Source organism: Phyllostomus discolor, chromosome 4 (genome assembly GCF_004126475.2).
Source record: "Phyllostomus discolor isolate MPI-MPIP mPhyDis1 chromosome 4, mPhyDis1.pri.v3, whole genome shotgun sequence".
Classification (NCBI taxonomy): domain Eukaryota; kingdom Metazoa; phylum Chordata; class Mammalia; order Chiroptera; family Phyllostomidae; genus Phyllostomus; species Phyllostomus discolor.
Window position 1 is genome coordinate 57,027,805 of NC_040906.2, and position 62,585 is coordinate 57,090,389.

General features: G+C 36.1%; 1 protein-coding gene across 5 annotated transcripts; it reads left to right on the forward strand.

The window, feature by feature from the left end:
• The first annotated feature begins 14,451 nt into the window (after positions 1 to 14,451).
• On the forward strand, positions 14,452 to 60,721 carry SLC38A11 (solute carrier family 38 member 11). Of its 5 annotated transcripts, XM_028510701.2 has the most exons (12): positions 14,456 to 14,920; positions 15,430 to 15,547; positions 17,432 to 17,506; positions 23,263 to 23,397; positions 24,345 to 24,410; positions 29,051 to 29,157; positions 31,471 to 31,550; positions 45,527 to 45,597; positions 46,279 to 46,440; positions 49,628 to 49,740; positions 52,864 to 52,995; positions 60,000 to 60,721. In XM_028510701.2, exons 1-12 carry the CDS (start codon positions 14,882 to 14,884, stop codon positions 60,288 to 60,290), a joined length of 1,389 nt encoding a protein of 462 aa, XP_028366502.1. In that variant the 5' UTR covers positions 14,456 to 14,881; the 3' UTR covers positions 60,291 to 60,721. The 5 variants fall into 5 exon arrangements, with proteins under 5 accessions (XP_035879269.1, XP_035879267.1, XP_035879268.1 ...); XM_036023376.1 differs by lacking the exon at positions 52,864 to 52,995 and having other exon boundaries at positions 14,452 to 14,920; XM_036023374.1 differs by lacking the exon at positions 24,345 to 24,410 and having other exon boundaries at positions 14,453 to 14,920.
• Positions 60,722 to 62,585: the final 1,864 nt, after the last annotated feature.

A 62,585-nucleotide genomic window follows, 5' to 3' on the forward strand; every position in this document is an offset into this window, starting at 1 on the left:
GTGGATCCAGTGCTGGATTGTGAACAAAAGGGAAACCAGTTTGACTCTCAGTCAGAGCACATGCCTGGGTTGCAGGCCAGGTCCCCAAGTAGGGGGGTGAGTGAGAGGCAACCACACATTGATGTTTCTCTCCCTCTCTTTCTCCCTCACTTCCCCACACTCTATAAATAAATAAAATCTTGAAAAAAATTAAAAAGATAAAAATCCTATGATCATATTAATAGATGCAGAAAAAGCATTTGATAAAATCCAGCACCCATTTATGATAAAAACTCTCAGCAAAGTGGGAAGAGAGGGATCATACCTCAACATAACCCCAATAACTATTACAACAACAACAATAAAAATAAGGTACCTAAAAATAAATTTAATCAAGAAGGTAAAAGACCTGTACTCAGAAAATTATAAGACACTGAAGAAAGAAATGAAAGAAGATACAAATAAGTAGAAGATATACCAAGTTCATGGATTGGAATAATTAATATAATTAAAATGTCTATACTACTCAAACAATCTATAAACTCAAGGCAATTTTTAATAAAATGCCAATGACATATTTTATAAATCTAGAACAAATATTCCGAAAATATATCTGGAACCAAAAAAGACCCCAGATAACCTCAGCAATCTTGACAAAGAAGAGCAAAATTAGAGGAATCATGCTACCTGATCGATGGAACAGAACTGAGAGCCTAGAAATCAACACGTCTTATCATCAATTAATACTTGAAAGAAAAGGCAAGAGCATACAATGGAATAAAGACAGTCACTTCAATAAATGGTATTGGGGACTAGTTAAGATGGTGTCGGAGTAGGAAGGAGCAGATTCGGCTTTCTTCTGCTCAGGGGAGAAAATCCTGACCCATCTATGGAGTAGAGAGGCAAGCAACCAACATACTTCAGCATTTTTGAAAATAGGGGACCAAGGATTGTGGCAGAACCAAAAGACCAAAGAACGGACCCTAAGGGGAGTGCTGCAACAAGGTAGGGTCCCGGGACCAGCATGTGGTCCCGGGGCTGCAGCCCCAGGCCCGGGGGGCCACTGCTGGGTTTGCCATAGGGTCCTTGGGAGAAAGCCAGGTCAACTGCTCCCTCCCCAGCCAAACAAGGTCTGAGCGGCTCTGGGAGGAATCCAGGTGCTGGCAAACACATGGGGGCTGTGAGCACCTTTGGAGGTGGTGGACACCGGAGGGGCTGAGTCACCCAGCGGACCCGGACTCCCACAGTCACCGGTCTGGCTGGAGCATTTGGTGGTGGGAGAAGCCAGGCCACTGTGGGGAGCGGCAGGCTTGAACGGGAGGAATTTCTCAAGAGGAAGGAGTGAATAGACACAGACGCTCTTTGGGGAATTCTCCTAAAGTGATCAGTGGTTCCAGCCTCCCTGCTACCCAGCCGTGGGCGCGCCGGTGCATGGGTGCAGGGGCGCATTGGTGCATGGGCGCGCGTGCTGGGAGAGCATCCCCGCACCCCAGTCCACAGCAGTAACCCTGGGGAAAGACCTGATTCCCACACCCAGGGCACAAGGCTGAGGAGCCAGTGCTAGCTCCACTGGCCACGGAAGAAAAGCCAAACCAATCATTCCTCAGCCTGCCTCAGTGAGCAGTTGCAGAAAAACCGGTTTGGCCACTTTGAAACCAAGAGACTTTTTAATTTGATTCTATTTTTTTAAACAATTTTTAATTTTTTAATTTTTATTGTTTTATTCTCTTTTGATTTCTTTTTCCTCTCTTACCTGATTTCTTGTTTTATTCCTTCCTCCTTCCTGTCCTCCAATTTTATATCTTCTTCCTTCCTTCATCTGCCTTTTCTATTTTTACTTTTTTAAATTTTTTTCTAAATACCTACAAGTGAGACAAAATCCTGGATCTGTGAAAAGACCAAACTTGAACCCAAAGAAGGGGCATCACAACAGCTGGGACAGTGAGATAAATTTCACTCTGCTATTACAGAGAACCTGCAAGTTATTGCATATTTGTATTATTATTATTTTTCCAGTATTCCTACATCTTTTTTTAATAGTATTTTTATATCCCTCTTCTTTTTGTATAGTCTGCTTTGCTAGGCTGGATATATTGTATGACCTGACAGCTATCCCCTGATATCTCTTTCCATACTGTACTACTAATCTACTGTCCTTTAATTCACCTGTGTCCCATTAGCACACTACTTGAGGTTCTGTACTCCCTATTCTTGTTACCTAGATCTCATAGACTCTGTCATATGATTGCTGCCGTAATACTATTGTAAATAACTGCTGTTCCATGCAATTGTAATTGCTTCACAACACGCCCCACCCCCAGATCTTAGCCCATTTCAAAGTTTCCTGAACTCTATTACTGTAGTGGTTAACTCTATTCTCTCACACACCACACGTATTTACTATCCTTTACTCTCACCTTACCCCAGAATCTGACCGCCCACAACCTCCCTGCTTCATAGATCCAACTCACAGTCCTTCCTTCCCCAACAAAAGTCTTATCTTCTTTCCATCCTTTCTAAAAATCAGCTAGCTGGGTGGAAGATCACGGTTAACACTATACATAGTCAAAGGATTTCCTCTCTCTTCCCTACTTGCTACTACTGTAAATAGCATAGAATTCTCTGTAGCTGTCTTAAACCATTTTGCCTTCCCCCTCCAACTGATGACAAAAAAGAATAGGTGGAGGAGGTGAACACCAGGATACCCACTGGAAGAAGAAACTCAACAACAAAGGAACCACTAACAGATAACAACAGAAGAAGGTGAAGGAGGGAGTAGTAACCACACAAACCTCAATCCAGGACCTATCTGGAAATATAACTAAACAGTAGAGACAGTGCCCAACACAAACAACTGAACAAGATTTCTTTAAACCTTATACACACAGAAGAACCAGCTTCAACACAACCTGCCCTCACCAGCACAACAAAATACAGGAGGTGGGGGACAGAGTGACCCTCATTTAACTAGCTGGTAGGAAGGAACCACCAAAGAAGGACTCAACAACAATCAAAACCCAAAGGCAAACACAAAGCCAACTTAAACGACAGCCCAAGACCAATGAGCTTGGGAGATCAAGGAAACAGCACCACTGAAACTCACTGCTATTCTACTAAAGAAGTTCACAACATAAACCCAGGGAGCCAGAACAGATCAATATAAGAAGCTGAGGTGAACAAGAAGAGTCTCACAAACAATGGGAAGACAAAGAAACAATCCCCAAATGAAAGGAAAGGAGGAAACCTCAGAAAGAATGCTAAATGAAATAGAGGCAATTCAACTATCAGATATTGAATTCAAAGCAATGATTGTCAGGAAGCTCAATGAGCTCACAATGAGCTACGAGAATCTACAGGGAAGCTACAATGAACTCACTGAAAACTACATCAGCATAAAAAAGGAAATAGAAACTCTCAACAAGGGCCAAGAGGAAATGAAGAATACAATTTCTGAACTGAAGAACACAGTAGAAGGAATGAAAAGCAGGACTGATGAAGCAGAAGATCGCATCAGCGAGCTAGAGGACAAAGTAGAAGAAAACACACAGAAAGAGCAAGAAAAGGAAAAGAGGCTCAGAAAGAATGAAGAGGGATTAAGAGAAATGCAAGACAATATGAAACGTAATAATATCTGTATAATAGGGATACCAGGAGAAGAAGAAGAACAAGGGATAGAAAACCTATTTGAAAAAGTAATGATGGAAAACTTCCCTAATTTGATGAGAGAAAAAGTCACACAAATACAGGAAACACAGAGAGTCCCAATCAAGAGGAACCCAAAGAGACCCACCTCAAGACACATCATAATTAAAATGGCAGAATTTCAAGACAAAGAGAGAATCTTAAAGGCAGCGAGGGAGAAACAGGAAGTAACATACAAGGGAGCCCCAATAAGGCTAACAGCTGACTTCTCAATGGAAACACTCTAAACCAGAAGAGAATGGCAAGAAATAATCCAAGTAATGAGAACTAGAGGCCTGCAACCACGACTACTTTACCCAGCAAGGCTCTCAATCAAGATAGAAGGCCAAATAAGAAGCTTCTCAGACAAAAGAAGTCTAAAAGAATACACTAAACCAGCTCTGCAAGAGATGCTAAAGGGACTGCTTTAAGGAAAGAAAGGAAAAGAGAGAGTGAGAGAGGAACACATGTACATAAAAGGCAATGAAGATGTACCTATCAATAATAACCTTAAATGTAAATGGATTAAATGCTCCAATCAAAAGACATAGAATAGCTGATTGGATAAGAAAACATGACCCACACATATGCTGCCTACAAGAGACCCACCTCAGGATAAAAGACCTGCACAGGATAAAAGTGAAGGGCTGGAAACAAATTTTCCAAGCAAATTAACAGGAAAAAAAAGCCAGGGTAGCAATACTCATATCTAACAAAATAGACTTCCAAAAAAGGACCATAAAGAGAGACCCAGAAGGTCATTTCATAATACTCAAGGGAAGAATCCACCAAGAAGACATAAATATTGTAAATATATATGCACCCAACAGAGGAGCACCCAAATACATAAAGAAAATCTTAGAGGACTTCAAGAAAGATATTGACAGCAACACAATTATAGTGGGGGATTTTAACACCCCACTATCAAAAATGGACAGATCTTCCAAACAAAATAGCAACAAAGATATTGTGGCATTGAACAATACCCTAGATGAAATGGGCTTTACTGATATATACAGAGCCCTCCATCCAAAAGAAGCTAAATACACATTTTTTTTCAAATGTACATGGAACATTTTCAAAGATTGGCCACATGATAGGACACAAAACAAGCCTCAACAATTAAAAAAAAAATGAAATCATACCAAGCATTTTCTCGGATCACAAGGGACTGAAGCTAGAAACCAACCCCAAGAAAAAAAACCCAAAACACTCAAATTCATGGAGATTAAATAGCATGCTATTAAACAATGAATGGGTCAAGAATGATATTAGGGAAGAAATCAAAAGGTTTCTGGAAACAAATGAAAATGAACTCACAACAACCCAAAACTTATGGAACACAGCCAAGGCAGTCCTGAGAGGGAAGTTCATAGCGATACAGGCCCACCTAAAAAAGTTACAAACATTCCAAACAAACAACTTAACCCTATGTCTACAAGAACTCGAGGAACAACAACAAAGACAGCCCAGAGCAAGCAGAAGGAAGGAAATAACCAAGATCAGATCAGAATTAAATGACATAGAGACTAAAAGCACAATTCTAAGGATCAATGAATCCAAGAGCTGGTTCTTTGAAAAGATAAACAAAATCGACAAGCCTTTAAGCAGACTCATCTAGAAAAAAAGAGAGAAAACCCACATAAACACAATCAGAAATGAAAGAGGGGAGATTACAACAGATACCACAGAAATACAAAGGATTGTAAGAAATTACTATGAAGAACTGTATGCCAAGAAATTTGAAAACCTAGATGAAATGGACAAATTTCTAGAAAAATATAATCTTCCAAAACTCAATAAAAAGGAAGCAGAAAGCCTAAACAAACCAATAACAGCAAAGAAATTGAAGCAGTAATCAAAAAACTCGCAACACACAAAAGCCCTGGACCAGATGCTTTCACAAGAGAATTCTACAAAGCATTTAAGGAAGAGCTAACCCCTATCCTTCACAGACTATCTCAAAAAATCCAAAAAGATGGAAGACTCCCAAACTCTTTTTATGAGGCCAAGATCATCCTAATTCCAAAACCAGATAAAGACACAACAAAGAAAGAAAACTACAGGCCAATATCGCTGATGAACATTGACGCTAAAATCCTCAACAAGATACTGGCAAACCGCATCCAACAGTACATTAAGAAGATCATACACCATGACCAAGTGGGATTCATTCCAGGGATGCAAGGATGGTACAATATTCGCAAATCAGTAAATGTAATACATCACATAAACAAAAGCAAAGACAAAAACCACATGATCATATCAATTGATGCAGAAAAAGCATTTGATAAGGTACAGCACCCATTTATGATAAAAACACTCAGTAAAGTGGGAATAGAGGGACCATTCCTCAACATAATAAAGGCCATATATGAGAAACCTACAGCCAACATTATACTCAATGGGCAAAATTAAAATCTTTTCCACTAAGAACAGGAACAAGACAAGGATGTCCACTTTCACCACTTCTATTCAATATAGTACTGGAAATTTTAGCCACAGCAATCAGACAAGAAAATGAAATAAAAGGAATCCAAATCGGAAAGGAGGAAACAAAACTGTCACTGTTTGCAGATAACATGATAGTGTACATAGAAAATCCTATAGACTCCACCAAAAAACTGCTTGACCTAATAAATGAATTTGGCCAAACAGCGGGATACAAAGTCAATATCCAGAAATCAAAGGCATTTCTGTACACCAACAATGAAACAGCAGAAGCAGAAATCAAGAAAAAAATCCCATTTGAAATATCAAAAAGAAAAATAAAATACCTAGGAATAAACCTAACCAAAGAGGTAAAAGACCTGTATTCAGAAAACTACATAACACTGAGGAGAGAAATCAAGGAAGACACAAACAAATGGAAACATATACCGTGTTCATGGATTGGAAGAATTAATATCATCAAAATGTCCATACTACCAAAAGCAATTTACACATTCAATGCAATACCTATTAAAGTACCAATGGCATATTTCACAGACATAGAACAAACACTTCAACAATTTATATGGAACCATAAACGACCCCGAATAGCAGCTGCAATTTTGAGAAAGAAGAGTAAAATAGGAGGGATCATAATACCTGACACTAAACTATACTACAAGGCCACTGTAATCAAAACTGCCTGGTACTGGCATAAAAACAGGCACATGGACCAATGGAACAGAACAGAGAGCCCAGAAATAAACCCAAGCCTCTACGGTCAATTAATATTTGACAAAAGAAGCAGCAACATAAAATGGAATAAAAATAGCCTCTTCAACAAATGGCATTGGGAGAATGGACAGGTACATGCAAAAAAATGAAACTTGAGCACCAACTTACACCTTATACAAAAATAAATTCAAGGTGGATAAAAGACTTAAATATAAACCGTGACACCATTAAAGTCCTAGAAGAGAACATAGGCAGGAAAATCTCAGATATTTCACACAGAAACTTTTTTACTGACATGTCTCCTAGAGCAAGAGACATAAAGGAAAGAATAAACAAATGGGACCTCATCAAAATAAAAAGCTTTTGCACAGCTAAAGAAAACAGTATCAAAATAAAAAGAGAACCAACTGTATGGGAAAACATATTTGCCAATGATACCTCAGACAAGGGTTTAATCTCTAAAATATATAAAGAACTTACACGACTCCACTCTAAGAAGACAAGTAACCCAATTAAAAAATGGGCAAAGGACTTCAACAGATACTTCTCCAAGGAAGACATACAGAAAATCCAAAGACACATGAAACGATGTTCAATATCGCTAGCTATCAGAGAGATGCAGATTAAAACCACAGTGAGATACCACTTCACACGAGTCAGAATGGTCATCATAAACAAAGCACAAACAACAAGTGTTGGAGAGGTTGTGGAGAAAAGGGGACCCTAGCGCACTGTTGGTGAGACTGCAGACTGATACAACCACTATGGAAAGCAGTAGGGAACTTCCCCAGAAAACTAAAAATGGATCTGCCTTTTGACCCTGTAATTCCACTGCTGGGACTATATCCTAAGAACACTGAAACACCAATACAATAGAACCTTTGCACCCCGATGTTCATAGCAGCACAATTTACAATAGCTAGGTGCTGGAAGCAACCAAGATGCCCATCAGTAAATGAATGGATCAAAAAACTATGGTACATTTACACAATGGAATTCTATGCAGCAGAAAGAAAGAAGGAGCTCCTACCCTTTGCAACAGCATGGATGGAGCTGGAAAGCATTATGCTAAGCGAAACAAGCCAGGCAGTGAAAGACAAATACCACATGATATCACCTTTAACAGGAACCTAAACAACAAAACAAAGAAACAAGCAAAATATAACAAAGGACACTGAAATAGGGGACAGACTGACAGTGACCAGAGGGGAGAGAAGAGGGAATTTCAGGGGGGAATGGGTAGGGTTTACAGGAACAAATTTGGAGGACACATGGACAAAAACTAGGGGTGGGGGGTAATGGGGGGAAGATGGGAGGGTTGGGTGGGTGGGCTGGAATGGAAGTAAGTGGGAGAAAACTGTACTTGAACAATGATTAAAATAAAATAAAAAAATAAAAATAAATGGTATTGGAAAGATTGAACAGGTACAAGCAAAAAAATAAATAAATAAAAGTGAAACCAGACTGCCAACTTACAACATATACAAGAATGAACTCATTATGAATAAAAGACTTAAATACAAGTCAGAAAACCAAAAAATTCCAAAGAAGGAAACATAGACAGTAAAATCTCAGACATCTCTTAAATCAATATTTTTGCAGATATATTTTTTAGGGCCAGGGAAATAAAGAAAAAACTAAACAAATGGAACTATATCAAACTAAAAAGCTGCTTCTGCGGGCCAAAAGAAACCAACAATAAGCGAAAAGGGTATGTTCTCCTACAATGTATAGGAGAACATATTTACCAATGATACAACTGATAAGGGGATAATTTCTAAAGTAAAGAATTTTTACAACTCCACACCAGGAAGAAAACAACCAATTTAAAAAATGGGCAAAGTACCTGAATAGATATTTCTCCAAAGAGTGTATGGATGGCCCATAGACATATGAAAAAAAGCTCAACATCATGAGAGAGCTATAAATTAAAACTACAATGAGATATTATCTCACACTTGCCAAAATGACTACCATCAATAAGTCCACAAACAGCAAGGTTGGTAAGGATGCAGAGAAAAATGCATCCTCATGCACTGTAGGTGGAAATGCAGGGTGGTGGTGCAGCCACTGTAAAAAACAGTATGGAATTTCCTCAAAAAATCGAAAATGGAATGGCCTTTTGACCCATTTCTGGGAATATATCCTAGGAATCCTGAAATACCAATTCAAAGGATATATGCACCCCTATGCTCGTAATAGCAGTATTTACAATAGCCAAGGTCTGGAAACAATCCAAGTACCCTTCAGTAGATGAGTGGATTAAAAAAAAAGCTGTGGTAAAGGACACATGGACAAAAACTAGGGGGAGGGTGGTAATGGGAGGAAAGTGGGGAGGGTTGGGTAGGTGGGCTGGAATAGGAGTAAAAGGGAGAAAACTGTACTTGAACAATGATTTTTTAAAAAGCTGTGGTATATTTACACAATGGAATACTATACAGCCCTAAAAAGAAGGAAATCTGGACTTCTAGTCAAGATGGAGGCATAAGTAAACACAACTCACCTTCACCCAAAACCACATCAAAATTACAGCTAAACCATAGAACAACCATCACTTAGAACCATCAGAATTCAAATAGTTGAATGGAAGTCTGACGGCTATGGAATTAAAGAAACATGCATCCAGAGTGGTAGGAGGGACAGAGATGCAGAATGGTCTGGTTCCACATTGATGTGGGGTGAATAAAATGTGAGAGGGATATCTCAGGGGTGAGGATTCTCAGCCTCACACCAGGTGCCCTAGCAGAGGGTCCCAGTGCCAGAAAGATAAGTCCACATAAGTTCTGGCTGCAAAAGCCTACAGGGATTGAGTCAGTAGAAGGGAGTTCCGGAGTCCCAAGCAGTTCCTCCTAAAGAACCCACACATGGACTTACTCAGGCTCACTCCCTCTGAACTCCAGCATCAGGATCACAGGATCACCAGTGGCATACAGGGAGGATGGAGTGTCTGGCATTGAGGCAAGAGCTAGGGGACAGCTTTATCCCAAACAAAAATGTGGGCAGAGGTCATTGTCCCTTTTCTGAACCACCCCCAAACAGAGCCACAGAGATGACAAGTGAGTGCCATATCTGAGACTCCATCAACCTGGTTAATACTTTTTGCCCTGCCCTGGAGATCCCCTGAGGTTCTGTCCTACCCAACTTCCAGACCCACCCAAGCTGTTAACAGTGGCTTTTCCATATGAATAGCTGGTCTTGGCTCTTGCTTCACAACTTTCTAAATCTTCTGAAAGAAGCAACAGCTAGCCCGAGTGAGTGCCCAACCCCCATACATCTTTCTAAATGACCCCAGACCCAGCACTAGGAGCAGCTAGTTTTGGACCACAGTTTGGCTTTCCCTGGGAATATGCAAGTCCAGCACAAGTAGCATCCATCTGCAGATTGCTTTATAGCTCATGCAGGGTGGTCCCAAGCAGAACACCTGTTAGGGCAGACCTTGGCCTGCTTGACCTGGGAAACTGTAGAGCCTATGCATCCAGTGGACAGCTATAGACCACATTGGAACACCACCACCCCGCCCCTGCACATCTGATCCTCCACAGAGGGCAGAGGTTGGTGGTCAGTGGACATAGCCAGACCTTGCAGCTAACTGGACTGAGTAATTCCTTCCCATTGACTTGCCAATATCAATTAAGCTTCAACTACAAGATTCAGCATACAAGAAGGGCACACCTCAAGTACCCGGTTTTGGGTGATAGAGGAGGCTGTGTCACTGGACTCTACAAGATATCTAGTATATTAGGCCTTGCTACCAAGACAGGGAGTCATAGCAGCTCTACCTAATACATAGAAACAAACACAGGAAGGCTACCAAAATGAGGAGGGAAAAAAAAACATGGCCCAAATGAGGGAATAGATCAAAACTTCAGCAAAAGAACTAAACAAAGTGGAAATAAACAATCAGTTGCAAAGTTCAAAACACTGGTTTAAGGATGCTCAAGGAACATAGTGATAACCTCAAAGGCATACAGAAGATCCAGTCAGAAACAAAGGATTCAAAAATTGAAATAAAGAGCAATTTACAGGGAAACAGCAGTAAAGTGAAAGAAGCTGAGAATCAAATCAACGATTTGGAACATAGGGAAGACAAAAACAACCAATCTGAACAACAAGAAGAAAAAAGAATCCAAAATAACAAGGACAGTATAAGGAGCCAGTATGGAATGCTGGAATTCCAGTATGGAATTCCAGTATGGAATGCAACTTCAAGCATTCCAACATTTGCATCATAGGGGTACCAGAAGGAGAAGAGAAAGTACAAGAAATTGGAAATCTATTTGAAAAAATAATGAAAGAAAACTTCCCTTATTTGGTGAAAGAAAAAGACATGCAAGCCCAGGAAGCACAGAGTCCCAAACAAGACAGATGCAAAGAAGCCCACTTCAAGACACATCATAATTAAAATGCTAAAGGTTAAAGATAAAGAAAGAATCTTAAAAGTAACAAGAGAAAAGAAGTTAGTTACCTACAAGGGTGTTCCCATAAGACTGTCAGCTGATTTCATACATATCTATCAACAAATGAATCTAAAATACAAACTAGGCAAACAAGAAGAACAGAGACAGCATCATGAATACCAAGAGGATTTTGATGGTTGCCATATGGGATGGTGGATGTGGGGAAATGGGTAAAGTGGTGAGGGGATTAAGAATTACAAATTAGCAATTACAGAATAGCCATGGGGATGTAAAGTACAGTATAGAAAATGGAGTAGCCAAGGAAGTTATATGCATGACCCATGGCTCCCGTGTGGGAATTGCCTGAGAGAGTTGGGGGTGCTGGGTGGAGGGAGAACTAAGGGAGAAGACTTGGGTCAACTGTAATAGCATAATCAACAAAGTACAATTCTTTAAATAGAGGGAAATCTTACCTTTTGTGACAGCATGGGTCTGGATATTATTATGCTAAGTGAAATAAGCTAGTTAGAGACAGATCAATTACCATGTGATCTCACTTATATGTAGAGTCTAATTAACTCAGTAACCTAAATAAACTGATGAACAAAATAGAAACAAAGGCATGGATACATGGTACAAACTGACAGCTATCAAAGGAAAGGGGAAAGGGCCATATGATAAAAGAAGGTGAAGGTATTAGCCAAAAAATATATATGCAGAACTCATGGACACAGACAACAATGTGGTGATGCCAGAAGGAAGGGGGAGTGGAAGCTGGGTGGAGGTGAGCAAAGGGGGTAAAAGGGGACATCTGTAATAGTGTCAGTAATAAAAATAATGAAAAACAATGAAATAAAGAGTAATTTTTTTAAAAAAACAACCCAAATCCATATTTTTAGATCTCCATCCCTTCTCAGCTTGGATACCACTAGAGAAAGCTGTGAAGTGTTATGCAGATATTAAGTGGGACTATTATCCCTATGAACCTCTCTTGCATAGTATTGTAACTTATTCAAACTGGGACACTTTTAAGAGTGAAAAAGATGCTGTTTATAATCACATTGGGACAAGAAGACTAACCAGGACAGTTTTGGACAAACCAGGGCTCACCGTCACATTAATTTAAACTCAGTGCTCAGTGCCACACTCTCCCTGACTTCCATCCAGAAATGACATTATATTGGCTTTACATAATTCTAATATTTACCATTAGAAAATAACAAAAACACCTGAACTATGAGGTAATAATAACATGCTACCACAAGAATAAGATATTCTTTGATAATGAGTAACATATTGATCAAAGAAGAGAGTTTATAAGAATGATTTTGCAAGATGATTAATGCAAAGAAAAAAGGAAAGAATACACTCTGATTAGTTAGCCAAAATTATCTGAGGAGTCTTCCTGACCTCTAAAGACTAAGGACACCTACATCTGGAAAGCTGAGGATGCAATTAAGGCCCTACTTGTTGCAGCAGCTAAGCCAATAACCTAACACCATAGAGAATATCAAGCTTCGATTTTTACAAAAACAAAATATACCCTTCTTCAGATTCCTAAGGTTGAGGAAAAAGCAACTTCCCCAGGGATGTGGATTGAAATTTTTATCTCTATTCTCAAATTTGAACCTTAATAATGTCCAAATGGAGTCAGGTTAGCAATCAGAAGAGCTTTATAAATTCAGACTTCTGCCAATAGAGAGCCTTCTCGGGTTATTACTAAGTGAGGTAAATGCTATTAGAGGTCAGGTAGCCTAGACGGTAACTAAATAATGAAGAAAAGTAATAATCCCACATGAACATAATATACCATATTATATAGATTATATAATCTGTAAAAAATTCAAATTAAGGCTCTCTATGTTTCTGAAAGTCTGGCTTCTGTAGTGTCAATCTGGGGCTAGGACAGACTCAATAAAACTGCTTATGTGCATGTAATATGCATTTACCCTCTACCTTAAACACTGTAATTTGAGTAAACTATGGGGTCCTAAAACGTTAACTATGTTTATCTCTGCATGGGTGAATTGCCAGTGATTCTATGTACCGCCAGTCCTATTCTTTCTTCTTCATGTTTTCTCATTGAGACTTATAGCACTTTTGACATTCTATTAAACAAATAATACTTTTGAAACTCTAAAGATGGTCTTTAAGATATATCGTTAAAATATGTACAACAAAACTTCTACTTTTTGGTCCAGCATACAAGAAGCTGGGACCAGAATCTGGAATACTGCACTCCAACCTAAAAACAAGTGAAAAGCTGAACATTTATGGCTATAAATGATGAACTAAAATATAAAGCATGGATGGAAAAGATACACACTACTTTCATGAACTGGATGACTCAGGATGAAGGGGAAAAAAGGAGGACCAGCAAAGGGGTTCTATTGTGATAGTAAATGTTTATTTTTGCAATTTGAAGAAAATATGATACAATGTTAACATTTGTTAATTTGATGGTGGAGAGTATATGCTGTTTTATAATTCTCTTTAGCTTTCTCATGTTCTTAAAATGTTTCATAATTTTAAATAAATGTCTATGTACCAGAAGCTCTTAAAGTACCCTATTTTGCAATGTGTAATGTGCACTCCTGTTTTTGTGTGCATTATGCACAGGATTTATTATACCCATTATTATATCCATGGTATGTAATCATTAATCCTGCATATGATGTGCATCCTTATTTTTCCCTCAAAAATTTGAGCAGAAAGTATTCATTATACATGGCAAAGTATGTGTTTGGTAAGTACCAATGTTACATTACCACACACACTCTCCCTGAAACTGTTCTCTATGTATTCTATCTTTCTGTAATTGAATATTCTCTGGGTCTTTCCTCATTCAAAAGATAAAAGGCTGAATAAAACACCCTTTCTGATTCTTTCTAGCTCAGATACTCTAGGTGCCTTCCCTTTCCCATCACCTTACACCCCAACGCCCCTCCTTTAAGGTCACGTATTGAATCTGTTATCAATCCATCTTCCTTTCCCCTCTTTAAGTCTCCTTTTCTGAAAAGTCACAGGTAATATTTGACCAAAGCATGCTGAGTAATCGAGTTTGCTAAAACTCTAGAAAACTTGTGGGATTTTTTTTCCATTTAAAACAAAAGCCTTGCGTTTTCATCTGCTCTCTTTGCCATAGAAGAGGTGTAGGGAGGAGGAGGTGATAGAAGAGATACTCCGTGGGGGTGGGGGAGTGCTACTGCATTCTTACCTGGGCATCAATCTCCAGCCAAGGAGCAGCTAACTTGGAGATGGACTAAATTGAGGCCACCGTAACTCTGTGCAATCTGGGCAGGCACCGTGGGCAGAACAGACTATACTTTGCAAGTGGAGCTGGGTGGGAGTGGGAGAGAGGGCTGCCCAGATCAGAAACATCTTGTGGCATCTCCGCAGGAGGAGGAAGGTGCATTTGGCTGGGCAAGTCTCTGGGAGAAAAGTTCTCCTGCTGAGGCAGTCAAGAGAGCTCTGAGCTGCAGTCTGTGCCGCCCCGCCGAGGTGCGGGGGTGGGGCCAGTGGCACGGGAGCAACAGCTGTGTCCAGCTTTCCTGCTGCAGGCCGACCCGGCTCTGAGAGGTTTCGGATGAGGAAGGTGTGGCTAGAATAAGGTATCAAAGACGGTGAACCTTCCACCTGCTGAGGACCAGGGTGCATCCATGGGCTACCAGGGGCAGCAGCCTGTCATCCCGCCACAGGTAAAACTGGAGACTGGGGCAGGTTCTGAGACCAAGTTCCTTCAAAGCTTCATTCACCCTGCAACAGAAGCTGCCTTACCTTCACTTGGGGGTCCTGGTTAGCACCACCGAAAGTTCTCTGGAAGAAGCTTTGCCTTGATTTGACTTTTTTTCCCCCTTGCCAGGCAATTTTCAATGTAACCCTTTTAATTCCACAAAATCACATCACTGGCTCTCTAACTGATGCTGTACTCTGGGGTTCTACGTAGCATCCATGTACTTGGTGCAGCTTTAATTAGGACATTTTAGGATGGGGTTTGTTTGCAAAACTCTGTTGAGTTACTACCTGTAATTGTTACTCTATTATTATTCTCATCATTTTTTATTATCATGATTGCCATTATTATCATTACAGCATTATTGATATCGTGTTCATCTACTATACTGCATATTTAACACTTTTCTGGTTTTGAACTAGTAAATATTGGTTTAACTTTATTCATTATTGGCCATTTTATACACTTAAATAGAGCGATCTGGATGACAAAGAACTCCTTGTTTCTGAACCTAAGCACAAAGAGAAAACTTGTCGTCAGTCTGCTGCTGTTTTTAATGTTGTCAACTCTATTATAGGATCTGGTATAATAGGTAAGTATTGCTTTGTTGTTGTTTTTTAAATTTTAAGTGAAAAGGCCAGATTTAAGACTCTTATTGTTAGTGTTCATTGATTTTTTTAAAGATCTTAAATGATAAAATTGGTAATTGTCTTCCATAAGAGCCTCCCATTTCTCCCTCTGTAACAACAGGCAGCAAGTACATCAGTCCCTTTTCTGCTGAAGATGGGGTTGCGACTTACACTCTCCACACAACTGAGAGCATCCTCCACGTGTGTTAGGTTAGGTGGAGCTTCATATAAGACACACTGAAAATTTTTTTTCACAGGCTGCATGGACAGTTGACAATGTTCCCTAATTTACTTTTCCCTCCTCCTCAAGTGTCCATCATTGCTTGAATCACCTTTCTATGACCTTCTAGAGGTGTAAAACCTCCAGATACAAGGAAATATTGTACAAAATTTTAATGTAAAAATATACCAAACTTGTGAAAAAATAAATCCATATAATAGTACTTTACCCATTTATATAGTGTTAAATTTAAAGTACAAGGATAGTAATTTATATTCATTTTAAGTATAATTTAATTAATAAATAGAAATGGGTTTAAAAAAGTGAATGTGATTTTTTTAGTAAAAGAGCCAGTCATAATTGAAAAAAATGAGCAGCTCGTATTTTCCCAATTTGAGACAGGGACAAAATTAAGTGCATTGCATTATAGTTATAAAGGTAGTTATTTTCCCACACTTACTATTTTTTTGTTATTTGAAAACATCCAATTTAAGAAAAAGTAGGGACAAAACAGAATCATGTGATACTCATTGAGAACATTATTTTTTGTAAAGTTTTGACATTTTAGTCACAGTTATCATTGAATATTTACCTGAACTGAGTGATGTGTACTTTTGTTTTATTTGTTTCCATATATAAATAATTTTTTTCAAATAGTACATCAAGTGCAAGTACCTGAAGCAAAGTAGTAAAAAATAGGGTCCAAGACTTGTTTGAAATTTTGCCTCCATGTGCCACAGAGGTGCGGGCAGCTCTTTTTGACAGAATTCCAGACATAATTCCTGATTTAAAAACTTTAAGTTCATCCATGTCAGCAACATTTAAAGTACCTCTTAATTATGCTCAGCCAATTTTCTTCTTTATTTTTAGAGAAAGAGAAGAAGACGGGAGAGAAAGAGAAAGAGAGAAACATCACTTTGTCTTTCCACTTATCCATGCATTCATTGGTTGCTTCTTGTATGTACCCTGACCAGGGATCAAACCCTCAACCTTGGCATATCAGGAAAATGCTCTAACCAACTGAGCTACCTGGCCAGGGCCAATTTTTCAGAGAGTAAAATGCTGCATGGAAATATTTTTAAATATTTTATGTCTATAATCTAAAATTGTTCATTTCCCCAAAAAAGTCATAAGGAAATATTTCATACTACCCCCTTCAGTTTTGTAATTTACTTTTGCCTTCTCATTTTTCTTTCCTTTTCCTACATGGTTGCCCATTTTACTCCTCATGTCTCATCACCCTTCTGTGCTCTTTTATCCCCTGTGCTTTCCCAGGCAGCACTCTCCGTATTGACCCTCCCCTCCATGAGTGGGTCATATGATCCCCTCACCCTGATGTGAACATAATTTGTATGAACTGGTACCTATCTTTTATTTTCTGCTGTCTTATTCATATTCCATCACCTCATAAACTTGCTTTCTGTATATGTCCTTATCTTATAACATGTTATTCTGAAATAAGTATTAATATGCTAACATTTAACTTTAGTAGTCATATGCACTGTTTATAATTATGTCATATAAATATAGCAGTGTACTTAGACTATTATATACAAGAATTGGGAAAAACTTCTGTATTTCTATATGTTTTATTAATGTGATGGGTGGGCATTTTATGTTTTTCCAGGATTGCCTTATTCAATGAAGCAAGCTGGCTTTCCTCTTGGAATATTGCTTTTATTCTGGGTTTCATATGTTACAGGTAAAATACTATGTAATTGCTAATTCTTGCAACTTAATTTGCACAAGGACTATTTTATGCACACACACTCATATACACACAGCCTGCCATTGAATTTACTAATTGTGTTGGATCGAAGAATCCTAAACCATTTAGACATTTATGTCTGAGAAAATTTACTTTTCTTGCTAATCCTCTGGAGATTAGGAAAGCATTATATATTGTATTACCAAGCCTAAATCCTTTTCATGTGCCCTTTCATTTTATGAAGAATGTGGTAGGAGTCCGGGAAGTCATTTTCAAGGCTGATTGAAGCCAAGACAGCTATGCTTTGAAAGTGCAGTTGTCAGGACTTCCTTTCCCACAGGGACCACGGGCAGGTGCACATGAGTGACAAACCTTCTCCAGCTGTTTGTGCAGGTGTTCCCACTTTGCCCATGCCTGCTCAGGTTTCCCACCTGCCACTGTCTTTAAGTGCAGCAATACGATGCTTCTATACTACTTCTCTTCTGCCTCCCCTTTCCATGTAATGTGGTCATTCACAGCCAGTCTAAGTGCAGACTATACAGCTCATAATCAGGTCCTCTTTCTTTTGTCCTTATCCCTGCCTTGCCATCCCTCCCACTCACCTCATGACAAATGCAGGGTCTTGCCTCTACCTTAGGATGACTGTGGGAGAGGCAGCAAGATGCCACCTGATGTAGTTGATGCTAGGGTGGCTGCTATGTGTTGTCACCTAGATGTGTTTTTACCAGGTAATGCAAAACACCTTAGCTGTCCCCTTCTCCAGAGTGTTGACATGGGCCTCAGTGGTACCACCTTCCAGTGGTACCACCTTATGACCCCAAGCTGCCATTTTCCAACAGCCTTTAGCCAATACCTGACTGATACAGAAACCTTGCCTCCAGGAGGGACCAACACATGGTGCAGTTGGAGCTCCGGAGTACCACCACTGCAAGGCTAAGCTACAGCTGGTCTCTGCCTGGGACCCATCCTTCTTGATGTGCTTCTCCTGCCCTATCATCTCATACCACTTCCCCTGGGACCTCTCCCTCTAATCCCTTGCCTAAGAATCTGTCTAAACTCTGCTTCTAGCGACCCTACTCAGATGCTGTTTCTCATAAACTCTCAGGCTTCCAAGCCCAGCCTATAACTGTTTTTCCCAGGCTGAAGAAGAAAGAGAGTAAAGCATGTAGAAGATAGAAAAGTCATAGCTGCAAAAGCACTGGGCTCTTTTCCCTTTGCTTTCTTCTCTCCACCCAAAACTTAAACTGCTTTTAGCTTTTATAGCTCTTAATTTTTAGCTTAATTTGTAATTTAGTAATGTGGGATCTATAGCTTTGTGCTTATTTAGAGTCGCTGGCTTTTGAAAATTGTATTCTGTTCCCAAGAGCATTTATCACACTAAAAAATCCCATTGAAGGATTTACCTTTGCCCTTTCTAATTTCCTGCTTCCCAGTCAGTTAGCACTGACAAATAATTAATTCCCACCCAGGCATAATAACCATGGCTTATTTAAGTGCATTGTAAATATGTACGAACATGGAGAAAATTAAAATGTGTATCACCTAAGAATTCAATACTTAAGGAGAATGACCAGTCTACTAAAGCCAAATCACATTAAACAAAAATAAATCATGCCATGATAACTTTCTCAACTGATATTATATATAAACCTACAGCAACTATTGTGAGCAGTTCTTTGCAAGGTCATATATTGCAAAACTATTAATAAGTGGAAATTAGTCTTATTAATTTGGTTATATGATCAAAATCCTAAAAAACTTTGATAAATAAAGGTAACCACACAAAAGAAAAAAGTATATAGACTATGATTCATTTGGTTTTTAAATAGGCTTTTAAGAAGAAAATTTACAAGTAGCGTATTATACTAAATTTTTCTTTAAATTGACACTGTAATTATACAATGATTTGTCTTTAGTGTTACTCTTTTGTCTTTCTAAGGCCTCTAATGCGGTATGACCAGTTCAATGGGTGTTTTTTCCAAGTTCTGTTTCCATGTTTGTGAAATGTTGAGAAGCAAAAATAGAATTATAAATATTTATAACAAAGTGTAAATTGCTTTTAAGATTTTTTATTTGTTGATTAAAGTAATTTTTATTGTCCAAACATACAGAATGATTTAAAAGAAAATTTTCATGTTGAACAATATAAACTCATTGATGGGTTACCTAAAATTGGCATATAATATATTTAAAGTGAGATCAAAATGTTATAGTGATTGACATTTGAGATACCTAAAACTTTTAAGGTAATGTATTTATAGCCTTTATTTTACAAGCAGATTAAATTATTTACATTTATCGTTGACTAAATTTTTAGCAAATTTTTAACTTCATGCAATACATTTTGAACTTTTATGAAACAGCGTTTTCATTCCAAGCATACAGTTTTTCACCAAAAAATTTACGACAGCTGTGAAATTGGGTACCTCCTCTCTGTTAGTCAGGTTTTCATCGATTCTCTCTTTGGTGAGTAAGTTGCTGTTTTACTACATTTATCATCTGCCCACTTTCTAACCAGTCCTCTGTATTGCAAGAGTTATCTTTATCTGACCTTGGCCTGATCACTATTACTCCCCCAATCAAAGCATTGCAAGACTATAATGACAACAGAAAAAATTATTGCATTCAAATCCCTTCATAGTGTAGTCACAGTCTGAATTTTCAGTCTCATCTACAACTACTCAAACCTCTCTTTCAGCTTGTCACCAACAGTGCTATGTGTGAACCTTATGTTTTAGCTATTCTGGACTATGTCATCTCTCACATACAGAATATGCTTTCACACTGCCTTCCCACGGACAGACCCCTGCTTGACACTTTTTCTCTTTTTTTCTCTACCTGGTGAAATCCTATTCATCCTTCGAGGCACTACTCAACTTTTCTGTGAAACTTTTCATAGTTTTAAACAAAGGAAGTAGAATTAATTGCTATGCCCTATGTGCTTGTAGAATATTTTAAAATATATTTATTGGTCATTTATTAAATGAAATTTGAATCCTGCTCTATATTGATCACTGATTGATATCAACAATATTTACTGACACTGCTGCCATTGTAGCAATGAAGAGCATTATTCCTGCCTGTATGCAGATCACTGCACAGTGTCAGGCAAACAAAAACAAATAGTTGCAATACTTCATTAAAAAGACCATAACAAAAATAGGTACATAATCATAGGAACATTGTCATTTAACACAACCTCAAAGGAGCAGACATGTTTTGGAAAGAAGCAGATACTTCCACTAAGTGTTTATGAAAATATGTGAGTGAGTAAAGAAAATGGAAGGTTACTTTAAGCAGGTGGAAATGTAGAAATACAAAAGGGAACTGTGTAATTACTCAGTCTGGTTAAAGTGTAGGGTTGATGATTGTACGTAAGTAGAGGGAGATGCTGGTAGAAAGGTCTGGAGAGGCACTTATGAAGGTTCCCATGAATGGCTCTATCATTACCAAAATTCCCTGAGGACTGCCTAGATGTTGAGCATAAAGCCACCACTATACTTAATCCTTCTGGCTCCATGAAATAGGTATGCCCTTTCTACTTTTATGGAGGAGGAAACTGAAACTTAATGGATTCAAATGACATGCCCAAGGTCTACAGCTACTTCCAGCAGAGTTGAGATTTTGATTAAGTTCATGGATTCTAGGGCCAGACCGCCAGGGTCCAAATCGTGCCTGCTCCAATGCTGGCTCTGTGAAGTCTGTCAATTTACTTAACCTTCTGTGCCTCACTTTTCTCATTTATTAAATGAGGGGTACCTAGGATTGTTGTAGAGGATAATCAAGTTAATATAGTTAATATATGTAAAGAATTTTTTAAAGGGCCTGGCATGCAGAAAGTGCTGGGCCAGTATTTGATAGTATTTTCATGTTTGTAATATAATAATCCAGAAAGGTCAAGTCCTCCACTCAAGGTCACACACCTAATACATAATGTTTTCTGCCTCCTGAAAAGGAGTTGATTTTTATTAGAAGGCATTAGAGGAGCCCTTGGAATATTTTAAGCAGAACACATTATTAGATTTATGATTTCCCCATCCGAGGGGAAATGTTGAAAAAATCTTAGTAGATGTCAAAAATGTTTTGGTAGAGGGTGAGATTGGTGAATGAGAAAACTATTTGGAGGTTATTGCCGTAATCCAGATGGTATGTGATAAAGACCTAAGCCCCAAAATAAAGCAAGCTAGGGATTAGAAATGAGGGGATACAGTAGAATAATTTATGATGCAGTAATGGAGTTGGTGACCAAAGGAATATAGAAGATGATGAATAATGAGAAGCCTACGTGATTCTCAAATTTCTGTTGATACTATTCACTGATCAGAGAAATATGGATGAAGAAGCAGGTTCCAGAACAAATATATAAATTAGAACGTGGATATTTTAAAACTGAGATGTCTATGAGGTCTCCAATGAGAAATGCTTACGAGGCAGCTAGATATAGACATCTGGAGTTTTGGAGTCTGGGCTAGAGGTACAGATTTGGGAGTTACTAACATCTATAGGAAAATTGAAACCATGCACATGAATGAGATCACAGTAAGCCATCTTGAAGAGTGAAAAAAAGTCTATGAATCCAGAATAAAAGAAAACTCATATAAAACTGAGCACCAATGGCCAAAAAAGGTAGGAGGAAATCCAAGAGAAAGTGATGTAGCAAAGGCCACAGGAGGAAGGTTGAAAAAGAGGGGAATAGTGAACAGGAAAAAATTGTCACTGAAAGAGCAAATAAGATTAAGATTCAGGGCATATGAATTGGATTTATCAACTTGGAGTTTATTGAAGAACCTTAAAGAAGTTTCCATGGTGTGGGAGGGATTCAGGGTGGAAATCATACTAGAATTATTTGTATTTTCATCTTTGTCTTTTAACACATTTCCAAATTATTTAAAGGACAAAAAATAACAAAATCACCTGGGGTGAAAACATGAGCAAGAGAAAAGAGTGCAAGAATCACACCCTGTACATGGCTGTGTACCTAATAAAACTGCATTGTCATTCAGTAGGTTACATGTCATTCACTAGGTTCATTGCGTTAAATGAAGGAAAAAAGAAAAATATTAATTTTAATTATATAATATCTATATAATTATATCTTCAATTTCAACTTAAAATTGAAACTTAAATCTCTAAAATGTGAACTAAAAAAATTTTAGAGTGCTCTCTCAACTCCAGTTAAAAATTACTATGAAAATAGTTATAAAATAGTTAAAAATAACCATAGTTTTTAACTATGGCATTGTTACCATAATGATAAAATAGAGTTACTAATTGTACTTTGTTATAAAACAAATGATCTGAGTCTCCTAAATCTACTTTTATGCATGCTTACAGCATTTTTCCTTTTTTGTCTTCACGTGGTGAATGCCTATGAAATATCTGATCACCTACAATGTGTGGCTTGGCTATTGAGCCACATCCTGTTAATGGTCGTTGCATTGGCTAGCTTGGGACGTAAAATGAAATATTGACGCTTGACTGTACTCTGCGTATTTTCTTCTGCCCCGTTCATCTCATGGATGTGTTAAGTATACTTGCATCTTGGTTGAAAAATAAATAATTGGGAACAGTACCATTTCACCAAAAGTAATATTTTATGGGAAGGAAGTAAGCCTTGCCATGTTGATTTACTGTCGCATTAAATTAACCTCTTTTTTAAAAAAAGTTTCCCTTTTTATGTGAGTCAAAACATGAAAAACCTCTGTATTTAATTTAATCTAACATTTATTTAATTGTTATTTTTGCCACAGACTTTTCCCTTGTTTTACTGATAAAAGGAGGGGCTCTCTCTGGAACGGACACTTATCAGTCTTTGGTCAATAAAACCTTTGGCTTTCCAGGGTATCTTCTCCTCTCTGTTCTACAGTTTTTGTATCCATTTATAGGTAAGATCAATGTGAAGATGCAAACTATATTTATTTACAAAAACATACTGTTATTTCTAAATATAAAAGTTTTAATAGTCATTGCATAGTTGTTAAAGAGTACCAATAGTTGAAATATATTCCAAATTAAGTGTTTGCTTCTTTAGTCATTTTTGTCTTATTCCCTGGTCCTTTTGGTTGGTCTGAGTATTTTACTGAAATAAAATGAAAGTGATTTGCATTAGTCCAATGTTTGTTCTTCCCTAGTTTGGTGAAAGACAGAATGATCTGGGAATAAAAGTGAGTGACAAAAACAGTAGATCCCCTCAAGGCTGAAATACATTTTTTAAAAATATTTTGAAATACATTTGTGGAAGCCATGTGCAAAGCCAACATGCTATTTAAAGTTTGTACTATAATGATGAAGATGTCACCTAGCACTTCTTAAATAAATAAAATGTTAAGATTCAACAATGGACAAATTGACTTCCTTTTTTAAACCAGTAATACAGAAGTTATTGCTTAAATCACTAGTTTCTTATGTCTCCACCAAAAACAAAGAATGTATTCCCCAAAATCTTATTTTTTAAATGCAGAGATATTTTGGCACCTTCATAATATTCTGTTGTTATTCCTCACATTGAACAATACATGCATTCCTTAAGTGTTTAGAAACTGAACTTTAATGAAAAATAAATCACATTTTAAATGACTACCAAACCTCATTATTATTTAAATATACGTGGAAAGAATCAATTTGTAAAGTGAAAATCTTTTTTCATACAAATTAATATTATCTCATAAATCTGTTGTCTAGTTATTTTTAAAGTTGTACATAGAGGTAACCAAAATATATATTTAAAAGTAGTAAGATTATGCCAATATTTGGGAAGTAGTAACTGATTATTTTCAAAATATTCAAGATAAAAATCTTGTTGGTGACTGTATGATTTTAATTATGTATTTAGCTATGATAAGTTACAACATAATAACTGGAGACACTTTGAGCAAAGTTTTCCAAAGAATCCCAGGAGGTAAGTAAATATATTTATTTTATATAATTTCTCATAGTTAATGTGTTTTATAATAATTTATAAGTAAAATATTTGCAAGTTCAAGAGTTGGATGATTTCAAATATCTGGCAATATCTAGGATTCATGATGATCCTAAAATATTAATCCCTTATATATAGTTTAAATCTTATTTAGCTGTTTAAAAATATGATTACTATTATCACTATACTTAGTAATATTATTACTATTATACTGTACTTAGTATAATAGTAAGTTATTAATAATATTATTATAATAAATAATAGTAAGAGTTATTGATAATACTATTATAATATTATTACTCAACTTAGAAAATATATTTGAAATATCTTATGCTATGTATCACCAACTCTGGTAGTAACATTTTCTCATGTACTACTTTTACTACACCATTTCTTAGATGAGCAAGCTGATCTTTTCCTCCACCATTCTATTAATATGTAACTTTAACTCTTGCATAGTCTTGTGAGTTTTGACAATGCACATAGTCATTGTATGTGCACACAATAAAAATACAGCCAACAGCCACAGTAAAAATACAGAATAATTCCATAATATCCAGATTGTCCCTATTCCCCTTTACGGACAAACCCTCCCTCATCTCTGGCCCCTGGCAGCCATTGATCTAATTTCTCTGCCTAGTTTTTCTTTCCCAGAATGCCAAATCAATGGCATTATACATATCTGGCCCTTCTAGTCTGGCTTCTTTCACTTAGCATAGTGCATTTGAATTTCAGCTATGACTTTGGGTATGCAGTAGTTTGCTCTTAAAAAAAAAAAGAAACAATTGCTGGGGAATGTCCCATTGCATGGTTGGACTGGACAACAGTTTATCTGTCACACAGTTGAGGGACATTTGGGTTGTCCCCAGTTTAGGGTGATTATGAAAGAGAAGCTATGAATATTCTCAATCAGACCTTTTTATTAACATGTGCACAGCCCCCTCCCCTTTCAACCTTTCCTCATATCATGGCCATTTGCATCATGCAGCCTTTGTGCTTCAAAGAGCTTCTCATCCAACCCACATAATCTCCATTTTATTGTGACCTGACTCTATAGTCGTTATTACAGTTGAAATTGATACAAACACGCCTTTCCCCTTAGTGCTTGAATCACTCATTCTAAAAGACTTACAAAACAAAGGAAAGCAAAACCTAGCACTAGAAATTGCACCTCTTCCTCTCACTAGTTAGCTAAAATCAGGACTACTTGACCATCAAGTCACAAAACCAGTGCTTGCTTGCTATGTGACCTTGAGAAGGTTAACACCCTCTCTGAGTTCTAGTCTATTCATCTCTAACTTATGAATTAGAGTATCAACTGCTTCATATCATTTTTATGCAAAAAAAGAGAGATAATATGGACAGTGCCTAGCATATAGTAGGTTTTCCTAACATTGTTAGCTATTATTATTGTTACCGTGAATTATTTCAGACTCTATTCTAGTCCTCAACCTTCAAATCTTAATTTCATAAACTTAGGTCATGTGAGTGGGTAGAATGCTCTGTAAAAAAGGGAAGAATATAATACCATATATACAATATGATCTAAATTATAAATTTTCTCTTTGCATAAATAAATAAGGAAAACTTTTAAAATACATTCAATATAAATTGTGGCTATCTTTTAATTGTGGGACTCATGGGATTTTGTTTCCTTTGTTATTTTCCAAAGTTTTTCCAAGGAACATGTATTAATTTTTAATTTTTATCATTTTATTTTCATATGTAGGAGGTAACACACATGTATTAGGAAAATATTAAAAAGCAGACAAGCAAAATAAAGAATGTAGAACATACTCATAATCTTTCCCTCTCGGGAAAACCAAGTAGGAACAATCCTTCCAACATTCCCTCCCTTCTTCCTTCCCTCCCTTCCTTCCTTCCTTCCTGCCTTCCTTCCTTCCTTCCTTCCTTCCTTTTTAACGTATACTATGAGAGTTTTAAGAATGCATGTGACTTTAAATAGTCATATGAATAACATAACACTATACATCTTGTTCTATAATATGCTTTTTTTTCTTAACAGTATATTAAGACACACACTCATAGCAAAACATAGAGATCTATTCTAGTTGCTTAATTGGCAGTTTAATATTCTCCAGTATCTATTGTGCAGTCACTTTAATTTTAATTTAATTTAATTATTTTAATTTTCCCTAATAGAACACTTTGATTATTATTTTTTGATTTTTAGTTTTACAAATATATATAAATCTATGCTCTTCATAAAAATAATTTATCATAGATAAGGCTAAAGGTCCTTTTGAAACCTCCTTCCTGGTTATTAATTTTATGATCATCAAAAGTGACTTTTAAAATATAGATAACATACCAAAGAACACACTTTTATTCTTATCACAGTGTCTTTACATTGTTGCATATTATATTTTATGATGTGTGATTATTTGTATATCTTGTAAAGATTAATATTATGCCAAAGTATTTTTAGAAGTAGATATAATCCTTAGTAAACCTGCATTTTTTTCCCTGAAAGATATCATCAGTGTCTTAGACTGACAAGTGGGAAATTTCTTATACTTCTCCCAGATAAGTTAAGTATCAGTTCATGGTACAAGTTAAAGTAATGAGAAACATCAGTATAAGAAATAGTATGTTTATATGATTTTGATATTTTTGAAATATTTCAATATTCAGTTTTCCCTACTATTGTTTAAACATTTATAATGCTTATTTGGGTGCATTTTTGTTAGAAGATCTGTAAAGGTGATAGGTTTTATCATTGGATCATTAGTGAAAAATACCCTTTACACAAATGGAGATCTTCAGTTATCAAGTTCCTATACGCTATTCATAGCAATTTATTTTAGAGTTTTTCTAGGCCTTAGAATTTTCCCACTGAAGAAAATATATTTTCTACCAAATATATAAGGGGGGAGTTTGAAGGGGTAAATAGACACAGATGTAGAGTCATTTAATTCATGTCATGTTTACCAGGAATATACAAATAGTTACATTCAGGGTTTGGGGAACTTAAATTTCCTGTTTTATTGTTTTATTTTTTTTTATTTTTATTTTTTTTTATTTCAATCATTGTTCAAGTACAGTTTTCTCCCCCCTACTCCCGTTCCAGCCCCTCCACCCAACCCTCCCCCCTTCCCCCCATTCCCCCCCACCCCTAGTTTTTGTCCATGTGTCCTCCAAATTTGTTCCTGTAATCCCTACCCATTCTGTTTTATTGTTTTAATTCACAACTTTAGGATGATTGTTTAGTTTTGGTTAAGTTAAATACTCATGATTAATTATTCCTTTCTTGTGTATACACGTGTGTGTGCAAAAATTTATGCCATTTTGAAATTCCCATCACAGCACTTTCTTTTTGGTTAGTTTATTAACCATATAAGAAAATTAATTTCACTTTTCAGAGCAATAGCTTCTTTTTTATTTTTTTGAATCACACTCAGTTGATTGAGACTTGGTTTCTACAGACTTAAAACTTCAAAGAATTAAATGCACAAAGACTGGGTACCACTAGAATATTTCAAATATGTAACTATATTATCTCTGAAGGAATTTGATATGGGCTAAAAAGTTTAAACAATAGTGTCTTCATTGGAATAGGTACAGATCTCTTAAAGCCAATACTGTGATAAGCTCAGCTTTAAAATATATATAAATCCTTGTGTGCTCTAACTTATGCTTATTTTTTTTGTACTTGATGATAGCCTCTCTCTGTTGTTTCCTAGTTAGTTATGAGAGCCAGGAGTCTAAGACCTTGTGTCCCAGGTTTCAGCGGCTTCCCTCTGACTTCTCTGTTCAACAAGTTGCTTCTCTCTACTTTCCTTCAAGGAAAATATTTCTTTCTCAACAAAAGGATAGAAATTTAGTGAATATTTTTACCTAAATATTTATTTTTGAAATTTTGTTAAAGTTTTACTGTTTAAAGTTCTCTGAAATACAGAAATGTTTTAAAACCTCAGAAAATGCCCTGCCCCCATATAGCTTACTTTGTCAATGAATGGTTTTGCCATTAGAGGGTTTTGGACAAGGAATGATATAATGTTTTGTCTTGTGGGATTTTTTTTTTTGCCTTTGGAAAGGATCTCTATAGTTTTTAGGTTAAGAGTATACTATACTCTAAGGGCACAAAGGAAGGTAGAACAAGGAAGCTGATTAGGAGGCCATTAAAATCATTTAAATGTAAAATATTTTAACATTTGAACTACAGGTTTATCTATAAGGAATTTTGTATTTATTTTTTGTGTACTATTTCTAGTTGTACATGTTTTTTTGTGTTTTTTTAAAGATTTTATTTATTTATTTTTAGAGAGGGAAGGGGGAGAGAGAGAGAGAGAGAGAGAGAGAGAGGGAGAGAGAGAAACATCAATGTGCAGTTGCTGGGGGTTATGGCCTGCAACCCAGGCATGTACCCTGGCTGGGAATCGAACCTGCGACACTTTGGTTTGCAGCCCACGCTCAATCCACTGAGCTATGCCAGCCAGGGCTTAGTTGTACATGGTTTTATAAAGCATATTTACTCTTAAAAATTTGTCCTTTTTATATTATTTAATATTTTAGTTACTTTGATAATTCAATATTTACTGTGTCACTGGTGAGCTACTCATCTCTATTAACACTTTATAATATTGATTGTGTTTTAGTTGACCCTGAAAACTTGCTTATTGGTCGCCACTTCATTATTGTGTTTTCCACGGTTGTCTTTACTCTGCCTTTGTCCTTGTACCGAGACATAGCAAAGCTTGGAAAGGTAAGTTTTACATTTAAGTAGGCAAAGAAATGTATTTTCTTACCTGCATTAATTTTGTCCAACTACTGTTTCTATGACCAAGTTCTTAATTACAGCAATTTTCTTTAGTTTCTTTTAGTTTAATTATAATGATGATAGAGTAAACTATGGTTGAATCTTTAGCTTACTGGTGGGAATGGAGGTTTAAATAATGAGTGTGAACTAAATATGTCCTTTATTCTTTTTCTTTTTAAGGTAGGTACTCTAAGTGATGTCAGGCAGCCACTTTACATTTAGAAAATATAAAGAATTATACCGAGTTTAATCTACTAAAAAAAGGTTCTATTGTTTTTATAGAGAGTAGGTTAAACAATTTAAAAGCAAACTAACTTTAGAAATAAGGATGAGTCATTTTATTGGCTTAAAATTTTCTTTGTAAATTACAATATCTGTTGTGCCTATTTTCATCCATCACATTCACATGTCAGTGTTTTGATTAATTGTTGAGAATCTGGCCAGTGTTTATGATTTGTATTGCTAAAAATAAATGCTTATTTCTTTCTAATGAAACCAACCAAATAATTATTTAACTCACTACACATGCCCATCAGCATAGAGCGGGCTCTACCTGGTTGCATTGTATTTCTTCACTATCGAGGAATGTTTGCATTTTACCCAAAATATTATTGGTGCTATATCTATCTACATGATGCCAAGCATTCTCATGAAAAAATTTTTAAAAGAATTACATACAATATTTTATATTCCATTTTGAAAAATCCAACAATTGATTGAATTTTACTTTCTGCTATGATATTTGATGTGTGACTACATTTAAGAAGTCCCTCTTTTCAGGTAGAGCTGAGAATACAGATTATATTCCAGAGTATTCTATTCTCCTTCCTTTTTTAACAGTCATCCAGAAATAACCAAGAGTGCATCAAAGGGGCTTTTATAGTGAAATATTCTGAAATGGTTGGACTGTCCTCCATTCACATGTTCAGTGTAGACATAAATGTTACCTTCACAGAACAGAAGACAAGGAATTCAGGAAAAGAAAGCTGCTAATATTCTAGCATTATCTAAACATTTTCCCCTAAATGTCCCTTTACCGTGTCATATTGAAATACCTAAATGAATTTCCTAATTAGCAAAGCAGTGTAGTGAGGAGCCCTGATCTGGAGTCAGGATACTTGTATTTGAGTTCTTCCTTTGCTACTTTCTTGCTATGTGACCTTGAGAATATTACTTAATATTTCTGTTCCTCAGTAGATCAGAGGACTCATAATAGAACTTTCTAGTTAAAAGCTAACCAAAGAAAACAAGGTTAATGACCATTAAGTAAAATAAAATTAATTCTGTATTTTATACTCTTAGCAGAGAAAAAAGTATAAAATGTGTTATCCATTAAAAATTAAGAGACAAAACATACATCTAGCGTAATGAGTGCATAGAACACATACACACAGACCAGTTTATATTTTAACCAGTTGAAGTAATGATGGAAGAGAGAGGAAGAAACAGACCGAGAAACACAGACGAAACAGCAAGATCACAAAGGAAAAAAGACTAATAGAGCTAGAGAACAAAAAGAAAATAGCAGGACACTCCCAAAATGTGGGGGTGTTGTTGTGTTGGAAGGGTGAAGGTAAAATAAAGACAGAAGCAGATGGAGCAACTATAGATAGGATAAATGCACAAGTCAACACTAAAATAGCGCCTGAAGAAAAATAAACATACTTTCATTTAAAAATCACCAGTTCTGCATTCTCCACAGGAAGCCACTAAAAACATGTAAAGCCATGATACAAGATTACAATAGTCATATATGGTACTTTTTCTCCTATTTAAAGGGAAAAAAACTAAGATCGTGGTCTGATAAAGATTACATACTTGAGATTATCAACCCAATCTGTAAGAATAAACGACATTAAATAAATAATTGAAACTGTGCATATGTTTACTTAGGTAAAAAGAGAAACACCTATTATTTTCAATAAAATAATCTCTATAGCAGCAATTTTCAACCTTATTCATCTCATGGCATAGATAAACTAATTACTGAAATTCTGTGGCACACCAAAAAATGTATTTTTTGCCAATTCCACAAAAATAGGTATAATTTTGATTCATTCACACTGGACAGCTGTTGTTGTGTTGGCTGTTGTCGTTTTTTATTTGGTAGTCTAAGGGAAAAGAGGTCAGCGGCCCTGACTAGTCAGTATCGCACGTTTTAAAAACTCTTGCAGCACACCAGTGTGCCTGCCACGGAACACTGGTTGAAAATCCCCACTCTGTACTAAATTGACAATATCTTTACATTTTCTTTTGCAGATTTCTCTTATTTCTACAGTTTTAACAACTCTGATTCTTGGGATTGTAACAGCAAGGGTCATCTCACTGGGTCCATACATGTAAGTTTTGTTGCTATATTGGTTGGTCTTTGATTTATAACTTTCACATAGATATTTATTTGACATAAATTCTGAAATGTAAAGTAATCATGGTACCAGAAGCATCATTTTTCTTTAGTATTTGACAAAATGAAAGAAAGATTTACATTTCAGTAGATATGCATGTTTACCTTGGACTCTGCTGGCCAATGAGAACAGTGAGAAATAGGATCTAAGTAGAACACTCAGGAGAAAAAGTAGTAGATAGAAGAAATTTGTTTCTGCCCCAGAGAGAGATCTGTTCGTAACAAAGTTTCACCAATCTAGGATGAAATTAGGTGAATAAAGAACATTTTGGGTGCTTTTTGCCATTGAATGAAATGTAGTCACATTGAAAGCCACCCTTTATTCTCTACTAAAATTATAGTAAAATTTAATTACTTTGTGTTAAAATGCTTTGTCATTTGTAAACTTGTGGTGATAGATGATAGTGGTATTTATTTGTTGTTAATGTTATTAGTTGGCCAAGTATAATGTTGGTAATTGAGTGTTTGTTTCCCAAATTTTACTTACCCATCCATGAAATTCAAAGTGTGAGTTCAGTACTGCTGATCTAAAAACTGCACAGTTTTTATTATTTGATTAGAGGATAGATTCACCAGATAAAGACTGAGTAGTTTAGATCCATCATTCCCAGAGAATGCTGGAATGAAACTAAGTAAATTGGCCTTAAATGCAAAATTAGATTCCCATTCTGCACAATAAATATTTGTTGAATTAATAAATAAATAAATAAAACATCAGGGAGTTTCCAAGAGACTTTAAATATTTTCTCTATCCCAAATAAGACAAAATAAAATTAATTTAAGACAATGCCTAGGGCAGTGCAGGAGACAGGTTGGTTCTTCAATTAATGTTATCTGTGAGAAAAAAATAAAAAGGAAACCTTGTGAATAGCTATAATTAATAATGTGGTCCCTAAGGTACTTTACTTTTTTCTATTGATTAACTGCTATTTGGCAAAATCATTTCATTTTTAACTATGGTAGTCTTCTTAATTTACCAGAAAAATACCAAAAATTTTGCCTTGACTTTATTTGGAAGAAAATATGAAATATCTAGTCTAACTGCATTTGATATGGCCTTTTCTTTATAAAAACAAACAGTTAATTTTTAAAAATATATACAAATAAAAGCTAAAAATGTAAATTAAAACTATAATGTTTATATTAATGTTCTCTTTAAACAACTTAATCCCTGTTCATAGTTTTATTAATCATCTTGGGTTTCTAGAACAAATTGCTATATGGGGGTGGTTTAAACAACAGAAATTTATTTTCTCATAGTTCTGGAAGCTCATGGCATGGTCAGATTCTGGTGAAAATTTCTTCCTGGTCTTCATTCGACATCTTCACGTGACAGAAAGTGAGAGAGACAGTAAACTCTCTGGTGTCTACTCTCATAAGGGCACTAATGCCATCAAGAGTGCCCAAACCCCATGACCTAATCTAAACCTAATTATCTCCCAAAGTTCCCATCTCCACACACCATTCAATTGCAGGGGTGGGGGAGTGGGGCGGGGTGAGGGTCGTTAGGTTGGAGTGGTAGCACTTCTACTTAAGGATTTTGCTGAGGGGTGCAGTTCAGTCCATTACAATAGCTTTTTTGAAATGCACTAGTTCACTTCAATGTGACCATTTATTCTTCTGTTGAGTAAACTCAGAATGCCCATTGTTTCTAGCTATTTTGGTGTGTGCTGGGAGAAAAAAAGCTGAAAGGCTTATATAAGTCAGCACCTGCTGCAAGTTGTTCACAAGCAGGTGTGGAGAAGGGACTTATTTAAAGAAAAAGAAAAAGAAATGACAGTATAGTATGAGGAGTACAAAACTGAAGCATAAGCCTGGGGCAGTGGCAGTGCCAAAGAAGAGAGTGCTTAGTAGTCTGTCTGAATCAGAGAGGGCTTCCTGGAGGAAGAGAAAGATGATCTGCATGTTTTGAAGGATGAATCTGAACGTTTTCAGATAGATAAGCGTGTAAAGGCATTAGGATGCCTGCAAAGATAAGGTATTACAGGCTCAGGTAAGGCAAGCATAAAAACCCAAAGGCATGTATTAAAGCTTCTGACATTTACTTAGCACCTATTATGTTGATACTGTATTGAGTTGTGATTTTCAAAAGCTGAATGCACAGCAAGAAAAAGCTAATAACTATATTAAAAAGAATTCAATAAATAATTTTTGGGTAAAAAATTTAATTGCTCATGACAACCCTTTTAATGGAAGCTTTTATAATGAAAAGTGATTCTAGAGAATAAATCATTAGGTTATAATAAAAGATCTTATAGATTTAGTATAGCACCATGAGGCAATATTGAGAAAAAGCAAGGACTTAAAAGTTGGAGGTAAATAAATTATTCATTAATTGAGCTCCAATAAACAGTTGAAAGCAAGGATTTTTCAATTCTGGCTTCACATTAGAATTACCTGAGAAGCTTTAAAAAAGACTGACACCAAGTCCTCACCTACAGAGATTCTGAGGCACTCTGTCCAGGGATCAGGCAATCCAATTCATTATTTAATAGTTACGAGTCTATGAACAAGGTTTCACAGTCCCTTGGTTTAAAGAGATTAAAATTGAGGAACACAAATAGAGCACTCAGGGGCACGGACAATGGGGAGGACTGACTGACTGTGGGAGTGAGGGGGGTGGGGCGGGGAAGGGGAGAGTGTGGGGGATAAGGCAGAAAAACTGCAACTGAAGAACAACAACAACAAAAAAGCACACTTTTAACTGATGAATCACATCTAAAAATAGACCAGAGATTTGGTGTTTAGTTATTCTTTTGTCATTATTTTTCATGATTCATTCTCCACTTCTTTTTTAAGTATCATTTATACACAAAATGTTATGTGAGATACTATTGTGAATACACAGAAAAATAAAGTATCTCATAAATGATCATCCTGGAGGCAGTGTATCTCCACACAAAGGAAAGAGAAGGGAGAGGCCACTTCCTGGTGGAGCTAAGTGAATTGATTTTATGGCCAAAGAGCTATTTATTTCTGCCATAAACAAAATGAGGCCTGTATCTTTCTAACCTTCCTCTAGTGGTGATATCTTACTTTATCTAAGCTTCTGACATTTTTCTAATAGGGATTATTTACTTAACTCTTTCAATATTTAGTTGTTAAAGGAGTATGCTTTTTTAATACTGTGCTGCTTTTTATTTCTGTTTGAATACTACTGCAAACAACTTCTGTTTGTCCAGATTTACAATCAGGCTAATCAAATCCCATGTTCAGGGATTGGCGTAGTTGCTACTCAGGCAGGCTTCTTTCTGGAAATGTGACAGCCATGAATGCTCATGATCCATAAAACATGAGAAATTCAATACTCCATGTGTGTTTTTCCTCATTCTTGGTTCAGATGAATGGCCCGAAAAGACATACTTTTTCAGAGGGTTTTTAAAGAGGTATTTGAAAAAGATCTTCAAACCCACTATCAGAAAGAAGGAAGGTCTGTAATGGCTACTGGTATTGACCTTGTTACTATGGAAACACCTTTTTAGTGGTTGTGTTTTAAAAATAAAACACACAATTCAATTTCCTTTTCCATAACTCATGGGGCCATAAATTCTGCTTTCTGATATGATTTCAAATTTCTCACAGTCCAATGATTTTCAGTTCTTTTTAGAAATAATGGACAGTTTTATTGTATTTTATAACCTTTTGCTTTCTATAAACTGAGGTGGTAAAGCAATTTAATTGCTTTTCAGGAAGTGTGCTAGTACAAAAATGCAATAGCACAGTTCTCCCATTCTTTTTTAAACTAGAATCAGAGACATTATTGCTATGAAAACCTTCATTTTATGCTTTATTGATATTCAATTCTTTGCATTCAGGATAGAAATCATTGCATGCAGTCCAAATTTACAACTATTTTCTTTTCATATAGCATCTCTTTTATAACATTTAAAACAATAGTATGTGTGGTTGGTGTTTCAAACACAATTCCAAAAATGCTGCTAGACTTTTCACAGGTAGTTATGTGTACAATATGTGCCATCCACAAGGATCTCAGTACATATTAATTTTTTTGCCCCTTATAATTCTAACCCTGAAATTCTACAATATAATACCATATATAAAGAGGAACCAGAGGGAATTAAAGAAAGGATCAGACAAAAATGGGTGAGGACAGAGGAATAGTGCATATTTGGAAAAAAAGAATAATTAGTTTTGTCAAATACTAGCCACTGAATTTTTGATAATGTATAAGTTATTGTTCTTTTTGTTGCCAATGACAGCAACCCCAAGACCCAAAGTGAATGAAGCAAACAGAATTTATTGACTCACATTACTGTAAAGTTCAAGGGTAGTTCTGTTATTAGATTTTGTTGGATTTAGGAACTCAGTCAATAAAATCAGACATAATTTTTCTTTTTCTATCTCTTGGCTTCTAGTTCCTGAAGGGTTTTCCCTTTATTGTGACAAGATGGCAGCACAGCCTCGGCCTACATCTATTCAAGTCCAAGTCCATATAAAAAGAGGAGCTTTGTGTTATAAATTACCTCCAGTTTTACTTCCAGTATTAATTCTGATTGGCTCCAATGAGGACCCAAGACAATCCCAAATCCTATCATCATAGCCTGTGTTGAGTTACTTGGTTTTAGATTACATGCCTACCCTCCATGCTAAGGATAAGGTCAACCAAAGTAAATCACATGAACTGAGAGGAGGAGAAATGATGATCCCAAAGGAAATCAAGGCAACGATGCCAGGAACAGACATTGCATGATATAAAATTCAGCTTTCCACTACAGGTGATAGGAAGTTACTGGTAAACTTCCAGGAAGTCAATCAAATAATATGGGTAGGATCAAGGTTATAGAGAATTAAGATGAAAACAAATGATAGGAAAGTGAATTTTGCAAATCCTCTCTCTCCCTCCCCTGTCTTATTTGTGTGTGAAGAGCATCAATAAATGCAACTGCCATGACAAAACAGTGGCTTCAGGAAATAAGAACTATAAATAACATGTTTTACTATAAAAGATATTAAACATTTTATAGACCAAGCCAAAAGTTGGAGCCAAAAGTCACCCAGGAGATCTTAAAAAGTTGTAATTTATGATACAGAGTAATCTTTGGAGAGGAGTTGTGACACTTCTTCCTCTTAAAACAGTAGGAGTATGGAGAGCAAAATACGAATTTATTCTAAAAACCAGTGAAAAGAATTTGAGTGTTCATGCCAAGTGCCCTCTATTTTTTCAGAGATGAGATTATTATCTGAGAGTGTAGCAGACAGGGGTAGGTTCAGAACTTGAATAGTTGCATTGGTTAAATTTGGAACTTTCACCATAGGAAGTGAGAAGGGACTGATACATGGGGATAAAATAATGATGTTATTTGTTAAATTATCTTTATTCATTTTATATGTCTTGTTGCATATGTTATGTCTTTCTCACCATGTCATAAACTCCATGAGAACAGGGATCATATTTGATTTTTTTTTCACAATGAATCCTCATTACTCAACACAGTGCCTAACACAGAAGTAGAATTCTGCAAAGAACTACTGACTGATCAGGCAAATGAATGAATCCACGTATTTTCTGATTTTAGTTGATTCAACTTCAGGATTAACCAACCAAAATTTTGAAGTAATGATGCAATAAAAATTATCTTGGGACAATAAGAATGTCACATGAAAACATTACTTCTCAAAGAAAATTTTCCTCAGGCTACTTCTACATTAGAAAAAAAATTGCTAATTCATAGCTAAAATACTATTTGACTCCAAGTTCTGTAGCACTGTTAGAGCAACTGGTAAGCTTTACCAGACAGATTGCCTACATGAAACAACAAATAGAACCATTGTTTGACTTGAGTCTACATGAGACTAGGAAAAACAGCTGCAAGACAACATATTCTGAGAGGTGAGTTCAGTCATTGTAGTGTTAGTGGAGCTGGAGGAACATCCTAGGCTGCTCAGTGTTAGAAACACTTTCTATCTATCATCAATATTTTTATAAATGGCTGCCTTAGTGAGGTTTCCCACCTGCTTGCTATTTCTAGTTAGAAGACAGAGTGGTCTCTAGCATAGATTCATAACCAAAGGGCAAACATTGTGTCACCTGTTCATTCAGCCAACAAACATCTACAATGTCCAGCTGATGGCTGTTATTCTTCTAGGTATTGGGATGAAGGATGATCCCTTGACCTCAGATACCTGTAGTGTGTGGATGGGGAGAATAGACATTGAAGAGATAATCTCAATATAATACTTAATAGAATTATGGGAAAGTGCAATAGAAACAGAGGAAAGGCTCTTAGTACAACCTGGGCAGTGGTTATATCTCAAGATAAGACAATGTGTGGTCTGCTGCTTGAAAAAATGCACTGGCATTAGTTGGGTGAAAAAGGAAAGGTGGGCAAGATTGGAAGTTATTGTCAACAAAAGGGTGGAGGGCCTACAAGAGTGATGTTTTTAACATTAGGAGGGACTTGGAGAAGAGGGACACTTTGTCATTGATTAGTGGAACCATCAAATAAAAATAAAGGTGCTTTTATATTGTTCCTCAAATATATTTTTATCGTAGTTTTAACAATAGCCATGTCTTCATATTATCTCTTGAAAACCTGCTGGCCCTTACCAGGTAGCTTACTTGGTTAGAGCGTCGACCCGATACACCAAGGTTAAAGATTTGATCTCCAGTCAGAGCATATATAATAATCAACCAATGAATCCATAAATAAGTGGAACAATAAATTAATGTTCTCTCTCTTTCTTTCCCTCTCTCTCCCTACACCTCTCTAAAAAAAAAAATTAACAAATAAAGAAAACTGCTGAAGACAGTGCTTTACTAATCCACTGATTATATAGCTTTCATGTTTAGGAAGTAACTAGAGTTTTGAAGATTCTGAGCTGAAAGTTTGGCTAGAGTGTGCAAAGAAATAATCGTAGAGAGGTTGGAGGAGATCAACGTGAACGAAAAGCATTATGTGTAGTGCATTGAAAGTTCTTAAGCAGAAAAGTGAGCAGAACTAGCCTCCATTTCAACTGAGCTTCTCTTGCAGCAGGGGTGAGCAGAGATGGGGGGCAGAAGGACCTGGCAGGAGGCTGTCTATAGCATGCAACAGGCAGCTGGAACACTATAGGAACAAGGCTGGTACAAGGAAGAGGAGAATAAAGGGGTGTGATGCCAAGGTTTCCAGTTTGGATGGCCAGGCTGGTAGATGGTCCACAACTCACCACACAAGTGAGAAAATCGAGCCTGTTCTCTATTTCAGTGTCTTTGAATATATTTTGCTTGTTTATTTGTTTTGTTGTTTAGGTGACCAGAGGGGAGAGGGGAGGGAATTTCAGGGGAAAAGGGGAAGAGTTTACAGGAACAAGTATAAAAGACACATGAACAAAAACTAAGGGGTGTGTGGCAATGGGAGGGAGGTGGGGAGGGCTGAGGGGGTGGGCTGGGATGGGAGTAAAAGACAGAAAACTGTACTTGAATAGCAATTTAAATTAAATAATAATAATAATAAAGAAAAAGAAAATCAAAGAGTCTATTCAGTCAATTAGCATTTACTAAATGCTTACTATTTTAGTCACTTTTCAAGGTCCTGGGGCTGGAAAGATCAATAAAGCACAATCCCTTTCTGCAGGTCTCTTAAAAATTGCTGGCAGCAAGGTGGTGTAGACAAACACATAAAAGATAACCTCAACAGACTATTTAATAGAATTATGAGCAAATGCTATGGGAACAGGAAATGAAGAAGGTCTGGTGAAAATATTTTTGATATTTTAGTATCTTGATTTTGAGTAACACTTGTGGTGTAGAGAGAGGAAGAAGAAGGAGAAATCATCCAGAGTTTTATAAATGCAAGTGTGGGATTTAGGGACCGTCTGCCATGGACAAGATTGTGCTGGGACCGCATGTACAGTGAAGAGAAGAGAAACCCAAGTAGAACCTGAATGGAAAGTAATTATCTGGAGCTCACATCTGAAATTACACTTATTTTAATGTAAGTTCTCATAATATTTTAATGTAATTCTGTTTTTTAAAAAACACAGTGGAGAACAAAAACCACATACATAATTCTAACACATTTTATTATATTAAAAAGTGAGATCCTGCCCACTCCCACTCACTCTCTGCACTTTCAATCCAAACTGACAAAAACAGTTAACACCAATTTTTAGACTTGACAGAGGAATTAGAGGTAACAGTGGAAAAAAGAAAGAAAAACATAGGTGACAGAATAAAAATCAAAAGTGATTCGTGTTTCAACTGAGACAAAGGAAGCATTTGTGATGTTTATCGTTCCAAGCTGTGCAAGCTTTTTATATGATTCATATAAAAATTATATTTTGGCAAAAAATTAGCACAATGTCTTATATGAATCTTAACTGAAGATTAGCTTTATGTAAAATTTGTGTTTAAAAAGAAAAGGATCAGTTTTGATGTTCAGAGGGATTACCAAGAATTTTCCTGAGCAGCTTTCCATGTTCATGTAAATCACGATTTTCTACAGAAGAGACTCAGAAGAGATGTGAGCCGGGAGCCAGGAAGTGGCAGAGGGCTGCCCAAACCAAGCTGGGGAAGTGGGCAGATCTGCCTGTGTCATTAATAGCTTGTGGTGTGACAGGAAATGTGCAGCCTATGTTTGCCTGCCAGCCAGAGCCCTTCACTCTCAGATGTGTCTGCTTGAAGAGGTTAATATGTAAGTCTCTCTTAACAAAGTCACAGGCTCTACTGAGAGGGTCTGATTTGGAAAAGTGCTTGTATTTAGTGGGAAAGTATTTGGGCAGGTACCACAGAGAAGTGTGATGTTTGATCTTCCTGATCGGAGGTCTTATGTTCTGGGGATCAGAAGCAATCCCCTTGAAGCTTGTATTTGTAAGTCTGTGAAGACTGGAGATATTTGCTAGGACTTGCTTCCTAGTGCTTTGCTTTATTACTACTACTCAACTGTTGTAAAGATAAGGTGGAATTTGTCTTTCAAAATAGGATGAAATGCCTCAATCTAAGAATCCAGGCTGAGATGATACTGCAAAATGAATAAATCTCCAAAACCTCCCCACTCCCACTTCCACCCCCAACAAACAGTTTTCTAAAAGCATGTAACTAAGCATATGGCTGAATAAGGGAAGCAATTATTCTTTTGAAAGTATTTTCCATCCCAAGGCTGCAAACTGCTCTATGCCAGCCTCCATTTTTTGTTAGTATTAAAATACATTAAAACACTTGAAGCATTACTCCTTAAGTGATCTGACCCTCATAGCAAGCTTCCATGACTTTGCCATGATCTTTTTGAAACTTTGTAGGGCATTTTACATTAGAGTTCACTTTTGGTACTATACTATCTGTGGGTTTGGAAAAATGTATAATGACATGTATTCATCATTTATTATCATGCAGAAAACTTTCATTGCCCTAAAATTCCTCTGTGCTCTGCCTGTTCATCCCACCCCCTAATCCCCAACCCCTGGCCACTGCCGATCTCTCTGCTGTATTCATAGTTTTGCCTTTTCTGAAATGAAATACAGTTAGAATTACACAGTATATAGCCTTTCAAATTGGCTTTTTGGACTTAGTAATGTGTATTTAGGTCTCAGTAATATGTATTTGGGTCTCCTTCATGTATTTCTATGGCTTTATAGTTTATTTCTTTTTAACACTGAAAAATGATATTTCATTAATTGGACGTACCAGAGTTTATAGTTCATTTATCTACTGAAAGACACCTTGGTTGTTTCTAAGTTCTGGCAATTATAAATAAAGCTGCTATAAACATCATATGCATGTTTTTGCGTACATATAAGTTTCAGATTTGGGGGTAAATAATTCAAAATAATGTTTTATACTTGCTTGTGATCTTGATCAACAATAGACTATCATATTCAAAAGTGAATATTCATTTTCTCTTTCTCTAGAGGTAACTGTTATTCTTAAGTTGGATTCATTTCTTTTTACTCAGAGGTAACTATTACATTTAAGCTGCTTTAAATCATTCCTGTTCATGTTTTTATACTTATACTATGCCTTTTTGTATTGACAACAATATATAGTATTGATTACTATGCTCATAAATATAATCCCTGTGGTAAAGATATAATGATACACGATCACTATTTTTCCATCAATCTTGTAATCCATATATTTCCATTTTGATGCAGTTAGTACTGGGTAACACATTTTAAGTGCTCTGTAGCACACAACTTTATGATTAGGTCACTTTTTATGGACTTATTTATCAATTCTTTTGCTGGACATTGAGGTCGTTTCCAACGTTTGGTTAATATAAAGAATGCAGCAGTGACTTCCTTATCCATGTCTCCTCGTGCACATGTGCGCTTCCCTAGCCTGGGGAATGCACCTAAAGATGTAATTGTTTGCTTACAAACTTTGATTAACTTTGACTTTACTGGACATTGCCAAATTCTTTTCCAAAGTGTATTACAATTTACAGCTTCCTTTATAATAATTGCAAGTTTTTCTTTCCCAGCAATTTATCAGCATTGCTCTTGTTGAATTAGGTGTAAAATGCTCTTTTTTTATGCAGTTCATTTTAATTTGTCTAATTATTAAGGAGGGTGAAGAACTTGGCATATTTATTGGCTATTCTCATTTCCTTATGTGTCAGTTGCCTACTGTGCATTGCTCACTGGGATATCTTTTTCCTATTGATTTGCAGGACTGTTTACTCTACTGGATAATTACCCTTTCTTGGTTGTATGCATGACAAATTTCATCTCCTAGTTTTTAGTTTATATTTGTTTTCAATTTTGTATTTTATCATGCAGATATTTTATATTTACTTACTTTCATCAATTTTAAGTCTATCAATCTTCAGCTTTATTGTTTTGCTTTTGAGTTTTTAAAAAGTTCTTTCCATTCTCATTATTATATTTTATTATTTGAATTTAAATACGAATTTGGGGAGAATTGACATCTACATGATACTGAGTCTTCCCATTCATGTGTATGGCTATAGTATATTTCTCTAGTCATTTATATCACTCAATAAAATTATATCATGCCATTAAGATTATGCATATCTTTTTAAATATTTAGTATTTTTGTTGTCATTACTATTTAAAAAAACATTTTATTGGTTGGTATTTGTGTACATTGATGCCATTAATTTCCGTGTATTGAGCTTGTGTCCAGCAACCTTGCTGAATGTGCCAACTAATTCTGCCAGCTTATTAGCAGAGTCCCCTGAATTGTCTTTGTACACAATTACATTATGTACAATTAATGTATTCCTTTGCAATTATTACATATATCACCACTTATTGCATTGCATTAACTAGGAATTTCAGTCATGTATTATGGAAACAGTGATGGTGAACATTCTTATCTGGTTTCTACCTTATAATATTTCTAACTTTTCACTTCTAAGTATGGCATGTGTCTATCAGGTTAAGGAGGCTCTATTTTATTAATATTTTGCTTATCAAAATAAATACTGGATTGTAGGCTATTCAACGTATTTCGCAATGCTTGCTAGCTTTTTTTCTCCATTATCTGTTAATGTGATGAATTACATTAATAGATTCTTCTGCCATTGAACTACCCTTGTATTTATTAGAAAAACTCTCTTCTTCGCCATGATTTTTTCTTACACATTTTCTTGATTGCATTTGATATTTTATTTTCTATTTCAGAATCTAAGCTTAAAGTCAGAACAATCTGTATGTTCATTCACATTGGTATCAAGGCTTCAGCAAACTCATAAAATATACCAAGGAACTTTTTTTCCTCTTAAAATGGTCATTTCTGGAACTTATTCACAGGCTATTCTTTAAAAGATCTCAAAGTCACATTCAATATTTTTTCTTCTCTTTACTTAGATTTCAACACACACTTTTACTGATTTGTAACATATTTTTAGGTACTTTACACCTTAAAAAATCAACATCTTAAGCTGAACACAGAAAAATCCAAAATGATCTCTACTGACTTTTCATACTCCATCTTAGCTAGGAATATACTGAAGTAACCATATGGGCCAAGAAAATTTTTAAAAACTTATAAAGAAGAAAATTGAAAATCGAACCTTTATCTTTTTATTACTAATATAAGAGTTAAAAAATAAGACACCAACTCTGTACTAAAAGGAAAACTGAGTTTTCTTCACATGCAAATACTGTAACAGGGAAAGTAGATGAATTAAATTCTATTAAAAAGTTAGAAATCTTCTAGTTTCTGCAATTGTTAACTCTGCCTTTAAAAAAGTTTTAAGGACCATGAACAAAATATGGGGTTTTCCACATTAACATTGGAGTTTGACAGGTATGCTGCTCGAGTTAATGTTTGCTGCAATTGTCATGGAGGCAGCAGGTGGCAGCAGCTCCCACTCAAAAAGCTGAGGGAAGTGGCGCAGCCCAGTAACAGCGGAGGCCTCCCTTGGAGGCTAGCTAGTTTGTGTCTCTGTCTGCTCAGCCAGAAGTGGAAAGAAATGGTATAATGCATAAATCCCATTAACTTTGACAAAACAAATGGGACTTTTTATATCTACTTCACCTCTAGAATTAACAGCAAACATAAAGTAGTTAGGTCTAGGCTTTCTAGGACTTTTGCTCCCCATTCTCTTCTGATTTTATGCATTCTTTGGATTTCGATGAAGCCTTTTCTGTTCAGGGAAGCTGGCCATACTTTTAGACTTCTGCTATCTTTTATTAAATCACAGTGGGTAATACTAACAATACCAACATGTAGTCTGATAATACAAGTGATCATTTATTGAACAGTTCATATGTGCTAGGTTTTCTGTTAGGAGTTTTACATTATTTAATTTACATAATAACTCAATAAGTCGGGTACTATTTTTATTATTCTCATTTTATAGATACAAAACTGAGACACAGACAGGTTCAGTAACTTGCTTAAAATCATACAGCTAATAAGTGGAAGGGGCCACAAGACAACCACAGGCTGTCCTACCTGGAGCCTATGCTCTTCACTATTACTCAGGGATGTGGTAATCAGGGAAACCAATCCCTGCCAATAGATAGGCTAGCAAATATTTTAATTCCATTAAGAAACAGGCTTCTTCGAGCTATTTAAAATGTATGTTTCCAAAACCTTTTTTAAGAAGTATGTCCACAGGTGGGCATTTAAGGTCACTGAGAGTTCCGCGTCGAAGAGATATTGGAATGAACAGACCAAGGAGAAATCTAACCTTCTTCCCTTACTATCTGTGGAAGCTTGACAAGTTGTGTGACCACCCAGGGATTAACTTTCCTAATACATTAAATGGTAATAATAACACTTCAGTTATTGTGAAGATTGAGATAACATAGGATAGTTTCCAGAACGTAGCTAAGTACATCCTTGATTAATATTAGTTCCCCTGGTTGATACAAGAATCAACCAATGAATGCGAAAATAACTGAAACAACAAATCCATGTTTCTCTTTCTCGCCTTCTCTCCCCTCCTCTCTTCTTCCTTCTTTATCCCTTCCTTCCTCTCTCTCTAAAAATATTGATAAATCAAAAATACAGTTCTTTAAAGAATATATTAGTTCATGTCCAGCTTCCTCAATAAAGTAATGTCAACTATGAATTTCTCTGGGGTAGGATGAATCTGGAAGAATTAGTTGGAGGGGAATAAAGAGCAGTATTGATTAATTGATGAAGAACTCTGCATTATTAATTTTTGTATCTTTCTCAGTAAGTATATCAAATGATAACAGATGTCTGTTGTTAAACTGATGGATAAATAAAGTCACAAAATTAAGTAGTCAGTGGATATTTTAAGTATATAAAAATAGAGTTTTTCCAAGTATTTGACATTCATTTCTAGAGGACTGGGGTCAACAGAAAACATTAATATTGGGGGGAATTTTATTTATAATTAAATAAGATTAATGGAGGTGCCTTATTATTTCTGACTTAAAGATACTCATTTTATACTGTGACAGCATTCATTGTTCTTAGATATGCTTATGCTTCTATTTGTTTAATCATTCATTAAGTTAACTCTCTTCTAGACCAAAATCAGAAGATGCCTGGGTATTTGCAAAACCCAATGCCATTCAGGCCGTTGGTGTCATGTCCTTTGGTGAGTATATGGTTTCAAAGGCCCTTGCTCAATATGGAGTCTTCTGTACAGTGAGAAAGTGCTATGTTTCATATTTGTGCCTGAGAACAGATGACCTAAGTTTTAGACATTATATTAACAGCATATGACCTAGTTTGTGCCACCATAAAATTAGGCTCAAACTTTTCTCACTCATCACTAAAATTTTCTTCCATTTGGACAAGTCTGTTTCTCATGTAGAACACTCATTAAAGTCATCTTATTTCTTAACTTGAAAATCTAGCAAATGTTGTGGATTTCTTGAAAACCTTGCACACAAATTATTAGGAATTGGACAGTTGTCTAAAGCTACTCTGTTACATCCCAGATTGGAAAAGAAATTGTAGACTGAAAAATACAGTGTTGTATATATTCCCTTTAAGATTGGAAAGGCCACTAGGAAATGGAAAATGAAATAGAAAATTGAATAGGCCTGGTTTATATCAAGAGTGACATGAAGAGACTACACAAACCTAATGTGAATGAAATTTCTCATTCCCAAAGCTGTTAGAAAGATTATTTTTTGACCTACTTCATAAATTAGTATATTTGAACTTCAGCTCATTACCATTCCAAAGTAGCAGACATCTCTGAGTTTTGAGAAGTAAAAAAAGAACACTGGTGCTTGCTTCAATAATGCTTTTTATTTTTACTTTTTTGCAGCATTTATTTGCCACCATAACTGCTTTTTAGTTTATGGTTCTTTGGAAGAACCTACAGTGGCTAAGTGGTCCCGCATCATCCATTTGTCCACCTTGGTTTCTGTCTTTATATGTATCCTTTTTGCTACATGTGGATACGTGACATTTACTGGCTTCACCCAAGGTAAAAGGAGGGGGGAGGTCTTACTGCAATTTGGTATTCACACGAAGTGGAGCTATCATTTCTCATCTGGCTACAATTACAAGCAACATTCCACTTCAGACTAACACTACCTCTTCTACCCATTTTCTCCTCTACCTTCTTGCCTTTCTGCTGTTTCTGTTTCCTTATTTTCTCCTATTTAAACTGCTAAACTTCAATACTGACTGATTGGTTCAGTGGGTGGTGCATCATCCCACAAACAGAAAGGGTGCAGGTGTGATTCCTGGTTGGGGCACATACCTGGGTTGTGGGCCAACTCCCGGGTTGGGGGCATGCAAGTCGTTTCTCTTGCACATCATTGTGTCCCTCTCTTTCTCCTTCCCTCCCCCGCTCTTTAAAAAATAAATAAACAAATAAAAATCTTTAAACTGCTAAATTTCTGCAGCCCATTCTCTCTCCTTCCATGCTTTCCTTTCAGAGCACATGAATTTTGGCTTCCTTCTCTACTACTCCACTGCAATTTTATTTTCAAAAACAATAGTAAGCTTTTACTCTTCAAAGCTAATAATTTCCTTGGTTCTGATTCTCACAGACCTCTCTGAATCACTTAACAGTACTGAGCATGCTTTCTTTCTTCCTATGAAGAAAAGAGCGCTGCCTTGCCATCATTCACTCTGTTTATATACTTTTTCTATCTGAATAATTCATCTACCTCCTTTCTCCCCTATACCGCCCACCCCTCACTAACTGGCTCACACAAGTTGCCTTTTTTTTGCCTCTTAACAAATTCTCTAGAGATTTTTATTATTTTAACTTGTCCAAACTTTTTTTTTCATCTCCAGCCTCTTGCCTACATTTCTACTTCATTGGCCCATTCTTGCCCTAAACACAAAATATTATTCCCACAAAACCAGTCCCTTCCCTCTCCCCAACCTCACCCCACTGTCCCACACCAAACTTCTCTTTTCTTCTATTCACGAGGCCCAACAATGGAGCGGTCGCCTCTTCTCTTCCTTTTACCCTCGCACTCACTCATCTATGTAGTATAATATACAGAATATGCTGTATAGCGTATTCTGACAGCCTGCTAACTGCTATGATTCATGCATCTCACTTGCTTTTGCAGGTCTATTATCTCATTTGACCTTCAAACAACCCTATGTAGATAAGTGGAATAACTAGCTTTACCTCCTGCTTAAAACACAAAGAAAAGTGACTTGCCCAGGCTGGCTGGTGAGAGTGCAGAAACCAAGTCTCCTGATTTCCAGTCTAATTTTACTTTTATTTTTTATTGTGGCCAACCCCATTTTAGTAAAGTATGACACATTAAAAACTCTCTTAGACTTCCTCTCCTCTTAGGTTTGTTTTCTGATGACGCTGAAAACTGGGTGGATGGTGCATTGTTTCAAATAAAGGTTAGAGGTGTCTATGATTAAAGGCAGATATTTCTCAAGAAATAAAGATGGCTTCAAAATAGAGTGATTAACATGATTTCAATGCAGTAAAAATATAATACAATACATGTATGCACCATTAGAGTACACTAATGAAGTACTTTGAAACTCTTGATAAGAATCGTGTTTCAAAATATTGCCACGTATCACTATTTTTGCCAAGATGAATGGCCTTGTAGGCTCCAGTCAGTACAAAACCTTGGTTTGTAAATGCCTTCTCTGTAAAACATAAACCCTTTTCTTAATCACACCTTCCTGGTGTTTTTATCAGTGGTAATTGCTCAGATATAATTAAATCTTTATATAACAAAGCTGACAGGTTGGTCTAGGTTTGTTTTTGGCTGTTTTTCCCCCTAGCTATAATTCCCTAAAATATACTTCTACTCAAGCTAAAATAAGCTGACATTGTTTCTTCAGGCCATTTCACCTTAAGCAAATCTGGTCTTGTTTGTGCAAACTCTGTGCTCCTTTTCTTTTCCTTTCAGTAGTTTAATTTCAGCTTGTGAGGAGGCAGTAAGATCTCTAGATTGTTCTTGACATTCCCAGTGACTTTTGAATAGGTGTCAGGCTCATTTTTTAGTGAAGGTTAGTGAAGGGGAGCTTCTGTCCTTTTTCCTCAGAGTGCTGGAACCATTTCAATCAACCCTGAAACAAGTCTCTGCCCCTGCTGCTTTGTGGTTTAATCCCCTTCTGCCCCAAAGGGACCCAGAAAGTAATATACATTTGTTCTACAGTAGGAGGAGAGAAGAGTCACTTAAGTCTTAGGAAGAGGCAGGTCATTTAGCTTTTTAATGAATGAAAGTACAAAAGGATTTTTCTCTTTTTGAGCAATGTCGTAGTGTGTGACTTTGATCTAATTTTTTATTCAGTCTAATGAAAACTGTGGCCAAAATTTTAAAATGGACACACATTACATTGAGGAAATAAACAAACTGAACTATTTTTTGTTTCAGAGTTTGGAAACTTTTTGCTGACATGTCTTCTGTGTCCCCATTAGATCCAGTATTTCTTCATAGGTATATGAGAAAATGTAGTTTCTAAATAAGAATTGATTCATGGTATATATGCTCCATCATTTAGTTCGGAACTAATGAAATATACTGCTCTTCCATATTTCCACAGTTTTAAATCAGTGCATTTACACTTAAATTCATGGGAGATAATGTATGTTTAGAATTCCTTGCTGTGGCCCTGAATTTGTGATTAAACCCTGTAGTGTGATACACAGGAAATTCAGCTCCCCAGATGCAATGGTCCATTCTTCCTTTCAAGATTGTCCTTGATCTATGAATAGCGTTTCAAAGGAAATTTGTTTATTTTAACAGACCCTTCTTTTTAAAAAAATAATGAGGTCATTTACTTACCAGAAACAAAGACCAGAAGCAAGTTTATAAAACCAATGCACAAGAATTTAGGGAGTTGATTCTGGTGTAAGAAGACAATGGATAAAAATACTTTTCAAAAGTTGATATAAATTTAAGCAAATCTACCAAAATAAACAATGAGAATAAAAGAAAAACTATTAGTGATGAATTCATCTTCATGTGGTTCATGCACTAGTTTTAATATCAGTCAATAATTATATATTACTGAATTCAAAATTATATTTAGATTTGGCAATCTATTCTATTAATTAAATAAAATGAAGTTTATGTAGCATCACTGATATAATAAATATTCACTATCTCCTTTACTAGATATTTATATCAATATATAGCATCTATTAAATAAATCTATCTTATATCAATCTCTAGGAGACTTATTTGAAAATTATTGCAGAAATGATGACCTGGTAACATTTGGAAGGTTCTGTTATGGAGCCACTGTCGTTTTGACATACCCCATCGAGTGCTTTGTGACTAGAGAGGTAAGCACAATTCCTTTCCAGCACTTTATGTAGGGAGCTCTCTATTACATTTAATTTAGAAAAATTTGAAAATAGTTTGAATCTGTAAATTCTCAAGTGCATGACTAGCAATATATGAAATTTTCTTTTCAACCAGTTTAAAGATAAATTTATATTCAAAGTTTACAAGATATTTTTTTCTAAAGTTAGGTTTGGTTTAGTTTATATTAGCATAAGTATAAATATTTATACAACTGCATTCCAAAATGAATGCCAGCCTTTAATAGAACCAAACTAAGGAGTTTAAAAAAATTCTTACAAAGAAATTAAGTACTAAGGTTTAAAATATGTTTTCCAAAATTATCTTTTTGATAAGATATTTTATGATACAACATGTATAATATTAAAGGCACCATAGAACAGATTCTGATCCATCTTGTTATATTTTTAAAACTAAAATCTTATTTTCCATGGAAAATCAAAATTCCATTTAAACCATTTGTTTTACAGATATACTTCATTTATATGTTTGTATAAATATATTTATTTGTATTTATATACCATATAAAACAATATAAATAGTTTTGTGTTTGTTTGTTTGTTTGTTTGTTTTTAAGTCAACTCCCAGTTATGTTATATAGTCTGTCTGTATTTGTGGAGGATGATTAGGCGAAAGAGACCTAATCCTTTCTGTGTAAAATTAGATAACATGGCTTGTCAAGTGTCCCTTATGCAAGTTAGCTAACACTTCACTGTACCAGTTAGCAAAAAACATGATCTTGCTTCACAGTGGTTCTTTCAGGAATCGTCCTGAAAAGGGACTATTAGTCTTAAGATCCTCTCCTAGAGCCTGTTTATGCAGTGTGCCATGTGAATGGCTCTAATGTGTGAAGTGAAATGCCTACAGAGCATTGAATACACTAACTAACTAATGGACACGCTTCTAAAGGCAGATCAGTGCTTACCTTATGCCGGTTGTGGGGGTAAGAACATGGGATAAGGAAATGTTCCGCACTGTGAATGTTTTTTACAGTTAGCACTTGTCCTCACTTGCAGATGTATAACTCACTGATCAGCTCTCCACCTTGAACATAAGGGGACCTGGACTGAACTTCACTTTCTGTATATGTTTTAAATCTAAAATGTTGCTAGCTAATGTTGGATGCCGGAAATGGTTTTATTTTAGCTTCTGCCGGGTACTTGAGGTTCAAATCCGATCTGCAGATGAGCAATAACAGATGGAGCCTTCTCACATAGTTTCTGGGGAACTGTTTGTGGACAGTCTGAGTCACGCCACCTGCACAGTTTATGTCTTTAGTACTTGGAACTTGCATTTCCTTTCTAGCTGCCATGACAGGAAGACAGAACTAAATCAAGATCTCTGCCATCATGGCAATTACTGGGCAGAGGAACCTTGTATATCCCTCACCCATTCACTTCCTTTCTCTTTTCCTTCTTTACACACACACACACACACACACACAAATACACAGTTGGCATAAACACAACCAAAGCCATTTCTATTTATAGGTGAAATAGCCAGCCATATACAAGGGTGCCCAAAAGCCTGTCTCACCAGCCTGACTCACTAGTGATCTTTCACCATCACGATTCTTTCCTTAAGGCTTCTAAAAGAATGAATTTGAAACAAGATAGTATTTGGAAAGATAATACCAATTGTAAAACCGTAAATGAGTAAAAGTTATTAATATCCCCATTAAACTATTATCAGACTTATGGTTGTATTCATCTATGGGAAATGTTACTTAGTTACCACAGTTATTTATCACAGCTTAGAGAGATGGCTTTGTTAAAGTCTCCCTGCCTCTGGCCATCTCCTACCATTTCTGACTCTTGCCTCATGGTTTTTCCACACATCCTTTTCAGGCTGTCTCCTCCTTGTCACTCATAAGTATAATTTCTGTTCTTACCTGTTTGCTTTTTTTCACAATGTTGCCCCATTTTATAATTCTACTCTAAATCCTACCCATGTTTTAAGTCTCACCTCAAGCCAAGGTAGGACAAATACATTTCAGGAATCCTGTTTCAGGGAGACAGAACTAGATAAATAAAGCTTCCTCTAGTTCAAGATTCTATTTGATTCTTTTATCCATCCATAAATTGACTACTATTTGTTTTATTAGGTTAGTTGGATCCCTCCAGTTAGAATATTAATGTCTAAGAATAGGAATCGCCTAGACATTTTCTCTTTGCCAATCATATCACAGTGTAGGACATATTCAACAGGTAACTGTTTATTGATTTCCTAACCTGTATACCAGTGAAAAATAATGATCAACTTTTCTCCATTTTTGTTGAGGAAAGTCAAGGTAAAATAGATTTAACTTGTATCAAATAGGATTTAGATTACATAACATTAATTTCCTGGTAGTGAAGGATATTACACATTCATTGATATTAAAGAAAATTTGGAAACTCTTTAGAGGTCATTCAAATAATCTAAATAGCATCTGTTGTTGTCTTAATGGTAACATTGTTGGACTCAAGGAGGAAGGATAGGCAACTTCCAAAGGTCTCTCTTATGCTGCCTTTCCAATATTCAACAAAGAATACTTGTTATTGATGTGTGTATGTCTATGTGTAAGTGCTTTGGAGAAGGTGGAACATTCATATGGCTTAAAATTTGATCGGTAGTATATTATACACTCCTAAGTGCCAAAATATAAAACATTCTCTTGATAAATCCTGCATGTGTCTGAGAATCCCTTTCTAAATATTCGATTTTTTACAGTTTTAAGTTGTATTCCCTATAACAGTAAGTTTTCCTTTTAAATAATTTATTGTTTATGTTTTACAGTTGTACCAATTGTATATCCCTCCACCCAGCCCACCCCCAGTTCCCACAGTCAGTCCCCACACTGTTGTTCACGTCCATGGGTCATGGATGCATGTTCTTTGACTAGTCCCTTCCCCTTCTTTCAAGCAGTCTCTCCCTCCTCTCCCCTCCTTACAGCTGTCAGTCTGTTCCATGTTCCATGTTGCCTCTAATCCTATTTTAGTCATTAGTTTGCTTTCTTCATTAGATTCCACTTTTAAGTGAGAGCATATGGTATTTGTCTTTCATTGACTGACTTATTTCACTTAGCATAATAGACTCCATTAAATAATCTATTTATTTGACAGGTAGTTGCCAATGTGTTTTTTGGTGGGAACCTTTCACCAGTTTTCCACATAATCATAACAGCGGTTATCATTACCACAGCCACGCTCGTGTCATTGCTGATTGATTGTCTTGGAATTGTTTTAGAACTCAATGTAAGTGCATTTAAAGTTTTACTTCTCCCATTCTAAACATCACTTTAAAAATGGTATTCACGTTTAACATAAGACGCATTTTCCCTTAAAAAGGTGTCACTTTCTGAAGATAATTTAAAGTATGTTTGTTATGTTATAGTAACTATTTATAATGATGACATTATGCACTGTATGGGACTATACACTTTTAGAACAGTGGTTCTCCAACGAGGGAACTTTTTTCTCTCCTTTCCCATGGGACATTTAGCGATGTCTAGAGACATTTTTGATTGTCATAGCTGGGTAGGCAGTTGCTACTGGCATCTAGTAGGTAGAGGCAAAGGATGCTGCTAAACATCGCACAATGCCCAAGACAGCCCCCGTGACAAAGAATTATCCAATTCAAAATGTCAAAAGTGCTGGGATAGGGATACCCTGATCAGAGCACTTTTTCACTTTCATTTTCTATAATACATAGATATTACTAAACATAACTGTAAATTAATGCATCTGGAATTTCCTTGCCAAATAAAAATAAGTCTAGAGAGATTCGTTAAAATATGTGAATGAAGAGAGTGATATCCACACCCCACATTCACTTAAAATGGCCCATGTTCTTTTCATTTAAAATCTTTTTTCTCTCTCTAGAAATTTCCCTTGTAATATCTATTGCTACCTTCCAAATCTACATTCTCATTACATCACATCTGAATTAATACTGGCTTTTTGCTTCCACTAACACATACTTAATTTTTCCTTCCAGTTTATCACTACCCTGCTTAAAAATCTCTGCTTTCCTACCAGAGCAAGCATAAGCTCTGTTGCCTCTATAATCTGACCCCATGCCTTCTATGGGAAGTTATTTACCATTTACTCAAAACTTACACTCATTTCTAGCCAATGTTAGTTTTTGCCTGTAAGTCATGTTGGTTATTTTATTCTTTGACTTATGTTTATTATTTTCTATACCTATTATTTTCTTCTTATTTCTGTCCAAATCTTACAAAGATTTAAGGTCCAGTACAACTTCTAACTCATTTATTCATTGAATAGATATATACTGAATAATAACTATGTGCCATACGATAGAGATACAATAATGGGAGAAAACCAGAAAGGATCCATGCTTTCATGAAGCTTACAGTTTCACAAATAAACATGCAAGTTCAGCTGCTCTATAGGCAGTAAAGAAGACAGAGGGATGTGGATGAACTCCCAAAAGACATTTTGAGAAAAGGTTTTACAGGTTTTGGTGACAGATTCAATTGGGAAGACAGAGAAACTCCTTGGTCCTACTTTGTGGAACTAGGATAATGATGCTATTCGGTGAGGCATGAATAATGAATGTCTCAGAATCACAGCATTTGTTATTCAAGAACCATGGAGAGCTGACTTTTACAGGTGAAATCCCACATCGTCATTTACTCACTCTATTGAGAGGTGAGAGATAGGTGAAGGTATTGTCAGTGCCCACGACACTGTTCCTTCCAGATGCCGTTTGGATTTGAAGTTCCAAACAAAAGTAGTGGAAGGTTCAGTCAGGAACACGCTATTAAGGATTTTCTTGTAGCAGAGCATACGGAAAGTAGGGAGTAGACAGCTTCCCAAACCACATAGGGCTGGGCAACTATCTATTCCACCAACAATGAAATGAACACTCATGGGAGATGGATAAAATCGAAGGTAACTCATACCTACTTCCCAGTTTTGCATAGGCCAAAGTCTAGCAGCTTCACTCAAAATCATTCCATGTTCCAACCCTGATCTGTGTGAATGGATGAGTGCCACCTTAATGTACTAACTTGATTTATGTATTATCTTATACCATGTACTGTTTAGACTGTCCATAAGCTTTTCTTACTTACCAAATTATAAGCTCTTTGAAGACAAGAATGAATTTAGCTGCTGTCTCCATCCTCCATGGTATCAGGCAGAGCGCTAAGAACATAGCGCTCAAATTACTTCATGGGTGATTGCCCCTCGGCACCATGTGCAGGAACTATTTCTGCAAATGCTCCTGGACATGAGACATTGTTTAGTGCAGCACCAGGAAAGAGGGCTTTACAAAAAATCGTTGGTGTTGACAGTAATAGTAATCCTTGAAGTATGCCGTGAAGATGATTAATATAATAATTGACAGCTCTGTTATTTTTATTAAATAATTTTGAATTTTATTGTTGTTCAAGTATAGTTTTCTGCCTTCCCCCCCACCTCTCCCCATAGCTCTGTTGTTTCTTATTTTGTGAAATGTCTCACTTGAGTTCACGTCTTTTTTAATATTGTAGGATTTTGATATGAAAGAAAATATGTTTATCAACTGCCTGACCACTCACCACTTTTTGATAGCCTAACAATTTTTTATTCCCTTCAAGTTCACCAAACCATACACATATTGCTTATTCTTCAGGAAAGCTTTATTTTTGTAAATGTTACCATTAGTTTCTGCTCATTGCTAGCCTCTCTGACACTTGAATAACAAAATTGTAAGCATATAATCTATTAAATATTCTCTACTGCACTTATGTTGACTTTTACAAATGAAATCCCAAGTCAGTATTTACTCCATTGAGAGTTGAAAATTTTTTGTGGTTAAGACAGAATTCTGGTATTGTAATCAGAGAATAATATTTGTCAAATATCTGTTATAAAGTCAAGATCTGAGCTGGCTGTAGAGGACTATTTTTAAAAATTTAATATGTGACTGTAGCTCCTTAGCTTTTTAAAAACTTGTATATGTAGACATTCATAAAAAAACAATTAAAGAGGAGTGCTAAATTGTCTGTTATGGTCTAATAATCCAAGATGATCACATTAGTTTTAAAGTACTTTGTAGCTTAATAAAATCTAGGATCACCTTTCACTTTCAGACTACCTGCACACGTGTTTTCCCAATCAAAAGCCTTTTGGTGTGCACAATAACATATTCAGGTCTTTATTCACCTCCCTTTGGTGTAGGCATTTGCCATGTCTCATAGAGCCACATCAAGCATCACTTGTCAGTAAGTAATGCAGGCTGGATCTCGCAACACTTTAAACGTAACTAAAGCATGCTGTGTTCCAGTTCAGAACAATTATGTGAGGTAACCTGTATTGAGTATTTACTCTATGCCAAGTGTTTTGCATACATTATCTTCCTTAATCTGCATTAATTTTACAGATGAAGAAACCGAGGCACAAAGTGATTAAATAGGGTCGTACTAGTTGTAGGTGGCAGAATAAGATTTGAACACAGGCTTTCAGACCCTATAGCCCACATTTTTCATCCTTATGCTAGCCTGAGGTTTCCTAGGTGTAGGCTTTACATTATGTAAAATAAGTGTGTTCACTTCTCTATTCACTTTTAAGTTAAAAATCCATGCATTGTGTTCACCTGTAAAAGTTATCGGTAATATATGTGGATAGACTTTAATAATAGGTTAAAATAAATACTTTGAGATGAAATAAAATGAAACTAAAAGTTTTTTATCTAAACAAATATTTTTTCTTTTTTTATTTTAATTGTTGTTCAAGTACAGTTTTCTGCTTTTTACTTCCATCCCTGCCCACCCCCCCCCAAGCCCTGCCCACCTCCCTCCTGTTTCTACCCCTGCCTAGTTTTTGTCCATGTGTCCTTTATACTTGTTCCTGTAAACCCTTCCCCTTTTCCCCTGAAATTCCCTCCCCTCTCCCCTCTGGTCACTGTCAGCCTGTTCTCTATTTCAGTGTCTTTAGTTATATTTTGCTTGTGTGTTTTGTTGTTTAGGTTCCTGTTATTTTAACTAATAGTTTTATCTTAGTTAATAATTATAGCACTTTAAGAATTCTTTTCTATTGTGGCTCCTGAATCTTCACTAAGAATAACGATCTTCACAGATGAGATGCATAATAGAATCAGACCTTCAATTTGCAAATTAGGAAAATGCTGTTACTTAATGTAATAAAATATGTAGGATACATTACTCAGGGTTATGTTAGTTATTTAATAAAACACAAAACACCATTTAGAACTTAATTTCCCTCTTATTTCATTGTTTTCATGGCAGTAGACAACAATGATGTAGTTTTCCAAAGCTAATGCACCCTCGATGTTAAAGGATTCATTCTCGAAGCAAATAAAATAAATATGCCCCATTCTTGGTAGCATCTCACACGAATGTTGCTATTAGAGAAAAGAGGCATCTGCGTTAATTGGGCCCTGTGGGTTCCAACTTGCAGCAATACAAAGAGAAAAGATGAAGCAGCTGGTGCCTGAGGCCAGAGTAACCAGCCCAACAAGCACTGTGTGCAGCTCACAATGGAAGGGAAAAAGCAAGCCAGTGACCCAGGGAGAGCCCAGATGTAGACATGCAGTCATCAGACTGAGCAAGCCATGGTCCAAGCTGCCAGAGCCCTCCAGAGCTCAAGTTTCTTTTTAAGGAACAGGAATACATTCCATGAGTCCAGACTGACTACAAAGTAGAAATTTAAAGGAGGTATAAGCATTCTTTTATTTAGTTTTCAGTCTCGTGACTCATTTGAGAGGTATCTATTCAGGTAGGAGAATTCAGATACTTTTCAAATCTGTATTGCCAGTAAAAATCTTTAACAGCTTCTGCTATTTCCCAGCAAAATGCTCTGGCATCAATATTGTCATTATCAAAGGAGAGTGTGCTCCTGGCTTTCTAAATAAGGCTATATTTTGTTTCTTTAATAAGCCATTATGGTATGTCTATCCTGTCAAGCCATTTCGCAAAGTATTCCAAGGCCAGTGGTATATTCTCAAGCATGGCTACATTAAATAGAGCAAGTAAGCTGGCTTCTTTATATAAAATACAGTAGATGGAACTGTTCTAGCATTTTACACTTGATCTTGGGTCCTAACAACAACCTCTAGCAACACTAAGCTTTCAAATATTAAGAAGTAACTGCTATCTAGACAAGATACCCAACTGGACTTCTTTCAATACAAACATCAGCTATATAATTTTCCCACTAATTGCTACTTTCTCAGTTCTTAAGAATTATAATATAAACAGAACACCCATTGCTTTGCATTGCCCAGCAAGTTAGGTTTGGAACCATCCCAAAATGCTTTGTAGCTGGTGGCAGTTTTCATCCTCATAACACTTTGTATTTCATACCCAGATGAATTACAGTTTGTTCCTATAAAGAGAAAAGACTTGCCCCATACACACATATTATACACACGCACATATATTTGTGTTTTAATTACCTTTGTAATGTTTTCAAAAATTATTTTCAGGACATTAAAGAGTAATAATTATTATTAACACAGACTGAGTCACCCAAGATTTCTCCTAATTTAGAAAACAAGGTCAGTTTCCAGTGTCATGACAGAGTTCAAGGAATCCATAATGCATTTAATTCTGGTCTTATGAAAACTAATCCTTTATTCTTATGTACCTTTGTGGATATTCATTTTTATTCTGGTGCTATGAATAGCAAAATTATATTGTCTATATATTTTAAATTAGAATACAATTTTGTACCTCTTAGTAGCTTCTCATTCTTACATTTCTGACTATAGAAATATTTTCCATGAAATGTGGTCTGTCCTATTCTTCCCCAGATTTTTAGACATGGCCTGGCTAGTCTGATTTTATCATATGTCCCTCTTAATAAGCATTTACTGTTTTGTAAATTTGCCATTTTTGTAAAGATTTTTAAAAATACATTCTTGGAATCATAGTGTAACAATTCTGGTATAATGAGGATGGTACTTATTATAAAAGCCAGTAATTTTAGTGAATGTTGTCTTTAAAACTATTTTTAAGGCCTAAAATGTTCTTTCACATCATCCAACTTCAAAATTAGTTTTCTGTTAATTTTCTAAATTACCAAAGTTGTGAAAAAAGCTTTCAAACTTTTTGAAAAAAAATTTTTTTAATCACCAACATAATGTGTCAAAAGGTTTTCACACATTAGGTGATGGATGTATAAGGGTTTCATTATACTCTTCTTTCTATGTTTTTATATATTTACAAATTTCATAACTTTTTCAAATATAATATAATGTACATTTTATGGAAAGCTTGCTTTTAAACCAGCATCACATTTGCTATCAAGTGTATATTATAGAAAAACCCTTGTGTTTTATGGCTTAAGAAAATATCCCTTGTCATACAATTATATTTTATTAATGTCTGTTATATTTTGTTTAATATATTATATAATTAACATTTATTATAATTACAAAAATCAACTACCTAAAATTCTTTAAATTTTAACATTATTTTGTTTGCAAACATTCTAGTGCAAATATGGCATCCTCAAAGGAAAAGCTTCTTTTCTTTTGAAGTAAAACCTCTTGGTATTTTTATGATAGATGACCCTGCTCATAATTCTCAATCTGACATTTCCCCTCAGGTTGGATTTGTCCATGAAGTACTGTGGGAGAGTGTGAATGAGTCACAGCCATTTAGTTCTGCTGTCAATTTTCTAGGATAATTAATGTGCTCAGTTTTATTTGAAAGATGATATAGAAATGTGATTTCATGTTGAGTGCCCTTGGGTTATAGTTTTCCTTCTGGTATAGACAGGCACCTACTTTCATACACACTCAGGTGAAAATGAAAGACAATATGTCCTATATATTTCCAAATAGTTCCCTCTCACGCACAATGACAAATAGGCTTCTTAGATCTGAAGAACATAGTAGAAAACACAGAAATTTGAAATGAAGAGTGTAATGTAATATGATATAACTGAAAGTATGAAAAGTTCAAGAGTTTGCCAGAGGTCAGTCTTACCATCTTTTTTATTTCCTGTATCATATTCTGATTATTCTTTCTAGTCCATTATATTATACTCTGTTATATATATTTTTACTGTTATTTTACTTTTCTCGTTTGTAAATATGCCATCAGTAAAGAAAAAAAGAACTATTTCTAAGTTTTTCTTAGAATTTTTTCCTTTGATTGTGTTAACCAATCCCATACAACTTTTAACATGTACAATGACAAATACAGTTCATAAATGTTTTTAAAAACTGTCCAAGGAATGTTCCAGCCGATAACATTATCTTGTTTTCTCATTTCAATACGCAGGGTGTGCTCTGTGCAGCTCCACTAATTTTTATCATTCCGTCAGCATGTTATCTGAAACTGTCTGAGGAACCAAGGACGCACTCCGATAAGATTATGTCCTGTGTCATGCTTCCCGTTGGTGCCGTGGTGATGGTGGTTGGGTTTGTCATGGCTGTGACAAATCCTCAAGACTGCACACATGGGCAGGAAATGTTCTACTGCTTTCCTGACAACTTCTCTCTCACAAACATCTCAGTTTCTCATAGTCAACTGACAACTCAACTTTCAATTGTAAACGTTAGTACTTTTTAATGAGTTGACTGATTTTTAAATATGTACATTTGCATAGACTTCTAAACCACACAATAACATTCACACACATGTTTTAGTGTCTTTATTATAAAATTATTACTTTGGCATTTATTAAGACTTGGCTTTCTTTGTTCTTTAGTTCATTACAAAAAAATAAAGAGAAATAGAAAATTGAATTTATTTTATTTTAAGCTGGGGCAAAATAAATATTTCATTTCACCAACTACTGCACTAATGTTAATTGCAGAAGGAAAGTGAAGCCTTGGACATTTGCTGTCATCCTCTCAAAGCATTATTCTTTTATTTAATATGTGAGCCAACATATTCCGCTTTCAAATAAGTGGATGTTTGGGGCTTAGAATTTTGTATATGTGTCCTTCAGGAGACAAAAAAAACAACAACCTGGTTTTTGTGCTTTAAAGTCTATGGAAGCGAAGGAAAGAGAAGGGAAACTATTAAAGAATGTAAATATTCTGAAAGCGAACTGAAGCTGTCCTTTACAATTTCAACCGCATCCTTTGTATGGGAAGCGAATCCCTGGAGAAATGAGTCAATTCTTTGCCATGTTAAGAGTATGAATAATAGACTGGATTTACAGAGCAAAATGCGTGAGGAATTGAAATCACCTCCCAACTTTTGATCCTTTGAGAATATAATGATAGTGTCATTAAATAAATTATAAAACAGGACGGGAAAACTCACAAGTTATTCAGAGGAAAGAGGCCAGCAGATCATTTTGCATCAGCTCTAGACCTGTTGAATTGAAAATGCTGGCAGGAGTATCCCACTGGAAGCTGAACTTTCAGACAAGAAACTTGCAAGAACAATCAGAGCTGCAGAAGAGGCATCCTCGCTCCTTCAGGGGGTCCTCAGAGAAATTCATGGTATCTGCTGTTGACTGGATTCTCCAGAAGCAGACACTAATTTGGGTCTGGCATGCAAGTATTTATTGGGGATCATAGCTCATAGGAGAGGAGGAAAGCAGGATTAGGAGGGCAAAGTGGAACTGCAGTACAGGCCAAAAAAACCTTAGCCAAGTCCACGGGGCGTCTGGAGCACGCCTGGCTCATCAGAATTGTCCCTCCTCAGGACCAATAGCAAGGTATTAACATCACTGCCTGTATCAATCCATAAAGGTGAGCTCCAGTGAAAAGAAGTGCCTTTGGGTTAAGCAGCTCTTTGCAGCTGAACAAACCATAAAGGAACTGAGAGCTGGGAGCTCTCTGCTGATCACTGGGGGACCACATGCTTCCTTGTAGTGGATCTGGTACACACAGCTGTGGCCACCACAGCTGACCTCAGTTTTTAATTAGGACTTCTTATACAAGATCTGTCTGGAAAAAGTCCAACCATTGTTAATATAATGAGAACAGTTCACATGACATTGACGTAACCTGGCAGCGAAGAAGAGTGGACTGGAATGTGCACGTGTGAACAATAACAACTTCACTGTACTAGTAGTCAGTGGGAGCAGTATATTTCCTTAAATGAGCATGTGTACTGTGTGGCCATCGAATTCAAAATGACTGAGTGAGTAGAGCAACGAATCTGCATCAAATTTTGTGTTAAATTTGAACATTCCTCTGCAGAAACTATTCGAATAATTCAGAAGGCCACAGCTATGGACAACTGGTGACTGGCAGCTTCATCATTACAATGTGCCTGCTCATGCATCATGTCCCTCTCGTGCAGAGTTTTTTGGTGAAACATCAAATAACCCTCAGGTGTCTCAGCCCAGATTTGGTGCCCTGTGACCTCTGGCTTTTCCCAAAAGTAAAATCACCTCTGAAAGGGAAGATAATCAGTGAGATTCAGGAAAATAAGATGGGGCAGCTGATGGTAACTGGGAGAACTGTGTGAAGTCCCGAGTTTCCTACTTTGAAAGGGACTGAAGCATCATTGTCCTATGTACAAAGTTTCTTGTATATATCTTCTTCAATAAATGTCTCTGTTTCTCTAGTTACATGGATGGATACCTTCTGGACAGACCTTATATCATGAGTATTTCATGTCTTCATAGTTATGACAATCTTTTACTTTTTTAAGTTTTTTTTAATTTATTTTTTTAAAGATTTTATTTATTTTTAGAGAGGGAAGGGAGAGAGAGAGAGAGAGAGAGAGAGAGAGAGAGAGAGAGAGAGAGAGAAACATTAATGTGCGGTTGCTGGGGGTTGTGGCCTGCAACCTAGGCATGTGCCCTGACTGGGAATCGAAACTGCGATGCCTGGTTCGCAGCCTGAGCTCAATCCACTGAGCTACACCAGCTAGGGCTTTTTAAATTTATTTTTTATCCTC

Excerpts from the sequence above, each read along its gene's own strand:
- SLC38A11 (XM_028510701.2), top strand. The coding sequence starts at position 14,882 with ATGGGCTACCAGGGGCAGCAGCCTGTCATCCCGCCACAG. Across the intron at positions 23,398-24,344 it reads GTTTTTGTATCCATTTATAG|CTATGATAAGTTACAACATA; the intron begins GTAAGATCAATG and ends TTATGTATTTAG. Across the intron at positions 31,551-45,526 it reads ATCTCACTGGGTCCATACAT|ACCAAAATCAGAAGATGCCT; the intron begins GTAAGTTTTGTT and ends ACTCTCTTCTAG.